This window comes from Rutidosis leptorrhynchoides, chromosome 8 (genome assembly GCF_046630445.1).
Source record: "Rutidosis leptorrhynchoides isolate AG116_Rl617_1_P2 chromosome 8, CSIRO_AGI_Rlap_v1, whole genome shotgun sequence".
NCBI lineage: Eukaryota > Viridiplantae > Streptophyta > Magnoliopsida > Asterales > Asteraceae > Rutidosis > Rutidosis leptorrhynchoides.
This window is the reverse complement of record NC_092340.1, coordinates 119269440-119341528: the sequence shown is the minus strand read 5'-3', so window position 1 is coordinate 119341528 and position 72089 is coordinate 119269440. Positions and strand designations below refer to the sequence as shown.

The following is a 72089-nucleotide window of genomic DNA, read 5'->3' as shown; positions in this document are numbered from 1 at the left end:
TAAATATATTTTATATATACACATATGTTGGAGCATATTACTGGAAAACAAAATCATTAAAACCCATCATCCTATCACCACATTTACTGTGATGTTTCTAACCATTATCATCTTTGCTTCATCAAAACCCAACAAACACCCATTTGTTGCTCATCCGAAATTCACCGGTTACGATTCTTGTTCGTGGTTGCTAGTAACCGAGACCACCAAGATCACCATTGTCACCCTCTAACACAACCCACATGACCACCATGAATTCCATCGTTCATGTTTATGTTCACCATCTCAAACCACACGCAAACAACAACCGGTTCACTATGATTGCATCAAGTACCATCATGCAATAATCATAATAAACCATCATCCACCTTGATCACTTGTACCTGCGAACTACTACTATACACTTGATATTTTCTTGCGGTTCCATTAGAAAACACCACACAAAACCACCATGATCCTCCAAAACAACCTTTCAATTGTTCCTGTTTGAACCCGTCACCATACTACTACCTCTCTCTCTCCCTTCCTCTCTCTCCCTTCCTCTCTCTCTCTACATCTCTATATCTAAATCTCTCTCTCTCTCCCTCTCTTCTATTTTTGAACTCACCGTAACCCATCTCACTCGATTACCCTACAAACACGCAACAAAAACAATCTGCACCTATATGTTTGAAGTCGTGAACTACTGCTTTACTTGAGGATGCTGTTTCGATCAACTCAGCCCAAAAACACCACTGCACCTTAAACCCATTGAAACCCACTTCAAACCCGTTAACCAAGCCACCACCACCGTGAACCAAACCAAACAACCACCTTCTATTTATATTTTTTTTCTCGTTCCTACTGTTGCTGTGTCCTTCCGTAACCCAACACCCACCCATACGAGAGAGATGATGAACGGAATCCACAAGATGAAGAAGGTGAGATGAGTCAGTGATGATGATTATTAATGATGATGACTGTAACGATGATGGTGAAGATGTTGATATATGATGGTGATGGGGATAAGAAGAATAAGAAGAACGAGGAAGAAGATGAATAGTATGATTTTGATGATGAAGTATATTGATGATGATGTTAATTATGATGATGATGATATTAATTGATAGGATGATGAAAATAACGAAGTTAATGATTCGGTTATGATAACAAATGGCGTTGATGATGATGTATTAGGAAGAGGATGATGATAATTAGGTCGATTAAATTAGGAGGAAGAAAACAGAAAAGAAGGTTAAAACAATATAAAGTAATAATAATAACAAAAAGTAATCAGCAGCTCAATGGCTATGTGTGTTTATGTGGAACGAGAGGTTGTGGGTTCGAAACCAGGCCATGGCAAATTTTATTTTTTAATTAAACAGAACCTACTTGGGCTTGTATCTTGGGCCGTGGATTTACTATGGTAACTGGGCCGAGAGTTAATTGTACAGTTGGGACGAAACTTGTGTTGGGCCGATAGCAGACTCACAGAATCAGAATTTTGGTTTAGATGAATTTAGGTTGTATATTAAAGCATGAAAACTGATTAGCCTGGATGGTTTTGGGTGTTAGTGGGTGTGTTAGCGAGAGGTCTCAGGTTCAAGTGTTGTTCGAGGCATTGTTTTTGGGAAAAGCTTTAAGGTAGTATTATAATTTTCTTTTATTATCTTTATTATTATTATTATTATTATTATTATTATTATTATTATCATTATTATTAATATTATTATCATTATTAGTATTATTATTAAGTAATATTATTATTAATATTATCATTAGTATTATTATAAGTCATACTAATACTATAAATCTTACCATTTTAGTATTTTTATCAATATTATGATTACGATTAGTATTATTAATATTATTATAAAAATGATACAAATTATTGGTACTTTCATAAATATTAGTATTATTAACATTTTATAAATAATAAGAATTATTATTATTAACATAAGTATATTATTAATGTTATTACCATTATATTTATCATTACTAATATTAACTTAGTATAATTAGAACTACTGTTTTGATAAACAAATGAAATATATAAATAATTATGTTTAACACATATAACCTAACAAAATATTTTTTATAAAATGAATATATGAAATCTAAATATATTATTAATATAAAAATAATATATATATATATATATATATATATATATATATATATATATATATATATATATATATATATATATATATATATATATATATTTCAATTACGAATATGTGTATTAATAGATATACAAATGATATAGGTTCGTGAATCCGAGGCCAACCCTACACTTGTTCAATGTCGTCATATGTATTTTTACTACAAAATACAATATTGTGAGTTCATTTGTTCCCTTTTACTCTTTACATTTTTGGACTGAGAATACATGCACTATTTTTATAACTGCTTTATTAAATGCTTTTGAAATATATTTTGAACTGCGAATACATGAAATGCTTCTAAAAATGTTTGACGAGATAGACACAAGCAAAACATTCCTCGAATGAATTATTATGCAGACAGAAGTTCTGTGGATTATTATTGAATTAGTTGGACGTGATAATTGCCACTAATTGTTGTGAATATTTTTCCCCTGATTATTATTGCTTGGTAACCTAAGAATTAGAATCGGGTATGGCCCTAATTCACGCGAATCCTAAAGGTAGCTACCGGGTTTAACACCCCCACCCAGAATGTTCACTAGACGGAAGAGCTAGTGGGCGTGGTGTTTAGCACTTCGAAGTTTATTATTATTATACAGACGAGATGTTCTGTTTTGGGGATATTATTGATGCGTATTATATGTTAAGGTCGGTTACCAAGCCAAGTTATGAAAGCAAAGTGAATGTTATGTATCGAGAGAATGATTTTATACACAGGTTATGTGTATCTTATTTTGTGCACGAGATATGTGTACGGTTATTAAAAATCGCGAGGCAACCTGCGGGGGAGAAAAGGATACGAACCTACTCTGCTAAGTATTATGAAAAATGGTTTTGTATACGAGATAGGTGTACTGTATTTAAATCTTGTGGTCTATCAAAATGATGAATTTTATTGTTTACGATAAACTTATGAACTCGCCAACCTTTTGGTTGACACTTTAAAGCATGTTTATTCTCAGGTACAAAAGAAATCTTTCGCTGTACATTTGCTCATTTTAGAGATATTACTTGGAGTCATTTATGGCATATTTCAAAAGACGTTGCATTCAAGTCATTGAGTTCATCAAGATTATTACTAAGTCAACTATAGTCGGATATATTATGAAATGGTATGCATGTTGTCAACTTTCGATGTAAAGAAAGTTTGTCTTTTTAAAAACGAATGTAATGTTTGTAAAATGTATCATATAGAGGTCAAATACCTCGCGATGTAACCAAATATAATGTATTCATCCAGATGGATCAGGACGGGTCGTTAGAATAATCGATCATTTCTATAATTTTAATTGACCACAAGATTTCATTTATATAAACATCCATCTCATATCAGGCATTTCGCAAACTGCATAGAGATAAAAATCATTAATATGGTGAACACCTGGTAATCGACATTAACAAAACGCGTCTAGAATATCTCCATCATTCCGGGACTCTCATCGGACATGATAAAATTGAAGTACTAAAGCATCCGTAACCCGGATGGGGTTTGTTAGGCCCAATAGATCTATCTTTAGGATTCGCGTCAATTAGGATTTCTGTTCCCTAATTCTTAGATTATCAGACTAAAAAGGGTGATATTCGATTCGATAATCCAACCATAGAATGTAGTTTCGTATACTTGTGTCTATTTTGTAAAACATTTATAAAAGCAGCGCATGAATTCTCAGTCCCAAAAATATATATTGCAAAAGCATTTAAAAAGGGAGCAAATGAAACTCACGATACTATATTTTGTAGTAAAAATACATATGATGAAACTGAATAATGCAGGGTTGACCTTGGATTCACGAACCTATATCATGTATATATATATTAACACATATAATGGTAATCGAACAAATTTATATATTATTATTAGTGATATAATTATTATTTTAACAAATTATATGTTTCATTAATAACTTAATTAGATATATTTATTTTATATACTTTAAATAGATAATTAATATTTATTACAAAAATATTAATATAGTTATGTTTTATGTCATAAACATGTTTTTATATAGAAAATCTTTATTTGATATATTAATAATACTAAGAATACTAATTATAAAAATAATACTAATTATGATAAAAATCATGATAATAATAATAATAATAATAATAATAATAATAATAATAATAATAATAATAATAATAATAATAATAATAATAATAATAATAATAATAATAATAATAATAATAATAATGATAATTTTAATAAAAAAATTAATTTCAATAATAATACTAATTTTAATAAAAATGGTAAATTTAAAAAAATAAATAATGATACTAATAATAATACTACTTATAATAATAATAATAATGATAAAAAAAATAATACTAATAATAATGATGATGATGATACTAATACTCATACTAATAATAATAATAATATTGATTCTAATAATAATAATGATAATTTTAATAATAATGTTAATATATTAATAATAATACCTATTAATAACAATAATATAAGTTAGGCCTAAATAACAAAATTGGAAAAGCAAAACGCCTTGGCTCAGATTCGAACTTGGGTCACCTCGGACGTGAATGGAGAGTCTTAACCATCTGAGGCGTTTTGCTTTTCTGATGTATGTTGCAAACACATGTTTAAAACCTTTAGATAACTTATATTATTTTTATAAATATCATAATAATATAGATATAGATAATATTAATAAATGTAATTATATTTATACCTTACAAGAAATCGTGTGGGGTTTTCAGAGATTGACAGAAAGAAAACGGGTGCAACAATTTTCAATATCAACGCCGACTTTTAACCCTCATCGATTCTCACGTCCATTATCTTTATTGTTCATCATCATCATCATCTTCTTTATAATTATGTAGCGTCTTCATCATCATGACCTCACCTCATCATCACTGTTACATTCATTACAGAAACATACGATAGCAAATGCAGCAAAACAGTTCGAATAGGAAGCTGTTACAGTAGCGAGTGTACGAGAGTTTAGGTGGTGGTTTGAACCGTAAACAGCAGTAGAAACAAACATCGATATAGCAGCAGCAGGGGCGGTTTTGGGTGCGTTTTGGTGATGAAACAGAAGCAAAACAGTCACGTAGCAGCAGCTATTGGGTTATGGTGATGGTTTAAATGGGTTTTGATGGTGTCGATGATGGTTTAGATGAGAATGGTTCATCGAACTGCAGCAACAGTACTTTGGGTTGTTTGTTGGGTTTCGGTTTGGCCATAAGCATAAAAAAATAGAAGAGACGGTATTATAAACAGTGATCGATAAACAGCAGTAGTTAATGACGTGTGGTGGATGTTATTGAAACAGAAACGGAACATATCTATATAGTCGATGATGGTGGTGGTCGTCGTGTTAGGTGTACGGTGGTGATTAGTGGTGGGATGGTGGTTTTCAAGAGAGAGAAAAGAGAGGAAGGTTGTGATGGTTAGGGTGGCGGTGGACGGTGATATCGTGGTGTTTATGAAGCAAGAATGAAATAATAAGCGGGCTTGTATGCGTGTGGTGTTGGTGATGATTATTGCTCACGAAGAAGAAACAGAAGAGAAAAACAGAATGAGAACGAGGGAGGTGGTTTGCATAATCACGAGGAAGAGGAGGGGACCAAAAGTAGTGATGGTCGGGTGTCGATGGTATGATGTTTGTAGTTTAGACCGGTGATCAAAAATTAATAGAGTGGTAACTGCAGTAACATGAGTGGTGCTCAATCAAAGTTTAAATGGTGGTGATGGTTCCTATAAATCTATATACATGTATATATATAATACAAGATATATAATATATTAATAAAATTAAAGTAATAATCATAATATTATAATAATATAAACAAATCAGTTGGCAAAAGATTAGGAATTTAGACGTGTTAAAAGAATAGTATAGCTGCCCCATGTGTCTTTTAGTACTGATAGTTTATTACGGATAGTTATATCGTGTCCATTGCTAAACAGTTAACGTATAAAAGTGTTCCTAAAAATCCCAAATTTTTGAATTAAGTTCATTTATTTAGTTTGGTCATTACATGTTTGAAACCCGATCAAAAAGATTAGTCTAATATTTATTTTCTGTTCCATTTAATGTGTACGGAGTACTAACATTTAATCTAAAAAGGTAAAAATATATTTATCAAACCTAAAATCTTCGTAATCGATTTACAGTTCAACTTTTATTTTAAATCTTCATAAACATGTATTGTATCTATATGAACACTAAAGAAATGTCAACCGAGTATTACAATCGTTTACTATTTAAGCTCGAAATCATTTATTTTCAATACACTATATGTATATATAAATATATATTAACAACAGGTTTTATTATATTATATAACTAAATATATTAAATATATATTTTCAAATAAATAAATTTAATATTTAATCTTATATAGTTACAATCAATATTCATGCATATATGTATCTATTTACAAATAGTTGTTCGTGAATCGTCGGGAATGGTCGAATGTCAAATGAATATATGAATTAAATTTCAAAACTTTCGTGACTCAACATTACAGACTTTGCTTATCGTGTCAGAAACATATAAAGATTAAGTTTAAATTTGGTCAGAAATTTCCGGGTCGTCACACAAAACAGGCTACTTTTGGTGATGTTTTGGTGGTGTTTTCAGACGCCAAAAATAGCTGCAGGGTGGTGGCTGTGGTGGTGGGTTCGACGGATAGTAGCAGCAGCAAAAGAGGCTGCAGTAGGGTGGTGATGGGGGCTGTTTGGGTGGCGAATATAGCAGCAGATTGCTGCGATTTGGGGCTGTCTTGGGACAAAAACGCAGTAGTGGAAGGTGGTGAAAGGCTGCAAAAACACAGCAAAGTTGGAGGTGGTGATGGCGGTTAACAGCAGCAACAAAAAGGCTGCTGTTGGGGTGTTTTTGGTGGCGTATGCATCAGAAAAACCGCTGTAATGGTGGTGGTTTGGGCTGCGAAAAATGGCAACAACAGAAGGGATTGTGATGGCGGTTTAAGGTGGTGTTTGGAGATGGTTGTGGTCGGCTAGGATGGTAACCGAGAATGGTGATGATGGTTGTTTGGAGACTGCCGAACAAAGAGAAGGGAGAAAGAGATGGATTTGTTAAGTATTTTGTGAATGATTTGTGAATGAAAATTGTGAGGTTAGGAGGGGGTTTATACTTTATATAGGGGAGTAATCAAGGTTAGATTAGGATTTCTTAGAGTAGGGAACAAGTAACTAGGAAAGCTCTAGAACTACTTAGGGAACAAGTAATTCAAATTAAATAATATTTTTTTATTTCTTTTATTTATCTTATTTAAATTAATATGTGATAAATATTATTTTCCTTTTTAATTAGTCCACAACTTTGGTTTATTTCACAAAAGTTTTCTTATTTATATAAATGTCTCATTTTATTATTTATATACGGTTTAATATTTATATAATACGGAAATGCATAAACTTTAATTAGCAGTGAGTATCGACTAAAAGTTTACTATTTGGTCAACGTTTTGCTAACTAGAAATTTATGAGCACAAAAAGTTCTAAGGGTAAAATAGTAAAATTAGAAAGGGAAAAAATGAGGGTCATTATAAGTTAGTTATAGGATTATAGGATAGTAATGTCTCACATAGAGGGCATTAACCAGGTTTTGGACCTCTTGTTATCACGCCACGTCATAGTAGTTTTGACGGGGGCGTTACAGACACCCAAAAAGGGGTTATAATACAATGCGAAGCCTTCAAGAAATAGGCTAACACAAAATACCCAAGAAATTTTCACGCCATATCCTTTAAATATAAATTTTAAACTAATGGCAACAATTTAAAAACCTTATGAAGGCGTTTATGCATCAGATGAAACCAGCTTCGATGGATCGTCCTTCCATTGATCCCAAGTGATAAACCATTTATTTTTTTGTATTTGTAATTCAGTGAAGAGAAAGCATTTTTAAAAATCATAAAATATCTTCTTTCGAAATATCAACCTGACGATCAGTCACAATATGAACTTGTTTATTCTGCCATTTTCAAATTGACAAAAGTAAAACGTATCTGGATGCTAGACACGCCATATTAAGAATTTCAGAACCCATTTGATAATTCGCCCTACTAATCGCATTAGAAACACCATTCGGAATCAAGCAATTTAAACTCCACCAATTGGTGAAATTCCGCCAAAGAGGAACCGTAAAAGTACACGTTGAAAAGAGATGATCTATGCCTTCAGCCACTCGATCACAGAATGGACAAGTAACATTGTTAACATTTACCCCTCTTTTAACAAGATAAACAAAAGTTGGGATCTTATTTAAACTAAGCCTCCAAATAAAGATGTTTATTTTTCTTGGTAAACATTAAAGCCATTTGAAAGAGTTTGATACTAAATCCATACCCAGCAGGTTAACATTAATTAATTTGAAAAAATCAGAGACAGTAACATTACATTTTCGACTCAAACTTCACCACCAACTATCCATCTCATTCTGTTTTAGATGACCAGTCGATTGCAGAAAGTTCTCCATTAAGCTTAGTTCATCTAGAGATCTGTCACGGATTCTCAAATACCATTCCCAAACCCCTTTCACCGTATTGTCATTGATAACCCGATCGACACATTAACCGATTTATGTGATTCGAAGGCAAATAATCTTGAGTAACATTCGGCAAGACACGAATGTAAATTAGGAATCCAAAAGTTTGACCAAAAAGATACATCATTACCTTGTCATATTTTTACAGATTATTGAGTTCGAAAATTCACCTTGATCTTATCAACCAAGATACTCGCTTTTATAATGTTATTTCAGACCTGCCCGCTTGGTCAATGGCCCGAACCAGGGAGCATGTTAGGAAGAGGGGATCGCCTGGACGTTGGGAGATATAAATTTGAGAGAAAAACAACTCTATTACTCACAAGAATAGATTTACAGAGTATTACAAAACTCTTACAAAAAAACTCTCAAACTCGCACACACTCTCTAGGTTGTGATTACACTTCTCTGAGTGATTTAGGATGATTTACAACTAAGGCTTGCACCTCTATTTATAGTAAAAATTCTATGGCGGTGGAATGGTGTGAACGGAGAAGGTTGGCGGCCGTCATCATCATCAACTTTGCTACCTCCATATGAGTTGTCAAGGTTGCCTACTTTGAATATCTAGAAGGTGGGCTTCTAGATTGTAGGCTGGAAATCTTCAATTCTCCCCCTCCAGCCGAATCCACGAACATTCCAGTTATGTCTCTGCATAACTCCAACTTCTCTCGAGTCACCACCTTTGTTAACATATCCGCAGGATTCTCCTTTGTATGGATCTTCACTAGTCTCAACAGTTGTCGATTAATTACCTCGCGTATCCAATGATAGCGAATATCAATATGTTTTGTACGGGAATGGTACATGGAGTTCTTGCTCAAATCTAGAGCACTCTGACTGTCACAATGTACCTTATACTCCTTTTGCTTGATTCCAAATTCTTGGAGATAACGCTTTAACCACAACATTTCTTTTCCAGCTTCTGCGGCAGCAATATACTCTGCTTCAGTTGTGGATAATGCAACACACCTCTGTAGTCTTGACTGCCATGAAACAGCTCCCCCTGCAAAAGTGTAAATGAATCCTGAAGTAGATTTCCTACTATCAGGATCTCCGACCATATCCGCATCTGTATAGCCTTCCAAGATTGGATCAGCTCCCCCGTAACAAAGACATAGATTCTTTGTACCTTTAAGATATCTGAGAATCCATTTTACCGCCTCCCAATGCTCTTTCCCGGGGTTCGAGAGAAAATGACTCACCGTTCCCACTGCATGAGCAATATCGGGCCTTGTACACACCATCGCATACATCAAACTTCCAACTGCTGAAGAATATGGTACTGAAGACATCTCCCCGATCTCTTCCTTGGATGAGGGACAAGAACTCTTGCTTAACTTGAAATGGTTGGCTAATGGAATGCTAACAGGTTTGGCATTGTTCATATTGAAACGTGAAAGCACTCGTTCAATATACTTCTCTTGAGATAGCCATAACCTTTTATTCTTCCTGTCTCGGGATATTTGCATTCCCAAAATCTGTTGAGCCTGTCCTAAGTCTTTCATGTCAAAAGACTTAGAGAGTTCCTTCTTTAGCTGGTTGATCTTCGTTACGTCTTTCCCTACGATCAAAATATCGTCTACATAAAGTAGAAGAGCAACGAAATCTCCTTCAAAAAACTTCTGAATGTCGACACACTCATCTGCTGCAGTTTTCTTGTACCCGTGACTCACCATGCACGAGTCAAACTTCTTGTACCACTGCCTAGGTGCCTGCTTCAAACCGTACAAACTTTTCTTCAGCTTGCATACGAGGTTATCTCCTGAAACCTCAAAACCTTCTGGCTGCTCCATGTAAATTTCTTCATGTAAATCTCCATGAAGAAAAGCTGTCTTTACATCCATCTGTTCAAACTCCAAGTTCATACTTGCGACCAATCCAAGTATGACTCTAATTGAAGTCATCTTGACTACTGGTGAAAATATCTCGTCAAAATCAATCCCTTTCTTTTGTTGGAATCCTTTGACTACAAGTCGTGCTTTGTATTTCACCACTTTTCCACTACCATCCATTTTCAGCTTGAACACCCATTTATTTTTCAGTGCCTTCTTCCCACGTGGAAGTTCTACAATCTTATAAGTTTGATTTTTCTGCAGAGAATCCATCTCATCCTGCATTGCGAGCAACCATTTATCTTTATCCTTATGAGTTACTGCTTCATGAAAACTCTCCGGTTCTCCATCTTCAGTAAGTAGAAGGTACTCGGATTCTGGATATCTACTCGATGGAATCCGACCTCGTTCAGATCTACGAACTTCTGGAACATTCTAAGGAGATCCACCATCATCTTGACCTTGTGATGGTGCTGGAACGTCTGGCAGATGGGGTTGTTGCTCCCCCTGCTAAGCACCGTCATTTCCCTCATTATCTTCTACTTCTGGCATTTCTTCTTGCACTGAAAATTCATTTCTCATGAATGATTCCGTTGTTGCCTCTGGCACCTGAGCAGCAACATTTGACTTCTGAGATATTGTGGGCTTTTCAATATCTTCTATTGTCTGGCTTTCATGGAACACCACGTCCCTACTTCTGATCACCTTTTTCTCCTTTGGATCCCATAATCTGTATCCAAATTCTTCATCTCCATAGCCTATGAATATGCATGGAGTGGTCCTTGCATCCAGCTTCTGCCTGAGCTCCTTGGATACATGTGCGTACTCCAAACATCCAAATACTCTTAAGTGAGAGTATGATGGATCCTTTCCAGACCAAAGTTTCTCTGGAACTTCAAAATTCAGTGGTACTGATGGAGATCGGTTGATCAAATAACAAGCGGCTCTGACTGCTTCTCCCCAGAATGGCTTTGGCAGCTTAGCCATACTGAGCATGCTCCGAACACGTTCCATGATTGTTCGGTTCATTCTTTCTGCTATACCATTATGTTGAGGGGTACGTGGGACCGTCTTCTCATGTCGGATGCCATTTGATCTGCAATAGGCATCGAACTGCCTGGAAGAGTATTCACCGCCGTTGTCGGATCGAAGACACTTTAACTTCTTTCCTGTCTCACGTTCTACCATGACATGGAACTGTTTGAAGTAATCGAACACCTGGTCCTTCGTCCGTAAGAAATATACCCACACCTTTCGAGAAGTATCATCGATAAACGTCAAAAAGTATCGATTGCCGCCAATTGATTCAACCTCCAAGGGACCGCAAACATCAGAGTGTACCAGACTGAGTAACTCTGATTTTTTCGTTGAAGAGAAATTAAACGAGACTCTATGCTGCTTACCAAACAGACAATGATTGCAAGGATCTAGCGCAGCATCCTTGTCTACATTTATAAGCTTCTTCTTTATTAGGGTAGACAACCCTTTCTCACTCATGTGACCGAGTCTCTGGTGCCATAAATTTTGTGAAGCCTCCTTTTCTGCAACATTAATGCTGTCTGTGCAGATCTTCACATGAGTCTTGTACAGTGTGCCACAAATGTGTCCTCGAGCGACTATTATAGCGCCTCTTGACAATTTCCATGTGCCTCTACTGAAATGACTATCATAGCCCTGTTTATCGAGAGCTACTCCGGAAAGTAGATTCAGCCGAAGATCTGGCACATGGCGGACATCCTTCAGAGTGATTGTGCTCCCGGAACTGTAGCGACCCCGACAAATCGTCAAGTGACGGCGTCGGCTACGTGGGTCCCATTACCTGATTATAAGTCTTTAAGATAACGTTTGACCAAAATATGTCGCCTTCATTTCAAAATAAAGATTGTTTCAAAGTTTACAAGAATTGTTCAACCAAAAGTTAAGTTACAACGTTATGAGTACGATTGAAATCTAGGCGACACGGTTTAAAGTAAAGTCAAAAGACGCTCCATGAAAAGCATGTATACTCGACATCCAAAGCAAGTATCAAATAATGAGCGGAAGCATGTATCACATATCGTGCAAGACCTGAGAAAAACATAGAAATCTGTCAACGAAAAACGTTGGTGAAATCATAGGTTTAGTAAGTAAATTGTATTGAACCACAAGGTTCTTTAAGAATTGCTCAACCAGAATCATTCACATTCCAAAATAGTATTTGTATCACGAGCACCCAATTATCAAGGCTTAACCGAATCTTCCCTCTGAATTTTGAATTTAGTGTTAGAACTTACACTATACATTGTTGAAATTATATTTCATTCACTAACGGTAGCGAACCGTCTGAATGAGGGTTTGTTAAACCCGTATGGCCACACAACATAATTACACGCTTACACTTACACCCTGCAAGTGGAACTAATGATAATTGGATTGAGGACTTTTGTTCAAACTCGTATGCATCTTTGTATTCGTATTTGTTCACAATGTAAAAGCATGAAAAGTAAATAAGTATGAAATGTATGTGTTTCTCAGCCCACGATGTAAAGAATAAAAGTGATTGAAAAAGTGGGACTATGATCTCACCTTGAGTGCAAGAGTTAATAAAGTACTTCGACAAGTAAACGCGTGCAAAGACAAAGCTAGTCTTGACCTAAACATATAGGTTATATCAATAACGGTAAACACAAAACGGTCAAAGATGTTCAATTAGTCCTATGGCTCAATACGACTCGGTTAATATAGCATGTGAAGCAAATTGTCAAGTTTCATGCAAGATACAAGTATAAAAGCATGTTAGGAAGATTGCATAATTAATTGGTTAAGTTTGACAAAAAGTCAAACTTGGTCGGGTCAAAGTCAACGAAAAAGTCAACATGTTCGGGTCGGGTCCCGGACTATTTTTCTATGCTAATTATTCATATACAAGTATATTAGAACAAGTTTCATGTGAATCGGAGGTCGATAGCTAGTCAAACATTTCGCGTGAAATGCGCCAAACAAAGCAGAATCTGGCCAGGCCAATCCGCGCGCCGCGCGGGGATGGGGCGCGCCGCGCCACCATCTGGGCAGAGATTTCTGGTCAGTTTTTCAAAGTATGCACGAACCAAACATCAAACATTCACCATTTATGATTCGCAAACAACCAAAACATGTATCTTATATCCTCGGAAAGGTATTTTGACGAGCAATACAACTAACCACATATCATCAAACAAAAACATCATTTACAATAGCCGAAATCTCATCAAGTGATCAATAAAAGTCCATTTTCAAAGTTTCAAGTTCGTAAAACGTATTTTATGATTCGGGAATCCAATTTACACATACGATATGCCGTTTCGAAGGTAATTAAGCATACATTGCATCTAAACACTTACTAACAACATTAACAAGTATTCAACGCATCAAAAGTTCGTTTCAAAGTCTATCAAACCCTAGTCAAACATCACAAAATCCTTAATCGGGTTTTTGAAGTTTTCTTAATCAACCTACGCATCAAAACGAAGCTAGTGATACTAGTAACACAATTAAAACATGAACTTTAACAATCAAACAACATTTAATCTTCCAAAATGCAAGATTAAGCAAACCCATTTCAAATGTTCAAACTAGTTACTCAAAACAACAAATCGAGCAAGTAAATCATATATTCATGCTAGACACGAGCCATAGACACTAACTAACACCATTTCAAATCAAAAACACGAATTTAGAGAAATCTAGAGTTTTAGAAATGTTACCCAAACGAGATGAAGTTGGTATCAAATTGTAGAGGATGAAGAGAGGATTCCAAATATGTAATTTGTTTTGTTGTAAGCCTCCTAGATCGAATTTAGATGATGAATGATTGAATTGGGTGTTTGTGTGTGTGTTCTTGCTAGAGAGAAAGAGAGAGAGAGGGAGATAGTTGAATGGTGGTGATTGGGGTGGACTAGTTGACCTAGTCAACTAGTTTGCCCCGTGTCAATTTTAGTCCCTCGAGTTTAGAAGCGGGTGCGGGATTTAACCGATCGAATATTTTAAATTACACGAGAGTACGGGAGATGTTATCTTCCAACAACGAGAATATTTAAAATGTTACATAACAAAGGATACGAATCTAGATACGAAGGGTATTATTTAAAAAAGAAAAAGACGGGCGTTAAAATAATTTAACGGAAAAATGCGGGATGTTACATTATCCACACCTCAAAAGAAATTTCGTCCCGAAATTTAGTTGGAAGTAGTAGTCGATATCTCTTACTCGAGACTTTACGTTGTCAATGCTATGAATAAGTGAAAGTACGTTCTTGAGGGTTCTCATGAATTTGGATAGTCAGGGTTTTACGTTGCATTAAGGTTCGGTTTTTACGATCCCCGGTTTCAACTGGTTTTCCTATGAAGAGAAGTTTGTCATCGATAGTTGATGTATCCAGCAGGATTGCACGTTCTTGTTCCGCAGGACACGTTTCTAAGTTTGTTACACGAAATGTAGGGTAAACGGAAACTTAATTGAGTCGGAAGTTCTAAACGGTAGGGAGCGGTTCCAATACGCCCCAAGGTTTCAAAAGGTTCAATATTGCGGTTATAACCTTCCTCGATTTCCCAAAATGGATTACACCTTTCCAAGGTGCGGGTTCTCAATATTACGCGATTACACACTGGGATTTGTGAGGTTTTCATCTAAGTTTGGTATAACTCTTTTGGGCGACTACGGGTCGTCTCAAGCCCTTCTCGGACTTGGATTATCTCAATTGTTGTTTCTTGGATGAGTTAAGATTCGGTGTTTTGTTTGCCACACGCTTTGGTCCAACGAATAGGGGTATGACATTAGCGGTCATATAGGGTTTCGGAAAGTGCGTGTGAACACACGAGTGGTAACTACTGTTGTAAGAGGGATCTACTAAAAGCGACCATGCAAGTTTGAAACATGTCTTTTGAAGACGTAAATCGTTCGTTTGTTCGGTTCGTCTGTTTGTGGGTGGTACGCGGTACTCATGTCTAAGCGGGTCTCCAAGGTTTATTGTAAAACTAGAGGCGAAACGAGTATTTCGATACGGGATATTTGACAAAGATACTCCGTGTTGGAATAGAATCTCTTAAGATATGTTTGAACAAGTCAGTTAGGGTTCGAAAAATGTTCGTTAGGACTATTCACCCTCGTGGCGAATACTAATATAATATGAGGAATTTCTCTATCCATGGAGAAATGTCACAAGGAGTTTCCTTAAACGGAAATGCGAGCGATAAAGATAGGAGTGAAATGAGGACTGAGAATAGGATGAGCTTACATCTCGAGGTCGCCATAACGCGCCTCTAGTTGTCGAAAATTGAAGTCTGGAAGAGAAACAAGATAGTACACGTAGTTGTATAGTTCGGGGTTGAATAATAGTTGGCCGATTATCAGAAACACAAGGACGTTAAGTCAAAGAAGAGTGAAGTATCGTTGGATTGTGTGTTATCTTAAATTCCAGTAATATCAGACAGTAACGGTGAAATAACAGAGGTATGTGTGTGGTACGTGATGACGAGAAAGTTGATCGGATCTACAGTTTAATATTCGAATTCTTCGTGCAAAATAACGAATTTTTGTTACGTTAATTTTGAGTCGAGAGAGTATGCCTTTCGGCATTCATGTAGAAATATTTCCATGTTTGAGTTCCATCTGTTGCTATACGATTTTAACTAGAAATGTTGGTGTGAAGAATCACGCTCAAGGTTCGAATACGGAGAGGTTTAAAGTTTTCCCTTAGTGAGTTAACGAGTGTAAAAGTCGGGTAACACGAGAAAAGTCAGAAATGAATCTTCGGTGATAACAGGCGAGATCTAAGATTTTACGAATACAAGTCTGAGTTGGGAGAGTTTCCTGATTACATGTGGCTTGATTTCGAGATTGATTGTAATGCCTTGACCATTAACATCATGGTCTAGAAAATTGGACTTCGTTCAACAGAAATTCTCACTCGGAGAATTTGGTATAAAGTTGCTCTTTTCTCAAAAGTTCGAGCGTAAGATGGTGATGTTGTTCGTTTTCCTTCTTTACTTAAATAAGTTAAGATGTCATCTATAAATACGATAACAGATTAGTCTATATGAATTTGCATACGCGGTTCAAGAGGTTTATGGATACGGATGAGCCTTGGATAAATCGAATGGTACTAAGAGAGATTTACAACTAACGTTGCGAGTTCGGAAAAGACTCAGGAGACATCGTCTCCCTTAACCCCCAATTGATGATAACCGGAACGGAGGTCGATTTGGAAACTACGGGATTCGTGCAAAAAATCATGAGGTAATGGATGCGAGGGAGAGGGTATCGGTTTCCAACCGAAAATTTCTCAGTTCACAATAATCTATACAAGATTTTTTTTTTTTTTTTTTTTTTTTTTTTTTTTTAAAGAAATAGGTTCCGAGCTCTCTAGTTCTATAGGTGTCAAGTCAAAAGTCTTAACGTATATCCTCCAATAAAATTTATAGGCACACAATATTTTCCGTTGGTCACTTAAATCGTCTAAGTAATATCTAGGGGAAAAAAGTAGAATGTAAAGAGCACGAGTCAAAGACTTGGTTAATAAACATCTAGCGGTAATCGAATCGAATAAGTATGAAATATACTGTTTGTTGTGAAGAAACGTACCCGTGACTAGTCCATCGTCGTCTCGGGCATCCTAGGTGTCGATGTTGAAAGTTCAACGGCGTGCGTTGGGGTTGATTTTCTTGTTTGGGCACGCACTCCTAAAATGACCCGGTTGGCCACATTCAAAACAAACACCCGTCTTGGGTGCATTGTGCTCCTTTTGGGCGACGGGAGCGGTATTCCTACAATCGTGGGCTACATGGCCACTTCTTTGACACTTCAAGCAAAATGGTTTGCCACATTCACCTAAATGATGTTTGTAGCACTCGTTACAATACAGTAGGTGTCCGGTATAACCTTTCTTGCCGTTGGGGATGAAGGGCTTCTTGGCGGGGTTGTTGTAATTGCTTGATTGGGGGGCTTCCCATTTTCTTTTGTTGTCACCCGACTTATCTTCGGCTTTACGTGCCGGCACTTCAATCTCGTCCACTGTTTCAATCAATTGGCGGGCCATATTCAAAGCCTCTTGGTGGTTAGCGGGTTTGGATGACATTACTCCTTGTTTGATGCTCTTGGGGAGACCATCCATGTAAAGTTCAACCCTTAAAGATTCAGGGTTCACAAGATTTGGGCACATCAAAGCAAGTTCGGAGAATCGTTGATTATAGGCCTTAAGGTCGTTCCCGACCGCTTTCAGAGCTCTTAGTTCTTGTTCGAGCCTTCGGGTTTCTTCGCGAGGAAAATATTCGGTGATCATCTTTCCTCTTAAGTCGGCCCAAGAGAGAGCGTGGGCTTCGTGGATACCCACCGATTGTACATACGAATTCCACCATGTGAGAGCGATACCGGCGAAGGTGTGAGTGGAATATCTAACCTTGTCTTGGTCTCGACAACCGCTTATGCTAAAGACGTCTTCCGTTTGCTCAAACCATCGGGTGAGCACAACCGGTCCCCCGGTTCCATCGAAAGTGTGAGGTTTGCACCCTATGAAATTCTTATAGGAGCATCCTTCGTTGGAATTTCCGGCTCCATGGTTGTTGTGGTTGTGGTTGTTATTGATGTCGGAGGAGGTACTAGCCATAGCCGCACCTATGGCGGCGGCTATCATGCGTTGAAAAGCTTGTTCGGAAGTTTCATTACGTGGCCCGCGACGGGGAGGCATTGTTCCTTCAAGACACAAGAATATCTTTGATTAGTATTTTCAATAATACTAATCATGATATGGAATGATGATGTAGAGAAAATTTTCCTTGACTCGCCTTAAATTCTTTATGTCATAATGTCGGAATGTCCATATGAATCACCGTAATATAATCCCGGAAATTATATTACCCTGATTCTCATGTGCATTTAACATTACTTCATAAAGTCAAGGCGGCGCGTCAACAAAATTTATCAACGTAAGATCAAGATCGAATACGAGTTAGATATGATAGAAGAGTTCGAGTATAAATGCACAAATAGTCAAGTAATTCCTACTTCAGTCTATATGCCGGTTGTAGTCTAGATTCACCTATGTACCCTATGACTCGGGGTGGACACAAATGAACTCTAAATCCCTACAACCAAGGCTCTGATACCACTTGTAGCGACCCCGACAAATCGTCAAGTGACGGCGTCGGATACGTGGGTCCCATTACCTGATTATAAGTCTTTAAGATAACGTTTGACCAAAATATGTCGCCTTCATTTCAAAATAAAGATTGTTTCAAAGTTTACAAGAATTGTTCAACCAAAAGTTAAGTTACAACGTTATGAGTACGATTGAAATCTAGGCGACACGGTTTAAAGTAAAGTCAAAAGACGCTCCATGAAAAGCATGTATACTCGACATCCAAAGCAAGTATCAAATAATGAGCGGAAGCATGTATCACATATCGTGCAAGACCTGAGAAAAACATAGAAATCTGTCAACGAAAAACGTTGGTGAAATCATAGGTTTAGTAAGTAAATTGTATTGAACCACAAGGTTCTTTAAGAATTGCTCAACCAGAATCATTCACATTCCAAAATAGTATTTGTATCACGAGCACCCAATTATCAAGGCTTAACCGAATCTTCCCTCTGAATTTTGAATTTAGTGTTAGAACTTACACTATACATTGTTGAAATTATATTTCATTCACTAACGGTAGCGAACCGTCTGAATGAGGGTTTGTTAAACCCGTATGGCCACACAACATAATTACACGCTTACACTTACACCCTGCAAGTGGAACTAATGATAATTGGATTGAGGACTTTTGTTCAAACTCGTATGCATCTTTGTATTCGTATTTGTTCACAATGTAAAAGCATGAAAAGTAAATAAGTATGAAATGTATGTGTTTCTCAGCCCACGATGTAAAGAATAAAAGTGATTGAAAAAGTGGGACTATGATCTCACCTTGAGTGCAAGAGTTAATAAAGTACTTCGACAAGTAAACGCGTGTAAAGACAAAGCTAGTCTTGACCTAAACATATAGGTTATATCAATAACGGTAAACACAAAACGGTCAAAGATGTTCAATTAGTCCTATGGCTCAATACGACTCGATTAATATAGCATGTGAAGCAAATTGTCAAGTTTCATGCAAGATACAAGTATAAAAGCATGTTAGGAAGATTGCATAATTAATTGGTTAAGTTTGACAAAAAGTCAAACTTGGTCGGGTCAAAGTCAACGAAAAAGTCAACATGTTCGGTTCGGGTCCCGGACTATTTTTCTATGCTAATTATTCATATACAAGTATATTAGAACAAGTTTCATGTGAATCAGAGGTCGATAGCTAGTCAAACATTTCGCGTGAAATGCGCCAAACAAAGCAGAATCTGGCCAGGCCAATCCGCGCGCCGCGCGGGGATGGGGCGCGCCGCGCCACCATCTGGGCAGAGATTTCTGGTCAGTTTTTCAAAGTATGCACGAACCAAACATCAAACATTCACCATTTATGATTCGCAAACAACCAAAACATGTATCTTATATCCTCGGAAAGGTATTTTGATGAGCAATACAACTAACCACATATCATCAAACAAAAACATCATTTACAATAGCCGAAATCTCATCAAGTGATCAATAAAAGTCCATTTTCAAAGTTTCAAGTTCGTAAAACGTATTTTATGATTCGGGAATCCAATTTACACATACGATATGCCGTTTCGAAGGTAATTAAGCATACATTGCATCTAAACACTTACTAACAACATTAACAAGTATTCAACGCATCAAAAGTTCGTTTCAAAGTCTATCAAACCCTAGTCAAACATCACAAAATCCTTAATCGGGTTTTTGAAGTTTTCTTAATCAACCTACGCATCAAAACGAAGCTAGTGATACTAGTAACACAATTAAAACATGAACTTTAACAATCAAACAACATTTAATCTTCCAAAATGCAAGATTAAGCAAACCCATTTCAAATGTTCAAACTAGTTACTCAAAACAACAAATCGAGCAAGTAAATCATATATTCATGCTAGACACGAGCCATAGACACTAACTAACACCATTTCAAATCAAAAACACGAATTTAGAGAAATCTAGAGTTTTAGAAATGTTACCCAAACGAGATGAAGTTGGTATCAAATTGTAGAGGATGAAGAGAGGATTCCAAATATGTAATTTGTTTTGTTGTAAGCCTCCTAGATCGAATTTAGATGATGAATGATTGAATTGGGTGTTTGTGTGTGTGTTCTTGCTAGAGAGAAAGAGAGAGAGAGGGAGATGGTTGAATGGTGGTGATTGGGGTGGACTAGTTGACCTAGTCAACTAGTTTGCCCCGTGTCAATTTTAGTCCCTCGAGTTTAGAAGCGGGTGCGGGATTTAACCGATCGAATATTTTAAATTACACGAGAGTACGGGAGACGTTATCTTCCAACAACGAGAATATTTAAAATGTTACATAACAAAGGATACGAATCTAGATACGAAGGGTATTATTTAAAAAAGAAAAAGACGGGCGTTAAAATAATTTAACGGAAAAATGCGGGATGTTACAGGAACTTGTCTTTATCTTGACATCACCAATTCCGACAATCTCAGCGGAACTGGAATTTCCCATCTTCACAGCTCCAAAGTCACCAGCTTTGTATGTTGTGAAGTATTCTTTGTATGGAGTCACGTGGTAGGAAGCTGCAGTATCTACCACCCATTTCGCTTCTTCTCGTGAGACGTGAAGGCATGTCTCATCATGGGTTGAACAATAAGCTACATCACCAGGGATAGTCACTAATGTTTCTCCACCCTTATTCTTCGGCTGTGAACTACTTTGACCTTGTTCCTCTTTCAATCTATAGCAGTTCTTCTTCATATGTCCCTCTAATCCACAATGATGGCATTTATATGTTGGTTTTCTGCCATCAGCTGACCTGCCCCTGCTCTTGCTTCTGCCTCTACATTTATTTTTGCTACTCATTCGCTGTCTCCCCCGATTCTCTGTGACAAAGGCATGGGTCTGATCTGTGCCCATGTCTTTTCTCCTTGCCTCTTCACTGAATAGGGCATCCTTGACCATTGACATGGTAAGTTTGCCATTCGGGGCTGAGTTGCTGAGTGTTACTACCAGCGTTTCCCAACTATCGGGAAGGGAACTAAGTAGCAGTAGCGCTTGAACTTCATCGCCAAGCGGCATCTCTACAGAAGATAACTGGTTGACCAAGCTCTGGAACTCACTGGTATGCTCGGCAACTGAAGTTCCACTTTTGAGCTTCATGTTGACTAAACGCCTCATCAGCAGGGCTTTATTCCGAACATTCTTGGCCTGATACATGTCCTCCAACTTTTTCCAGAGGACATATGCGCCTGTCTCTTGTGCAACATGGTGGAAGACACTATGATCAATCCATTGACGGATCTGACCAATAGTTTTTCGGTTTGATTTCTTCCACTCTTTCTCTTTGGCAGAATCAGGGTTTATACCCTTCAATTCAATAGGATCGAACAAATCCTTACAGCTGAGGAGATCTTCCATCCGAGGTTTCCACAGCGTGTAGTTTGTGGCTGTGAGCATAATCATAGCTCCGGAAGATGATGTTGACTCTTCTGTGGACATTATCACCTTAGAAATAATTTTTTAACACAAACGGGGTTGAATTGTAGAAAACAGAGATCACCGTTACGTCCGGAATGGTTGAAAATGGTGGAATAGACACTTCGCGGCTTAAATTCCACTTACGAGGCAAAATTATAATTTTTATAAACTTCAGGGACCAAATTGTAAAATTTCAGAATTGCTACAGTACCGCTACAGTGTCGCCAGCTGCTACAGTGAATTGCTACAGTAATCGTCTTCTCCGGCGAAAATTCCGGCACCGGTCGTCTTCTCCGGCGAGATTCCGGCGAGTTGACCAAACTTTGACCGCGTTTTCTGGGCTCGTTATAACTCCGTTTAAGTCACCGTTTTTTGCGTTGGACTCGGTTCGACGAGACGAATCCAATGGTACACTCAAAATTGAATTTTGAGAAAACTTCCGAAAACCCAAAAACTCAACCAACGTCTCTAACCAAGCTCTTGATACCACTTGTTAGGAAGAGGGGATCGCCTGGACGTTGGGAGATATAAATTTGAGAGAAAAACAACTCTATTACTCACAAGAATAGATTTACAGAGTATTACAAAACTCTTACAAAAAAACTCTCAAACTCGCACACACTTTCTAGGTTGTGATTACACTTCTCTGAGTGATTTAGGATGATTTACAACTGAGGTTTACACCTCTATTTATAGTAAAAATTCTATGGCGGTGGAATGGTGTGAACGGAGAAGGTTGGCGGCCGTCATCATCATCAACTTTGCTACCTCCATATGAGTTGTCAAGGTTGCCTACTTTGAATATCTAGAAGGTGGGCTTCTAGATTGTAGGCTGGAAATCTTCAGAGCATTCCACCATCGGATCCATATTGATTCAATTACCTTTCGCCGAAGAGCCTCCATTTCACGCTTAAATCGCCACTGCCATTTACAAAGCAAACTCAAATTATTTTACTTTAAACTGCCAATACCCCAACCCCCACGATTCTTGGCGGATATCTTCCGGTTCGATCTGATCCAGGTGAGCGATTTATTATCAAATTGATCCTAAAAGAACTTTTTTCTCAAGTTTTCTAAGGAATTAAGAACCAAGATGGGCATTCGAGGTAAACTCCATAATACCGCTTTGACAAGTGTTAATCTTCCTCTAATTGAAAGAAGCTTAGACTTCCATGGATTTAGTTTAGCCATAAATCTGTTAATAACCTCATCCCATAAGGCCACCGAACTCATTCTTTTACCCACCTGCAAGCCAAGATAGATGAACATGAAAGAACCGGGAGCGCAAACAAAATGAGAAGCGAAGTTGGGAATCTCAGATTGATTAACCCCAAACCCGTATAATTTGTTCTTGCCAAAATTGATATTCAATTTATCATGACCAAATATTTAGAGAATATTGACTAAATTAAAAGCATTGTTTAACGACCACTCACTGTAACCCTTTTGAACAAACTGAGAGAAACAACATCGGATACAACGATGTTCAGGTCTTCAATTGCGATTAAAAATAAGAACAACGATAGTGGGTCACCTTGCCGAAAGCGTTTTTCCAATGAAAACTCTTGAATATGGTTCTCGTTAATTTAAACCGATGTTCTGCCAGATTCTAAACATCCCTTTACACATTTTCTCCACTTGGGCACAAAATTCATTTGGCTCATTATACAATCCGGTAACTCTCAATTGATATTGTCAAATGCATTCTTAAAGTCGGTTTAGAAAAAGAAAGCTTTTTTTTTTTCTTTTTTTTTTTTTTTTCTTTTTTGATTTAGTCCACAACTTCGTTGGCGATGAGAACCCCATCAATTATTTGTCTACCATTCACAAAAGTAGATTGAGTGCCTCCAATAACTTTTGAAATGACCCTTTTTAGCTTATTTGCCAACAACTTAGATATAATCTTGTATAAATAGTCGGTAAGACTTATTGGACGGAAGTCTTTAAATTAAACGGGATCGAGATCCTTGTTTATGAATGAAATGAATTAGCAATTGCATCGATGTGAAAAGGATCCAAGGTCGAAAAATTCTTGCACACAATGAAACAGAAGAATAGAAATAGAAATAAAAATTGAAATTACGTTGTCTAGTTTTTGACGGCACATTGGAGAAGTGAACATAGGAATTCTTTCAACATTTCTGTTACAACTTTCTTCGTATAATAGGAGTTTCATGACCCTTTTTATCATAAGAATTCGTCAAGTTTATATACTTTTCCGCTTGTCACGGAATAAAATGATTATTGAAAAATAGTTCCTATACTACCTTATTTTCGGTTTAGGATTCTCTCATGTTCTAAATAACATGACTAGTCATGTTAAGTAAATAATAACCACTAAATTAAATTAATGGTCAAGATTGATTGAAAGTTATTTCCCATCAAATTTTATTCCGTCGGTTTTCACCACAATTCCCTTCCAAATTATAGTAACTTCCCCTTCCTAAATTTCTAATTCCTTTCTCGCAGTGGTTTCTATACAATTACGATACACGAGATAATTATTACCACGAATCCATGCAATTTAAGATAGTTGTTAGAAAATGACAACTTCTGATATTACTTTTTTAATTATTGAACTGTATAAATATTGTAATACGATCCATGACAGAATATAAATATCAATCTATGTAGAAAAAGGAGAAGTTATCGTTAATAGTAGGGAAGTTATTGGGATGTTGGGTAAAAATGAGGGAGTAAAAATCAGTTGGAAAATTTCAATCAATCTTTACCATTAATTTAATCTAGTGGTTATTATTTACTTAACATGACTAGTCATGTTATTTAGAACATGAGAGAATCCTAATCTCTTATTTTCTTGTAGTTAAAACTTGAACATAACTGTACGTAGTTATCACGTGGATCGATTTTCATATCACAACATTTTAAGACAAGAATACGAAAAAATAATAAAAGGAAGCTGCTAGGTAACGAACGGAACCAAAATTGAAATAATTTAACTTTCCATTACATGGCAATTTAATCGCATTTATGTATATTACACGAATCCCACTACTTTGTGAAAATGATGCATGAACTAGTCACCATGAAATTTTGCGATAGAATTTAACCGTGCTTAAACCATGGTTAACAAACCCATGTAGGTCCCACTCAATACCCTTTAAATAGGACCCAAAATTTAGCATTTCACCTCACCACCTTCCCATCTAGCATTTGATGATCGAAGCATCGTAATTTTACATTCATTTTTAACGTGAGTAATTAAAATACTTAAATCCTTTCTATTTCATAGTATTATTCTGTTAATATTAATTTTGGTATGTGAATGTAATAGAGAGAGAGCTAGAAATGGCGTCGAATGGAGTTAACGGAAATGCGAAAGGTAACGGAGTGACGTCAGCAGGCAGAAACGGACTGCCGAAGATAACGACGCAAAAAAGGCAAAGCGCTATATGTCACGATGACAGCTCAGCACCGGTAAAGGCGCAAACGATCGATGAATTGCATTCGTTGCAAAAGAAGAAATCGGCACCGACAACACCGCTTGATGGTGTTCAAGGTGCTTTTGCTAATATGTCGGAAGAAGACCGACATAGACAGCAGCTTCAGTCCATCAGGTATAATACTCAACTTTAAATCTACATATTGTTCGTAACATTTTATTTATGGAGTAAATTGTTACAGTGTATCTCTTTTATTGTGGTTTTATCTAAATAATAAGTAAAAATAAAATAAAATAAGTCGGAGTTGGAATTCGGTAGATAAGCTAAAAATGACCAGTACACATGCGTCTTTGGAAATCCACTTTTAATACTAGAAGTTACGTAATTTAATGTGATTTAGTAGTATACTGGTGAAATAACCCGTTTAACTGTAAATGTTAAAGTCATTTATTTTAATCACTTATTTGACTAAGAAACTTGTTGTTTTTACAAATATATAGAGACATGTATTTTCACATACATATGTAACGTAATTAATTTCGTAAAAAGAATTCATATTTGAATATTAATAATATAATAATTATAATTATAATTATTATTATTATAAATTATTATATTAAAAGTAAATAATAATAATAAAGTTTGCTCAAAGTTTAATATTTATATTTTTAATAATAATAATAATAATTAGTAATAATAAATGACTTTTAAATTTTTTTAGAAAATTAAAATAAAACTATTATATAAAAGTTAATTTGGATGTTCCGTAGAAGATTTTACAATTCATGAGAGAATAGTATTTACTTTTATAAAATTTCGTATTATTTTTAATTAAATTAATATAAAATTATGACATCATAATTATAAAAATTAAAGGGTAATTAACTTAATGATGACATCATCATTTTAAAATTTTATATAACTATATAGATAGATAGATAATAAAATAAATGTGGTAAAATGACAATTTAATTACTGCGCAATACAGGTAGAAAAAATTTATTTCTGATAAATTGTAATAAAATAAATGTGGTAAAATGACAATTTAACTTATGAAGTACTCCGGGTAGTGCAAATTTATTTATTTATTTACCATTATACTATAAAAAAGAAGTAATCTTACAGATATGACGTCACTATATTCAAAATCGAATTTTAACTTTTCCATGATGAAATTGAGCTTTATTTCGAAAGTGATCTTAGGACATATCATACTTGAGAGATTTGAATTTATTACCTCTTTTTAACTATTGATTCTTTGATTTAGTGGTAAAAGTTATGAAAGTTGGTCGCTAATTAGTGAAGCATCCAATGCTAAACTTACATACTCCCTCCATTTCATATTAATTTTCCGAGACAAAAAACACATAGTTTGAGAAAATGTTATAAAGTAGTGTACTTTCTGTTTAGTTTTTAGTTTTACTTTTACCTTTTCTTTATCCTTTAATCCTATTCACATACATTATTAACATAATAAACATATTAAACTTCTTATTCTTTTCTATTTATGAAAGTAGATAAATTATTTGGGACATCGCAAAATAGAATACTGGACAATAAATTAGGTACGGAGGGAGTAGTATTTACCATTTTAAGATTCAATGTTATTTAATTACTCCCTCCATGTCACTGTAAATGTCAACATTTGACTTTCAAAGTCTTTCTTTGTTAATTTTGACATTAAATATTTTTATTTGTTTAATATATTATTTGATGAAAAATATATAGAATAAAACCGCGTATAAAACTCAATTCATTAATATAAATTTATCAAATATTACATAATATATATAAAGATATTTACGGTCAAAGTTTAGAAAAAAAGACTTTTAAAAGTTATGTATATCTTGAAACCCTACCACGGTATATTTAAATTTTAATAGTGATATCTTAAATAACTAAATCCCAGAATAGAAGAATCACTTTTGTCTAACGTTACATCCGGTCCACTTGTGATGTTTACTAGAGTAGTATTTAATTACTAGTTTTTTTCCCGTTTATATTAAACAAAGTACTGTATTACGTAGTATAGATATGAAATGAGTTCTGTATAATAATTTAATAACCTTTCGAGATAAAGTCGCAAACCTTTTTTAATTATTTATTATAAATCAAACGCTTTTTGTAAAACATTATAATAACCTTCTAAATCTATGATCTATAATAATATATAAAAATGAATTCATATATTGTCTACGGGACCGGTGATGTAAATCTCCTAATTTCTTCTCGAGATCTCCCTGAGATTTCGTTTCGAAAGACAGTCGAGACGAGATGTCCACCTCTCGAGATTTCTCGGTCAATGGGCCGGTTCAAATTTTGTCAAAGCCATGATTTCTCGGATTTTTTCACCCATTTCTCGGATTCTCATAATCTCTTGTAATTTTTCATATTTTCTCGCTCATTTGTCGGATTTTCTTGTAAAATTTGCGTAAAGATGCATATAAATATACATATATTTATTGATATATTTATATTTATATTTAAAAAACTAAAAAGTCAACGCCCGAGATCATCCCGAGATGTCGAAATTTCTCAAAAATTGTCTAAACGAGATTTATTCGATACCGAGTTCTCCAACTTTGGTATCTACATATCAAGTTAGGGGTGAGCATGGGGCGGTTGGGGGGCGGTTATTGACAACAACCACCCCATAACCGAAACTTTGGTTAATTAATAGTTTTAACCGTTCGATTCGATTAATAAACGGTTTGATTAATGCGGTTTATATGGTTAATGTGTGGATAAAGTGGTTAATTTGGTTAAGCATTTACAAAAAATAAGGATTAATGAATTTGGACAATGAGTAACGATATATCACGTTTTGAAACACCGAGTAACGAATTATATCATTTAATGACGTATATCCCAAACAAACGTAGATGGAAAACATCAGACATTCAAGTTAAATTCAACCAAATTATGATTCAAATATTATTGTATTTTATCTGTGTATCGATACAACGCAACAAATCAAACGATAATGATGTTGTAAGCATGCCATAATGGAAACATTCTTTAAAGGAAAATATTTGTTTTAATCTTCGGATATAATGAAGTATGAGGTAATACAATTTATTACAATATATAGGTCTCCAAATTTTATTTTATAAATACAATTTGTTAATATTAATATAAAAATAACAAACTTATATTCGTAGTGTGTATATATATATATATATATATATATATATATATATATATATATATATATATATATATATATATATATATAGTGCGGTTTGGTTAAATCTGGTGGATAATCTTTATTTTTATAACCACCCCATAAAATTCTGTTAATTCAAAATCGTTAACCATAACCGCGATTATATATTCGGTTTGGTTAATTCGGTTCGGTTAAAACGGTTATGATTCGGTTAATTCGGTTTTCTGCTCAGTCAATCACTTAATGAATCATGTTACTTAGAATGTGAGAAGCGAAAAACATAAATAAATATAAAAATCATAGATAATTAACCCCTAAATTTTCTTATTAAAAATTACATAACTAGATCCATCAAGTTATAAAATAATGGAGAATCCTAATCCCATAAATACATGCATGGAGTCCGACGTGACATTTGTAACTAATAATTTATACATATACTATGTAAATTTATACATAATTTATTAGGTTTCGTGTCGTGTGTATTTAATACCTTCGTGTTTATGTGCCCTCTATAGTTGTGTGTATGTTTGTGGGATTGTGTGTTAGTTCGTGTTTTCTGTTTTCTTTAGCTCCTTGCTAGGTTCTCGTGTAATGTTCTTTTTTATATAATATATTACTTGCCTTTCAAAAAAAAAATATACTATGTAAATTGCAATAAATTCAACCGTGCTAGCTAGACACGTTTATTTTTTAATTATATTATAATTTTGTTTATCGTACAAGTCATAAGAGTTTAATTTACATTCTTTGACTTTTTATTCAAGTCTATCATGTCTATACATGATTATGTGTCATGTTTTGACCCGGATTATTATTACTTTACAGTGCATCATTGGCATCGTTGACCCGAGAAAGCGGACCCAAGTTGGTGCGAGGAGACCCGGCCCGAAGACCCGAGACCCCGAGGGTGTCACATGCCCCTGAACATCATTTTTCTCCATCATTTGCTGCTAGTGACAGTTCTCTCAAATTCACCCATGTTCTCTATAACCTTTCCCCTGCAGGTACTTTACATAAAACTTATATTTAATTTTTACATTCAAAATATTACCATATGATATGATTAACTTTTTTTTTAACTATATATTGTTTTTAATTTTGTGCAGAGTTGTATGTGAAGGTATTTCATATGCCCGAGAGACATATTAAACTAATGTGGCTAACATGTTATGATCCAAGTCGGGTCATACCCAATAACAAGCTAATCAACACTTTTGTATTTATCTTATCGAATGGATCGTTAAGTAAATACTCGACACTTAAATTTAGAAAATTGGTTTTCTAAAATATAAATAACTTGAGTTTAAATTATTCGGATAATTTATTTAATTAATGGATCTAATTGTTTATATGGTTAAACAATTAATATGTGTTCTACATTTTATAAAAGGATTATAAAAGTAGAAACATCCACCCCTTTTATACTTGCTTAATAATATATATATATATATATATATATACATATATATGTTTGATAGTTTATATGTAATTAAACTATCAAGAGGAAGTATATATTTTATAAAAGGTTTTATAAAATATAAAAGCAAGTATTATTTATCAACATGTACTAGTTATAAAATGTTGCAAAAAAAAAAAATAAAAAAAAGGGGTTGCATGGGAGGTGGTGGCGGTTTGGGGCTTCCAAGAAAAGCCTCCCATGCTTGAGTGTGGAAGTAAATGATCTCTTGCTTTAAGGACATGCAAAGGTTTTTCTCTCACACACTCTTAATCACTCAAGTTACTTTCAAAATTAGCAAATATTTCTCTCTTCCTCTTGCTTCATTTGGCCGAAATTTTTGGGGAGAAATAAGGGTTCATAGCTTACATCTTTTGCTAATTTAAGTGTTTGGTAAATCCTAACTAAAGTTGGTGTTGATTGCTATAGCTTGTGGGTATTCTTTGCTTGAGGTTTCATACTTTTGAGGCTTGCTTCATCATCTTCTTCATCATCCTAACTTGTGACCCTCAACTAGCTTGAGGAGGTAAAATATCCTTAAACCCACTCTTATATATGTAAGTATAATTCAAGACTTGATATGGTTATGGATTTTGTCTTTAAAATGGTTAATCTATAACTTGTTCTAATTGCTTCCGCTCACTTTTAACTTCATAAAATGGGTTTTATGAAACTAGTTAAATATGTAGAACATGATTTTATAAAAGTTTGTCAAAATCCATCAATGGTATCTAGAGCCGAGGTCTATGGATTATGCTTCTATATTGTCTTTGAACCCACTAATTTTTGCATTCCAAGTACATGCATGAAAATGGAATACAAAAATTGTCGGGTTTCGGGTGGATTTTTTTTGGGCCGAAAATTTGGAGACCCAAAATGGGTTTTGGGTGCTTCCATTTTTTCAATTTTGTTGTATGTTTATGTTCACAATCATTGCCTAGACCTTGTGGTTGTTTGGTTGCATGTTTGGTGATTATTATTTATTCATATGGTTTGTAATAATTTTAGTAATTTGGTTTGTAATAAGTTGTAAGAAATCTTGTAATTTTTCATGTAATTTATTCTATTTGGTTTGTAATATAGAATAGGTTGTATTTTCATTTTTTTTAGAAAAATGTATTAGGATATATTTTCTTGTAAAAATGAAGATGCAAGATGAAGACATGGAAGATACAAGATTAAGTGGGAGATATGGAATCTCTTACTTTATGCTATAACCCTTCCGGTGGCATTTGTTTTCGGCTAAACAAATGTCTAACCAAATTGGCATGATTGTGAACACTTTTATTTTGCATGTCTGGTTGTTTATTGTATGATTGTGGATTGTATGTTTGTATGCTACAAGTTATTCACACAAGTTTACAACTTGCAAAATACTTTATAATTGGTTATAAACAACATATGACACTAATAATTGGTTATTAGACCTAAATAAGATGGTTTATTTAATTGGTAAGAAAATGGTTTATAACTAGTAATTGGTTTACTAAAAGGACATGAAAATGGGTTTTTCATAAACATACTACACACCAAATGCATGTTGGTATGTAGCACTTTGTTTTCTAAAACTAGAATGTAGAAAACTTAAAATCCCTTACTATAACAAGGTAAACAAGTTAAACGCCATCCTTTTGTGAAAACACTTAGACATATTAGGAATCTCTTGATGGGATAAAGGTCACCTAACCGTCATGAGTGAACTAATATGAATAAGGTACACTTTGCATACATGTGGGATAAAGGTCACCTAACCACTTGTATGTTAAGTTTACATGTCTACACAAGTAGGACGACTTGATTTGGGAATCATGAACTTAGGGTCACCGAAGCATGAGGAACAAATAGGCGTTGATGGGATTAATATGCCATGCAAAAGGATTGCATGATCCCATAACTTAGAAGTTGCAAAAGGATTGCAACTGTCATTATGACTACCTAGCTAAATCAAATGACGGGATAAAGGTCACCTAACCGAAATTTGATTTACCGTTGGATTCTAATATTTAATAAAAACAATTAAAAGGGTATTGTTTATTAAATTTAAATCAATACTTAATAGAACTTTGTTAATTTTGTAGATGGCCGCTAATAACAACAACAACATGAACAACGCACCACTTAACATGAACAACCTATCATTAAGGTCTCTCTTAGAGAAAGACAAACTCAACCATACAAATTTTATGGATTGGTTCCGCAATCTTCGGATTGTCCTCAAACAAGAGGATAAAATGTATGTGCTTGAGGACCCCATTCCCGATCAACCGGATGAGAGTGATGTGGAGGCAATGGCCTCTTACGATAAGTATTGCCACGACTCCCTTCAAGTCTCATGCTTAATGCTTGGGACTATGATACCCGAACTCCAAAAGGATTTCGAGCATCATAGCGCATACGACATGATAACACAATTGAAGGAGATGTTTCTCCAACAAGCACGTGTTGAGCGTTTCGAAACGGTTCGGGCGCTTCATGCTTGTCGTATGGACGATACCCAATCGGTTTCATCTTATGTACTTAAGATGAAAAGCCTTATCGATCGTGCTAACCGTCTTAACCTAAACATATCTAATGAGTTAGCCACCGATCTTATCCTTAACTCCCTATCAAAAAGGTTTGATCAATTTGTAATTAATTACAACATGAATGGGATGGATAAGAGCATAGGTGAGCTTCACGGTATGCTAAGAACGGCGGAAACTAGCATGGGTAAAAGGGCTTTACCCGTGTTAACAATCGATCAAGGTGGGTCCAAAGGTAACACCTCTAAGCCAAAGGTGGCTAAGAGGAAAGGACCCGCCTATCAAGGCAAGGGAAAGGGGAAGATGGTTACCCCAACCAAGAACAAGAAGCAAAAGGTTGCTGAAAAGGCAAACCCCAAGGAAGACCCATGTTTCGGTTGCGGTGAGATGGGTCATTGGAAACGAAACTGTCCGGTCTACCTAAAGGAGTTGAAAGAAAAGAGGGATGCGGGGCAATCCTCAGGTAATATATATATGGTATATATAGAGCTTAGTATTACTTCTTCTAATACATGGGTATTAGACACTGGATGTGGAACTCACATTTGCAATTCTTTGCAGGGGTTCAAAAGAAGTAACAAGCAAACGGGAACATCAAGTCTCTTCATGGGGAATGGAACTAAAGTGCAAGTGAAAGCTCAAGGAGACTTTGTGTTGAAACTTCCAAGTGGCTTGGAACTTATTTTAAATGATGTTTTGTATGCACCCGATTTATGTCGAAACATTATTTCTATTTCCCGTTTGAGACAAAGTGGATTTAATGTTAATTTTATTAATGATGATATCCATTTTTCTAAAGATGATATATTCTATTTCAAGGCTACGCCTTCAAATGGAATTTATGAATTGGTTCAAGATGACGCATCATCAAGCTCTATATACCATACTAGCACCAAGAAACTCAAAAGGGATTTGAGTGATTCCTACTTATGGCATTGTCGCCTTGGTCATATAAACAAGAACCGAATGCATACACTTCAAAAGAATGGACTTTTGAAATCAAATGAAATGGATTCATTTGATGTATGTGAATCTTGTTTACAAGGCAAGATGACTAAGGCACCTTTCAAAGGGACTTATGAGAGGGCTAAAGATTTATTGGGATTAATACATTCGGATGTATGTGGACCCTTTAAACCCATGACGAGGAATGGTGAAAGATACTTTGTTACTTTCATTGATGACTTTAGTCGTTTCGGATATGTCTACTTATTAAGACACAAGGACGAAACGTTTGAAGCATTCAAAGAATACCAAAACGAAGTACAAAATCAACTCAATAAGACAATTAAGGTACTTCGTACCGATAGAGGAGGTGAATACCTAAGCGATGCCTTCCAAGATCATCTTAGGAGTTGTGGGATCATCTCACAACTTACTCCACCCGGAACACCCCAACTTAATGGAGTTTCCGAAAGGAGGAACCGAACTCTAATGGATATGGTTCGATCTATGATGGCTAGAAGCCCGTTACCTCTATCATTTTGGGGTTATTGTCTAAGCTCCGCGGCACGTATTTTAAATATGGCCCCAACCAAGAAAGTGGAACGAACTCCTCACGAGATGTGGTTTGGAAAACCTCCTTCTCTTTCATACTTAAAAGTATGGGGATGTGAAGCTTATCCTAAGCGTTATGTAGCTAACAAGCTACATGCTCGATCCACAAAGTGTATCTTCATAGGATATCCCAAAGATGACATGGGATATTACTTCTATGATCCATCCGAGCAAACGGTATTTGTTGCTCGGAAAGCGGAATTCCTTGAAACCAAGTTCCTTATGGAAGGTGATGGTGAAAGGAAGATAGATCTTGTAGAGGTACAAGATCAAGCCGATGATACACAATTGGTTGACACTAGCACTCAACAAGAGAATGTTGAAAATGATCAAGTGGATGATCAAGGTACACAAGACGTTCGAAGATCTAGTAGGATTAGTAATCCTCCTGAGAGATATGGTTTTCTCGTGGATGGTTGCTATACGGTTGATTTGGATGAACCGGTAAACTACGAAGATGCTTTATCAAGGATTGATAAAGATAAATGGCAGGAAGCCATGAACGCCGAGATGCAATCCATGTATGAAAACCAAGTTTGGGAACTTGTTGTGCAACCTCCTAGCTCCAAGCTAGTTGATTGCAAGTGGCTTTTCAAGAAGAAAACCGACATACATGGAAACTTGGATACATACAAAGCTAGACTTGTAGCAAAAGGTTTCACTCAAACTCAAGGGGTTGATTATGATGAAACTTTCTCGCCTGTGGCAATGCTAAAGTCTATTAGGATATTATTTGCCATCGCTGCTCATTATGATTACGAAATTTGGCAAATGGATGTCAAAACCGCTTTCCTAAATGGATATCTTGAGGAAGATGTCTATATGGTACAGCCCAAAGGTTTTGTTGATCCGAAAAATCCTAAAAAGGTATGCAAGTTAAAGAAATCAATCTACGGATTGAAACAAGCATCTAGAATGTGGAATCATCGTTTTAATGAAGAGGCAAAGAAATTTGGCTTCATTAAAAATGGTGATGAAGCTTGTGTATACAAGAAGGCTAGTGGGAGCTCCATAATGTTCCTTGTGCTATATGTGGATGATATATTATTATTTGGGAATGATATAACCACAATGCAAGAAGTCAAAAATTGGCTAAAGAGTTGCTTCTCCATTAAGGATCTTGGAGAAGCACAATATATATTGGGGATTGGAATCTATAGGAATAGATCCAAGAGATTGATAGGTTTAAGCCAAAGTACATACATTGATAAGGTCTTGAAAAGGTTCAAGATGGAAAACTCTAAGAAAGGTTTGGTACCTATTCAAAAGGGAACCGTTCTCAGTTCATCTCAGTGTCCTACCACGAAAGATGAACAAGAGAGAATGAAGAAAGTCCCATACGCATCTGCTATTGGGTCTATCATGTATGCAATGATATGTACTAGACCGGATGTGTCATGCGCTCTGAGCTTGACAAGTAGATACCAGAATAACCCAGGAAATAGTCATTGGACTGCGGTTAAATGTATATTGAAATACCTTAGAAGGACTAAGGATATGTTTCTAATATATGGGTCTGGTGAGGAGGAACTCGTTGTAAAAGGTTACGTGGACGCGAGTTTCCAAACTGATCGAGATGACTCTCGGTCACAATCCGGTTATGTATTCATGTTAAATGGTGGTGCGGTCTCTTGGAAGAGTGCGAAACAGGAAGTTGTTGCGTTATCCACTACAGAGTCGGAGTACATTGCCGCCTCATTGGCAGCTCAGGAAGCTGCATGGATGAAGAAATTCATCGACGACTTAGGAGTGGTCCCTTCCATTCAGGACCCTCTTGAGATCTTTTGTGACAACGAGGGTGCGATTGCTCAAATCAAGGAACCTCGTGCTCATCAAAAGACTCGTCACATTGAGCGGAGATTCAACTACATTAGGGATGAGGTTGAAAAGGGAAAGATATGTATTCACAAGGTTCACACAGATCAAAATGTTGCGGATCCACTCACGAAGCTCTTACATGGGCCAAAACATGAGGGACATGTATGTGCATTAGGGCTTCGATATTCTAGTGATTGGAATTGATCTACTTTATGTATTGTAACGGAACGAATTAGTTCAAACTCATTAATATAATTATGGTATTAATTTTAAATTATGAGTCATGTTCCAATTTAGCATATTTTATCCATGAATTAACTATTATTCTAAATTCCGTAGTCGATCACATTTGTGGGAACAAGTGTGAGGTCTAGACTATTATGAACTTGGATTGGTTAACATTCAAATAGTGAATGTAGGGCAAGGTTGCAACCAAGGTTCATAGATATTTGTGGGACACAAATATTGGAAGACCCGCTCTCAAGATTTACTATATGGAGCCTTTGTGGTTGATCACATGTAATCTTGAGTAAAGGAGAATATCATTATATCCTCTGACCTGAGACACATATTGGGTTCAGATATTCACCGAATATTGTGCCTTGATTCCTTCCTTCGCTATTCTGAAACATGGTAGTACATAAGGGAGGCTTCAGGTATGGTACAAAGTGTAGTGTCTAGGACGTATGTAGTCAAGATGGAATTTGTCCCTCTTATTCGTTGAGAGACAGATGTCTAAGGCCTGATAAAGTTAGATCTATAAGAGAGTGATCATTCTATGTCTCTTGGATTTGACATGACATCTAGGACAAAAGGATATATTGAAAGATTCACCTAATTCATATTCGAGATGGGAACTCGAAAAGGATGATGTTATTGAATGGCACTAAGTCATAACATATTAGGGGTGATGGACGGTAGTTAGGTGGTATCCATCACTTGCATTAATTTCTTATGTTTCTCGTGCAAGTGGGAGATTGAAGGTATTTCATATGCCCGAGAGACATATTAAACTAATGTGGCTAACATGTTATGATCCAAGTCGGGTCATACCCAATAACAAGCTAATCAACACTTTTGTATTTATCTTATCGAATGGATCGTTAAGTAAATACTCGACACTTAAATTTAGAAAATTGGTTTTCTAAAATATAAATAACTTGAGTTTAAATTATTCGGATAATTTATTTAATTAATGGATCTAATTGTTTATATGGTTAAACAATTAATATGTGTTCTACATTTTATAAAAGGATTATAAAAGTAGAAACATCCACCCCTTTTATACTTGCTTAATAATATATATATATATATATATACATATATATGTTTGATAGTTTATATGTAATTAAACTATCAAGAGGAAGTATATATTTTATAAAAGGTTTTATAAAATATAAAAGCAAGTATTATTTATCAACATGTACTAGTTATAAAATGTTGCAAAAAAAAAAAATAAAAAAAAGGGGTTGCATGGGAGGTGGTGGCGGTTTGGGGCTTCCAAGAAAAGCCTCCCATGCTTGAGTGTGGAAGTAAATGATCTCTTGCTTTAAGGACATGCAAAGGTTTTTCTCTCACACACTCTTAATCACTCAAGTTACTTTCAAAATTAGCAAATATTTCTCTCTTCCTCTTGCTTCATTTGGCCGAAATTTTTGGGGAGAAATAAGGGTTCATAGCTTACATCTTTTGCTAATTTAAGTGTTTGGTAAATCCTAACTAAAGTTGGTGTTGATTGCTATAGCTTGTGGGTATTCTTTGCTTGAGGTTTCATACTTTTGAGGCTTGCTTCATCATCTTCTTCATCATCCTAACTTGTGACCCTCAACTAGCTTGAGGAGGTAAAATATCCTTAAACCCACTCTTATATATGTAAGTATAATTCAAGACTTGATATGGTTATGGATTTTGTCTTTAAAATGGTTAATCTATAACTTGTTCTAATTGCTTCCGCTCACTTTTAACTTCATAAAATGGGTTTTATGAAACTAGTTAAATATGTAGAACATGATTTTATAAAAGTTTGTCAAAATCCATCAGTATGAGCAGGCGATCAAGTATGAAAAAGGTTCGTTTATAACGTCGAGTGGTGCATTGGCTACCTTGTCTGGTGCCAAAACCGGTCGATCTCCTAAGGATAAGCGTGTCGTTAGAGACGACATTACCGAGGATGATCTTTGGTGGGGCAAGTATGTTTTTCTATCAACCGTCTTCGAATTTATTTTCTGCATATTGTTTCTTGTTTTATTGTAAACAAAATGTAATCGAGTAAATTTACATGGGTGCAGGGGTTCACCGAATATCGAAATGGATGAGCAGACCTTCTTGGTGAACCGAGAAAGAGCTGTTGATTACTTGAATTCTTTGGAAAAGGTACAAAATTTATTTGTTACTTTCCTTGATATAAATCTTGACTCTGTTTGTTAAAAAGATGCTGTTATGTACTGTATAAAGTAGCTAAAGCTAATTGTTTGATTGAAAGTGTGGCGTTTAGTACTTATTCAAATAGTTGTAAACTTGTACTACTAATAGATACGGTGAGATTTTCTTTTCAAAAAGATTATTTTCACGTTAAAAGTCTATAGCTATGTTGATAACTACTGTATAAAACAAAGGGATCAACAGGTGTTCAATACTTATTTTCAAAACGATTAACTCGAAAGCAAAACAAATGTAATTTGAAAAAAAATCAAACCGAAGTTTAAATTTGTTTTCGGCTCAATTTTTAAATTTTAAATTTTAATTACTATTTTTTCAGTTTTATGTTTTTCAATTTCAAATTTGAATTCATCTAACAATATATATAGGCGAAAATCCAATTTTAAAATCAAAAGTCGAAATTAAGATAGATTTGTTTTGATTATTTTGGTTAATTTATATTATTTAGTTTTTCAGGTTTAACGGAAATAGAACCGAATTTGAATTCGATTTTCAGTTCGGCTTTTGGTTTGATTTTGAAATTGAATTATGTTCTGGTTCAGGTTTTACCTAGAAAACTGAAGAAACTGAACCCAAAAAAAATTGAAAATCGAAGCGACTAACACTTTTACTATGAGATACTTTTTTTCAAGAAAAAGGACCACTTTATCATTAAAGACATGGATAGGTTACTACGCTCTGTATACATTAGCATGGATAGGTTACGGTATCGATTAATGGTACGAAAATGATAGATAAGATATGAGATACCATAGATAAGGATTTATGCATCTTTTTTGTCACTTTCTTTTAAAATGGCCATACTGATATCATCCTTTTGCCTTGAAAGTGGTGCCTTTTGTCCTTACATACTTTTTTTAATGTGAAAATAATAGTATAAAATAAATATAAATATTTTCTAAGATATGCTAGTATGGCATTAGCAGTATGCGTCTATGAAACAATCTGCAATTTAGTTATCCATCTAACTGAATAAGTATTGCTGTAATTTAGCTGTTCTATACTTCTATGTCGTTTTATGGATTCATCACATCCCTACTAGCATAAATCATTGTCACACATGATTTTAAACACTTTTTTGTTACATTTTATTTCATGCTGTAATACATAAAGAAGTATAAAAAACTTAACTAAAAAGATCTTGACTTGTTGACTTCTTGATCTAGTGAGACGACATCTTTGTGTCTTGTGTCGCATAATGTAATTAGTAAAAAGTTGCCCCAAAAAAAGTCAAAAAAAAAATTAAAAACAGCATGATGACATCAGCGACGGAAAAATAAAAAGCGAAAAATGAAAAACTGCAAAATGACTTCTTTACCCCGTGAATAGTAAAATGTTCACCAACTTAAAAATCTGGGCTTGTTGACTGGGGTGGTTAATATTCGGTTTCAAACCGTTTAAATCGAAAATCAAATCGAATCTAAACGGGAAAAACCGGTTTTTGGTTTCGTTTCGGTTCAGTTTTGAAATATGAATCCGGTTTTCGTTTTTAGTTTTTTGAATTCGGTTAAACCGAAAATCGATTTCAAAATCGAAATTGAATATAATTTGTTAAATTATTAATTTATATGGACCATAAACCATTTTAAATAACCAAAATTGGAAATTAAAGTCAACTAGTTTTCGAACCCTCGCTTCGCGCTATTTTATTGTGTTTAGTTACGGAGTCTGCGAGTGAAAAATCAACGTATATGAAAAGTACCCTAAATATTTAACGTTTTTTAAAAAGTGTCTGTTTTGCGTATAGTTAGTGACATTGTGTTCGTAAAATTATTTCGAGTTTAACGATGGTGTCGGAAAAATTTAACTCGTTGCGAGCAAGAAGATATGACCCGTTGAATATTTGAATGTTGTTTATTTAAGATATTTTATGAAAATTTTGATTTGACACTTTAACCCCCTGTTTTGAGGGCTGATTTTAATTTTTGAACAAAGTGTGGGGGGCGTTTGTGGTGTTAGTTAAAAGAAAGGAAAAAAAGGTGAAAAGACGAAAACGCCCCTGGTACTATTCATCATTTTTGCCTAATAGATAGTATTGCGAGCGAGAAGATATGACCCGTTGAATATTTTAGTGGAGTTTATTTAAGATATTTTATGAAATTTTGATTTGACACTTTAACCCCCTGTTTTGGGGGCCGATTTTAATTTTTGAACAAAGTGTGGCGTTTGTGGTGTTAGTTAAAAGAAAGGAAAAAAAAAAGGTGAAAAGACGAAAACGCCCCTGGTACTATTCATCATTTTTGTCTAATAGCTAGTATAGTAATAGTAATTTATATGTTTATTTTGATTAAATTATGATTTTATAGTAATTTATATGTTTATTTTGCTTAAATTATGATTTTTCGGTTTTAATCGAAACCGAACCGAATTCATATTCGGTTTTCGGTTCGGTTTCGGTTTTAAAATTGAATTCGGTTTTCGGTTTTGGTCCAAACGTTTTCAAATCCGAGAAAACCGAACCAAAGAAAACGAACACCGAACCGATGACCACCATATTGACTTCTTGATCAGATTAATTGCAGAGAATTTTGGACTAACTGGGAATTATTAAACTTAATCTTATATTCCTAATTGACCTTCAGGTGTTTGTGAATGATCAATTCTTGAACTGGGATCCAGAGAACCGAATCAAAGTCCGAATTGTGTCTGCAAGAGCTTACCACTCTCTGTTCATGCACAACATGTAAGTAAATGAGAAAATAACATGCAATTTCATATTCATTTTATGTTACTATTTGCTATTCTCAGATACTCTTAAATCAAGCCCCCTCCAGATAAGTTTGGTTTTTTTTTTTCTTTTTTTTTTTTTGAACGATAAATGGTCCGATAGAACGAAATAGTGGTGTGAATTTGTTTAAAAAATGTGTGTGGCACAAATGGATAACTGGGTAGGTTGCAGGTGCATCCGCCCCACAGCTGAAGAGCTGGAGAATTTCGGTACTCCGGACTTCACTATTTACAATGCGGGCCAGTTTCCATGTAATCGTTACACACACTACATGACATCATCCACTAGCATAGATTTAAATCTCGGTAGACGAGAAATGGTTATCCTCGGCACACAATACGCCGGGGAAATGAAGAAAGGTCTTTTTGGTGTCATGCATTATCTCATGCCTAAACGACAAATCCTGTCCCTTCATTCTGGTTGCAATATGGGCAAAGATGGAGACGTTGCCCTCTTCTTTGGTCTCTCAGGTAAGCCACCGATCCAACGGTGAGGATCATAGGATCATATCACATACAAATCCCTCCCATAAACTACATATCTATTTGCCTTTTATGTGAATATGATTAATTTTTTTGTTACGGCTGTCGTTAACACTCTTAAAATACTTTTATATAGCAGTTGGTTATTTACTTTATGGTGCCTAAATGTGTACAAGAGTGTTTTATGTGTGTTAACGACAGCCCTAGCAAAATCATGAAATTTTTATCTTTTTGTTTTGTAGTTTTTGTTCTTATCTTTAACGACGAATATACGTTTATCTGACTATAGGTACTGGAAAGACGACTTTGTCTACTGATCACAACCGACTCTTAATTGGAGACGATGAGCATTGTTGGAGCGATAAGGGGGTGTCGAATATTGAAGGTGGTTGTTATGCAAAATGTATTGATCTCTCAAGGGAGAAAGAACCTGATATTTGGAACGCCATTAAGTTTGGCACTGGTATGATGCTTGTGCTTGTAGCTTTCAATATGTAATTAGGCGCATGTGGGCCCCGTTTGACTGCGAGAAAAATCAAACGAACGAAATTAAACAAAAAAAGTTTTTAAAAATGCGAAATTATTAAAATAGCCCTGGGTATATAACTATGAGCATTACTGTTGTTGACAATGGCATTTTAGTAATTAAACATGGTGCGCAATTAGTATAGTGAGTTATTATAACAATTGGACCTTAAATTTTATCATGTTATTTCAGTGTTGGAAAACGTAGTGTTTGACGAGCATACTAGAGACGTGGACTATCTAGACAAATCTGTGACGGAGAATACTAGTGCAGCATACCCTATTGAGTACATTCCAAATGCGAAAATCCCGTGCGTGGGCCCACATCCTAAAAATGTTATTCTGTTGGCTTGTGATGCATTTGGTGTCCTTCCACCAGTGAGCAAACTAAACCTTGCTCAGACCATGTATCACTTCATCAGTGGCTATACTGCACTGGTACAAACTCTTTTCAAGTTTCACGAAATTTATTTAATTTATTTTATCATTTGTTAATTACTTGTTAAAGTGTATATTGACTTTGTTTAATATTTGTGAAGGTGGCTGGTACTGAAGAGGGTGTAAAGGAGCCGCGTGCAACGTTTTCGGCTTGCTTTGGTGCGGCATTCATCATGCTACACCCCACAAATTATGCAGCAATGCTTGCTACTAAAATGGAGAAACATGGTGCTACTGGATGGCTTGTTAACACTGGCTGGTCAGGTGGCAGGTATATATAAAATAAGATCAGCAATAGTTATATGTATTGCCGTTCATAATCAAGTTTAATCAAAACTTTTGTATTATTCAAATTTTGAACCATTCAGAGCTTAATCATTCAGTTTTATAAACGCACCCTTAATTATAATTATCTCTATTCTGTTTAGCTATGGTTCTGGGAGTCGAATGAAGTTGGCATACACTCGGAAGATCATCGATGCTATTCATTCTGGACAACTTTTGAACGCAAGTTACAAGAAAACGGAAGTTTTCGGTCTTGAGATCCCGACTGAGATCGAGGGTGTGCCTTCCGAGATTCTTGATCCAGTGAACACTGTAAGTCAATTGGCTGATCACTTGTCACTTTTTTTTTTCTCTAAGTTTTGTATGTTTTTTGGAAGTACTGATGTGGGATTGAACTGAATGTTGCAGTGGTCAGACAAGAAGGCGTATAAGGAGACACTATTGAAACTGGGTGGGCTGTTCAAGAACAACTTTGAAGTGTTTGTTAACCACAAAATTGGGAAGGATGATAAGCTTACTGATGAAATTCTTGCTGCTGGTCCCAACTTTTAATTTATCTATGGGGTTTGAAGAAAAAGTGAATGGCTGAAAGGTGTTAAGGCTTGTTAGCCTAATAATATACAAAACAAATATATTAGTCTGGTTCTATGTTTATGTTTGTTAAGAGTAGTAATGTATTGTCATTGTAAACTGGTATTTATATTCATATATTCAATCAAAGAGGCCTTTCACTATTTTTCTTATTCTGTTGTGGCTAGTTTTCTATGTACATATAATATGAAAATATGAAATATGAATGTTGTAGGCTTTTAATTTTTTAAATTCATCATCATCGTTTGTTTGGCCTGGCAGTTAAAGCAAGTGGGCTGGGCCAAAGCTATTAGCGAGCAAAGCTAATGTTTTGACCCATGTGTCTGGACTTACTAGTGTGGTTGAGTTATGTGTACATGATGGTTTACAATAGTAGTGTTATAATAATAATAACAATATAGATATGGATAGTCAATTTTGGTGTATACATATAGTCAATTTTAGTACACAAAGTATGTATTTTTATATTGAGATTTTAGGCTATAAATACTCATGAATGCAAGCATTAAACTTGCACCATTTCTCACACTTACAAAGTGTTTCTTTCTTTCTCTCCATTATCATCTTTGTTCTTACACTTCATTATTAGTATTCTAAATCAAGAATCTAATCACTAAAGGTAGTTATAAGCCTACTGAATTATAACATCAAGAATCAAACCACTAAAGGTAGTTATAAGCCTACTGAATTATAACATCAAGAATCAAACCACTAAAGGTAGTTATAAGCCTACTGAATTATAACACGTTATCAGCACGATAATCTTAATACTAAATATGGTTGGCTCTGCCACCAAAATGATATATGGTCGGTTATACCACCAAAATGATATATGGTCGGTTATACCACCAGAATGATATATGGTCGGTTATACCACCAGAATGATATAGGTCGGTTATACCACCTGAAAAAATATATGGTCGACACTGTCGCCAAATTTTCATTTATGTTTACTAATATTTATATTTTTGTTATATAACATTTATTTATGATTGCTTACACATGGTCGACACTGTCACCTACTTATCATTTATGTTATATTAAATTTATGTTTAATGTTTATATACTTATGAATATAAATTGACTCTAATTTATCATGATGTTTGTTTTAATTTTTGATAATAGAAAATGTCGAATCTGGAAAAGCTTAAATTTACTCCTTTAGAATCAACTGGAAACAACTACATGCCATGGGTTATAAAAGTAAAAATGCATCTTAAATCAATGGCCATTCTTGAAACCATAAATGAAAACAACACTTGTTCTGAAAAAGAACAAGCTACGGCATGTTGCTTTATTCATCAACATATTGATGAATGCTTACAAAATAATTATGTGACTGTAGAAGATCCCCATGTTTTATGGGAAGGTCTCAAAAGCAGATTCAATAATCAAAGAGAAATTTTACTTCCAGCTGCAATGGAACAATGGAGAACATTAAGGTTCCAAGACTTTAAGAAAGTAAATGAATACAGCTCAGCTCTGTATAATACATGTTCACAACTTAAATTCTGTGGACATGAAATTAGTGATGCAGACATGATGGAGAAAACTTTCTCCACAATGAATGCTGCAAACATCACAGTGCAAAGAAATTTGAGAATGCTAAAGTTCAAAACATATCCTGAACTTAATTCATATCTCTTAGTTGCAGAGCAAAATGATGAGCTATTAATGAAAAATCAGCAATCCCGTCCTACTGGTACACTTGCAATCCCTGAAGCAAATACTGCAAATAATTATAAACAGGGACAAGGACGCGGGCAAGGTCGTGGTTATAATAACCATCACCATCATCATGCCAAAAGCCATAACTATGGTAGAAACCATCCTTATGGTAATGGTAATGGGCGTGGACGTGGTCGTGGTCGTGGCCGTGGTGGTCAAAGAAATAGTAATCCACGAAAATATAAATATCAACCACAAAACAAGCCCATTAAACAAGATGTTGAAGAAAATTCTTCTAAAAATTCTGAAGAATCTTGCTACAGATGTGGTAGAATGGGCCACTGGGCTAATACTTGCCGAACATCTAAACATCTTGTTAAGATGTATCAGGATTCGCTGAAAGATAAAGAAAAGGAAGTAAACTTTGTGGATAACGTCGATCCAACAGTCACTGAGAAACCATCTGATTTATATGAAGATTTCTTGAATGTTTAAGTTGTGTGTCTTTCGAAAAATAAACGATTTAATATCGTCTATCTTTGTCATTATGTTTGCTAAATGTTTCAGTACTATCTATTTGCGTTTAAAATATTGTGTAATATTAATGTACTCACTATTTATTTCTTATATATGAAGTTCAATATGAATTTTGCTGGAATACAACATCAATCAAGTGGTGGAGATCTCTGTATAGCAGACAGTGGAACTACACACACTATACTTAAATCCGAGAAATATTTTATTGATCTAAAACCAACGGAAGGAACTATACATACAATATCAGGACCTGCTAACTTGATAAAAGGGATAGGAAAGGCAAATTTCATACTACCAAATGGTACAAAATTTTTAATAAATGATGCCTTATTTTCTCCCAAGTCAAGCAGAAATTTATTGAGTTTCTCCGACATATACCTTAACGGGTATGATTATCAGTCAGTGACAACAGAAAATGAGAAATATTTAAGTATCACTGACAAGAGTCATGTGGTTGAAAAACTGCCAAGACTTAGTTCTGGATTACATTATACACATATAAATGTACCAGAAATACATATGGTAGTTAACGAAAAATATATTGATCCTGGTGTATTCAGTTTATGGCATAACAGATTAGGCCATCCAGGATCAACAATGATGAAAAGGATTATTAAATGTACTCATGGACATCCACTAAAGGATAGAAAAATCCATCATGATACAATGGTTCCATGTACATCTTGCTCTCTTGGAAAATTGATAACTAGACCCTCACCACTTAAGGTTGAGAAAGAATCACCAATGTTTCTTGAAAGAATTCAAGGTGATATATGTGGACCAATTCATCCACCATGTGGACCATTTAGATATTTCATGGTTCTAATAGACGCATCTAGCAGATGGTCTCATGTTTGTCTGTTATCAAGCCGTAATGTGGCATTTGCAAAATTTCTTGCCCAAATTATTAAATTGAGAGCTCATTTTCCTGATTACACCATTAAAAGGGTGAGACTTGATAATGCTGGTGAATTTACATCTCAAGCATTTAATGACTATTGCATGTCTATAGGAATTGTTGTTGAACATTCTGTTGCTCATGTGCATACACAAAATGGTTTAGCCGAGTCATTGATTAAACGTTTACAGTTAATCGCTAGACCATTGATAATGAGAACAAAACTCCCTGTATCTATATGGGGTCATGCAATTTTACATGCTGCTGCATTGATTCGCATCAGACCAAGTGCAAGTCATAAATATTCCCCCCTACAACTTGCTTTTGGTCAAGAGCCAAATATTTCCCATCTTAGAACATTTGGTTGTGCAGTGTATGTTCCAATTGCGACACCACAACGTACAAAAATGGGTCCTCAAAGGAGGTTGGGAATATATGTTGGATATGAAACATCTTCAATATTAAGGTATATTGAACCTATGACAGGTGACGTTTTTACAGCACGTTTTGCTGATTGTCATTTTAATGAAACATTGTTCCCTAGATTAGGGGGAGAAATGAAAAATAAAGAAAATGATGTTTCATGGTGTGAACCTCAATTAAAGTATCTTGATCCTCGCACAAAAGAATGCGAGACAGAAGTTCAAAAGATAATGCATATACAAGAACTTGCAAATCAATTGCCTGATGCATTTACAGATACAAAAACGGTGACAAAATCATATATACCAGCAGTAAATACTCCAGCTCGAATTGAAATTCCAAAAGCTGGCAATAACGTCACTCATGAATCTTTGCCACGTCAGAAACGTGGAAGACCAATCGGTTCAAAGGATAAAAATCCTCGAAAAAGAAAATCAGCTGATAATGAAGTAAAAGAAAGTGTTCAAGAAGAACCACAAATCAGTACTCCTACTGCAGAGGAGATTGATGATGTCAATACAGAAATTGCAATCAATTATGCATATTCAAAAATATTATGGAACCGAAATGAAATGAAAAATCTTGATGAGAAATTTTCATTTAATGTTGCGTATGACATCATGAATAATGATGATGATCCAGAACCAACATCTATGGTTGAATGTCAAAATAGACATGATTGGGCTCAATGGAAAGAAGCAATACGAGCTGAATTAGAATCACTCAATAAAAGAAAAGTTTTCGGATCCATCATTCTCACTCCTAAAGATGTGAAACCTGTAGGATACAGATGGATTTTTGTCCGAAAAAGAAATGAGAAAAATGAAGTTACAAGGTATAAAGCTAGACTTGTAGCTCAAGGTTTTTCTCAAAGACCGGGAATTGATTATGAAGAAACTTATTCTCCTGTTATGGATGCAATTACTTTTAGGTACTTAATCAGTCTGGCAGTTTCTAAAAATTTAGAAATGCATCTCATGGATGTTGTGACTGCTTATCTATATGGATCACTTGATAGTGATATATATATGAAGTTACCTGAAGGATTTAAGGTACCAGAAGCATCAAATGCAAAACCCAAAGAAATGTATTCGATTAAATTACAAAGATCTTTATATGGGTTAAAACAATCGGGACGTATGTGGTATAACCGATTAAGTGATTACTTGATAAGCAAAGGGTATACAAATAATCTTACTTGCCCTTGTGTTTTCATTAAGAAAACAACATCCGGATATGTGATCATAGCTGTTTATGTTGATGATCTTAACATCATAGGTACAAATAAAGAGATCCATGAAGCCATTCAACTTCTAAAGAAAGAATTTGAAATGAAAGATCTCGGAAAAACCAAGTATTGCCTTGGTTTACAAATTGAGCATATGCCTAATGGTTTACTTGTACATCAAACAACATATACTGAAAAGATTTTGAAACGTTTCAATATGGACAAGGCAAAACCATTAAGTACTCCTATGGTTGTTAGATCACTCAATGTTGAAGCTGATCCATTTCGTCCATGTGAAGATCAAGAAGACATTCTTGGACCAGAAGTACCATATCTTAGTGCAATTGGAGCTCTTATGTATCTTACAAATTGTACAAGACCTGACATTTCTTTTGCAGTTAATTTGTTGGCAAGGTTCAGCTCTGCTCCTACCAAAAGACACTGGAATGGGATCAAACACATATTTCGATACCTTCGAGGAACTACTGATTTAGGATTATTTTATTCTAACGAATCAAAACAAGATTTGGTTGGTTATGCAGATGCAGGTTATTTATCTGATCCACATAAAGCTAAATCTCAAACTGGATATGTATTCCTAAATGGAGGTACTGCAATATCATGGCGTTCTCAAAAACAAACACTTGTTGCTACATCGTCAAATCATGCCGAAGTGATTGCATTACATGAAGCTACTCGAGAATGTTTTTGGTTGAGATCAATGACACAAATCATTACTGATTCTTGTGGACTAGAACGCGATAAAAGTCCAACAATTCTCTATGAAGATAATGCAGCTTGCATAGCACAGATGAAAGAAGGGTATATCAAAAGTGACCGAACCAAACACATACCTCCTAGATTCTTCTCATACACTCAAAATCTCATTAAGGACAACGAGATTGAAATGAGATATGTTCAATCCAGCAAAAACTCTGCTGATCTTTTCACGAAAGCACTTCCAACTGCTATTTTCAGAACACACGTTCATAACATTGGCATGAGACATGTTCAAAAGATGTAACAGCTGAAGCGATGTCTACTTGAGGGGGAGTCAACTCCATGCTGCACTCTTTTTCCCTTAGCTAAAGTTTTTTCCCACTGGGTTTTCTTTAGCAAGGTTTTTAACGAGGCAGTAATTTATAGTTGATCTTCAACAAAATAAAATTGCTATCCAAGGGGGAGTGTTATAATAATAATAACAATATAGATATGGATAGTCAATTTTGGTGTATACATATAGTCAATTTTAGTACACAAAGTATGTATTTTTATATTGAGATTTTAGGCTATAAATACTCATGAATGCAAGCATTAAACTTGCACCATTTCTCACACTTACAAAGTGTTTCTTTCTTTCTCTCCATTATCATCTTTGTTCTTACACTTCATTATTAGTATTCTAAATCAAGAATCTAATCACTAAAGGTAGTTATAAGCCTACTGAATTATAACATCAAGAATCAAACCACTAAAGGTAGTTATAAGCCTACTGAATTATAACATCAAGAATCAAACCACTAAAGGTAGTTATAAGCCTACTGAATTATAACAAGTAGATCTTTATTAGCGCATGTCTATTCCATTTTAACTTGTTCAACACATGTCATTAAATTATGGATGTTAAGGAATTAAGTATGGGATGAGATGCTGGCGTAGTAGTGGCGTGTGAGATCCTTTTGCTCCAGTTCGAGTGAAACTGAACAGAAATTATTGTTAGATTATCTTCAAATGCGAGCTTAAGAAGCTGAAATATTCAGCTTGGACTCTTTTGACGCACATTTTAATCGAATAAGCTTCTTTTATATAGGTATTTTTATTTTATGATGTAAGATGTAAGATTTGAACCTAAGATCTCTAAACTCTAAGATGTAAGAGTTTAGAGTTTAGACTAGGAAAGACGTTTATTGACATCGACTACCTAAATGATGTGTAAAATCTAACTTATACGTAGTAAAATTTAATACGGGAAACGAATGTTAGACCAAGACAAAAATATATACTTCTTTAAAAAAGAAAAAAAAGAAAAAAAAAAAAAAAAAAAAACCTTTTATTAATAACCAACAAGTTGAATACATACATACAATCAATCAATATGTTCTGTTGCCACGAAACTTCTAAATGTAAACTATAAACTAAACTAACAACTAGTAAAAAGAACTGAATGAATTGCAAGGGAGAGGGATTGCTAAATAACAACAGTATACAATGTAAAATGTAGCAAACTCGAGTTAGAAACAGACCTACAGTAGTTGAAAACAACTTCAGCCTAAGCCTACCGAATTTATAAGCCATTGATGCCAAACAAGCGAAGATATTTTATAACGACCAGATATGAAACTAACATCAAATTGGCCAGATGCACGAGTCGTGTGTCCATCATAACTCGAGAGACTATCACCTCTCATCGGCTAAAGCAATGGACTAATCATATATCTCTAGGTTAACAACTAAATTCATGGTAGGATATATTAAGTAGCCACAACTTTATGCTTATAAGGGACCCACACTTTCATTCTTTATCCGATGCAGGATGGGGTGTGTAATGACTCAACTCGTCATTAATCCGACCCGGATTTTTTTTTTATATCACAATAATAACATGACATCACAATTTATGTTTTCAAAACACTATCAATACACTAAAAAGTTAAAAACAACTTTAATATATTCAATACATAAGTTTAGGTGTCAAAATGGGCATAACAACCCAAGGTTTACCAAGACCCGTTTCACATGACCAAAATACACTTTCGACCCAAAGCGTTTAGATTCCACAAAAGACCGAGCATGGTGATTGGGATTGCACTACCCAATCCTAAGTCAAATCCAATACCAATGTCTTCTAAAGCAACCCGCAATAATCCACTAGTCCCCGCGCTTACCCTTGCCACCTCTTCCTTGCGAATCTATAAAAATGAAAAGAACGAGAGGGTAAGCTATAAAGCTTACTGAATGTAAACATACTATATCCATACATATGCATAAAATGAATACGTATCACCAAATAGCAAGTATTAAACACATGCCATGCTCATGTATAACTAAGTAAGTTATACGCTACGTACCACCATGTCAGTCCGCAAGATTCGCTACAACACAACAATATATATATATATATATATATATATATATATATATATATATATATATATATATATATATATATATATATATCCCATGGTTAACTCCTTAACCTTAAACACACGAAGGTTGGCCGAAACCACACGTGCCCTAGTGAATTCGAAACCACACGCGATTCACTACCTTCATCTCAACTACAACTGGGGTTGGCCGAAACCACACGCGCCCTAGTGAATCCGAAACCACACACGATTCACTACCCCAATCCATACGGCAATAGTGTTTCACACGCGCCCTAGTGAACCCGAAACTACACGAGATTTACTACCCTAGGCCATAACAACAACAATGGGAATGTCCGAAACCACACGCGACATTGTGAATCCAAAACCACACGCGATTCACTTCCCAAATCACCTCAACAGTATCAAACGGGGTTGGATTACTCACGTCAATGTGAATCCGAAAACACACGCGATTCACTACCCCAAGGGTGGTAACCCAAAACGCACAAACGTGCCAAGTGGACCCGCAACTCACGGGGTCCATTCTCCCGCGCACATGTAAAGTGAACCCCAATGCACAAGGATCACTCTACCCCACCCGCACCCACCCTATGTATACATACGCATGTAATATATTTACACTCATCTTATCGCCTTGATGAATGCAAATGCCAAAATCGCAACAGTCAATGGAATGTACCTATTCCATTTATCACATAAACAAAGGACACAATTAGGGTAGATTACAAACCAACCCAATTTGACACTTAATGCAATTATGACCCAATTGCACTTTCAAGCACAATCCATGCTCAAACTCACCAGTAATCACTAACATTAGTGAAAATGGTCCTAAAACACCAACTAACCCAAAACACAAGTGCTAAACACTTGTCTTCCCCAAAATTAACAGACAAACCATAATTTTGACACATTTCAAAATCAAGCTTCCAAACACACCCATTTGGGTTCCAACATGTGATGACCCGAAAAATTTCGACTTATTTAAACCAATTCTCTATACGATTTATTATTTTGACAAGTTAAACAAAGTCTGTTAGATTGAGTCTCAAAATTTTAGAATTGTTTCATATATACAATTACCTTTGACTACTCTCGACGATTCATGAATAATTATATGTATGTATGTATATATATATATATATATATATATATATATATATATATATATATATATATATATATATATATATATATATATATATATATATATATGTACAAGTAAAAACGACTTTCCTACAGTAAAATACTATTTGCTACAGTAAAACACTATTTGCAACAGTAAAACACTATTTGCTACAGTAAAACCGTACTTTGCTACAGTAGCTACAGTGAAAATGACTTTGCTACAGTAAACACTATTGCTACAGTACCGTGCTTTGCTACAGTAGCTACAGTGAAAACGACTTGCTACAGTAACACTATTGCTACAGTACATTATTTGCTACAGTAAACACTATTCGCTACAGTAACACACTATTTGCTGTCGACGAACTAGAAAACAATCAGAAATGAGCTGTCCAGCCTAGCCATGCAATCGCATGGCAAAAGCACTGAAAACCCATGCGATCGCATGGGGACCAAAATCAGGAAATATGCCTATAAAAGGCAGTTTACTCGACGATGTATTTACACAAAGTTTTTTTATCTCTATATTTATATTATTATTATAATTATAATTATAATTTTAAATTTAAGTTTAATAATAATAAGGTATATACGAGGGTGTTTTTAATTCGGGTTTCAAACCGCTTTAAGCTAAGGAAGTATTGGGTATTGTTCGGGGTATTGTTCTTGAATCCAAGGCCAACCATACAGTCGTCTACCATCATTACGTTTACGCAATTTGCCTACAATATTGAGTCTCAATATTGAACTGTGAGTTTATAGTCTCCCTTTTTAAATACTTTAAATATTTTTAGGCTGAGAATACATGCAATTTATTTTAAACGCAATAAGACACAAGTACATACTAAATTCTACACTGAGTTAAACCGAAAATCCCTTAGCTTTGGTAACTAGTAGCTGCCAGTACATAGGATATGGACTGGTGGGTGCGAATAATTGTATATGGATCCATAGGGCTTGACATCCCCGTCCGAGCTAGAGTGCTAGCCTTTTAACGGACGTATGTTATTTGAGTTTATGACACGTTGGTTTGCGTGTATTAAAACGAATGGGGTAATTATCATTATAGCGTTAAGTTTAGTTACCAGGGTGCTCTGTTACGTAGAATCTATTGATAAACTTTTGATGAAATCTTGTGGTCTATCTTTATATATTTATGACTCGAGCAATTAAACCTATAACTCACCAACATTCGTGTTGACTTTTTAGCATGTTTTATTCTCAGGTCCTTAGACTGCTTCCGCTGTGATGTGCTTGTTGCCTGCATGGAGTCTCTCATGCTTTGTACAAAGTTTATTGCATTCAAAATAAAACTGCGTTGTATAATAAATAATTGGACTGTGATGTCAACCTGTAAATTAAAGACTTATGTATTTTGGGGTTTTGCTTATACTAAGCACTCGCCCACATGTTTATAACTTTCTATGTTTAGAAAGTCACTTATTTTAATGAATGCAATATTTTATCAAAACGTATCATATAGAGGTCAAAACCTCACTGTGGAATCAATGATTAACGTGCCGCGTCAATAGCGATTTTGACGGGTCGTTACACAACACCAACATAATCACTAATACTAGTGATTATACCCAAATTACAAGCCCTAACATGGCCAAAATTTTTTCCAACTCAAAACCCACCAACAAGGGTCAATAACATTAACAACTAGCTTTAAACACCCATTTGTGAGCTATATGGGTTTTCTCAAGAACATGCAAGTTCAAACTCTAGCATCAAAATATATGAAATCCGGAGTTATGACTTACCACCACAACCAAAATGTACATGGGAACGAGATGAACAACTTTAATGTTTGGACCTTGTTGAGAATCAAGCTTCTTCTTCAAGCTTTCAAGCTTTCTCTCTCAAGAACCCTTTCCCTCACTCTCTCTAAGTGATAATGTGTGAAGATAAAGAAAATGAGGATAAGGATGGGGTTGGACCAGCTTTGTGGCCTCAAACCCGACACCCATGCGAAAAGACCGAAATACTCCTTCGCTGTAGAAAATCTGGGTTTTTACAGGGTGCTACAAAATCCACAACTTATATTCGTGACGTCCTCGTCAGGCGAAAACATAATCAATATTCAGGATCCATACCCCATTAGATGTACGAGCATCGTGCCCGTCACACCCTGTGAGGATACCCTAGGAGATGCATGAACTGAGTGTCTGTCACACCCCGAGAGGCCTATGACTCTGATACCAACTGAAACGACCCACAAAGCGGCCCAAGAGATGCACGAGCCATGTGCTTATCATAACTCGATAGACAATTGCCCTTCACAAACTAAAACAGTGGACTAAGTTATCTCCAGGTTTTAACTAAAAACATGATGAAAGATACAAACTAGCCATACTTTAAGTTTATAAGGACCCAAACTTTCATTCTTTATCCGATGTGGGATGTGGTGTTACATTTTACGTATTTTTTTGGGTTTGTGTTCCGAGATGATCACCACCACTGTAGAAATCGATTTGGGTTGCTATTCCTTCATCTTCAAAGGACTTAAAACAAACTTGAAAACTTGATTTGTGGATAAAAATAGGTTGAAGTGAGTGACGGCGGTGGTTGAGATGCCGGAGTAAGATGAATGTCTTTGGCTGAAATGTCAGACAATGAATGACGGTAGGTTTGGTGGCGGCTTCAGAAAATAGATTTTTGATTTAGTTCAGATCTATATGTAATATGATCGGTTGGTATGTGGTGGCTGATGGATATAAACGGACGATGGTAATCAGATGGGGTGATTAGGTAGTGGTGGATGGCGGCTAAAGTGGGGTGATATTGGAATCTATGTGTAGGGTTTGTTATGAGAGCATGTTGGTTTGAGAATTAGATAAAGAAAGAGATGATGATGAAGACTTTTAAAGTGGTGTTAGAAGATGATTAACTAAGTAAGTGAAAGATAGGGTTAGATAAAATGACGAAACTGCCTTCACATACACATTACATGGTATCACTTAAGGGATTGACACTAACGTTCGTCAAACCGAAAGACCAACCACGAATTCAAATGAATAGTTACGTGACCAACTACATCAAAAATAAAAATTAATGGTAAACGTGCAAAATTTAGCAAATACCAGGGATCAACAGCATAATTTTTTCCTAGTACAATCACTCATTTACGGGCTGTGTTTGCTTTCCAGGTTAGTGTTTACAAAAAAGCCAGTTCGGAGCTCCATTTTCAACAACTCACTCTTCAAAATAATGGCCGCTTCAGAAGACCCACAACAACCACCATCAGATAACACCATCAAAATGCCCCAACCTTACAAGCTCAAACAAACCCTAACCGGCCACAAACGCTCCATCTCCAGCGTCAAATTCTCCGACGACGGCTCTTTAATCGCCACCTCCTCCGCCGACAAAACCGCCCGAACCTGGTCCACCTCCGACGGATCTCTCCTCAACGAATTCATCGGCCACGAACAAGGTATCTCCGACGTCGCATTCTCCTCCGACGCTCGGTACCTCGCCACTGCTTCCGACGACAAAACCGTCCGTATTTGGGACGTTTCCACCGGCGCGCTCGTCAAAACCCTAACTGGACACACTAATTATGTGTTTTGTGTCAATTATAATCCGCAATCGAATATGATTGTTTCAGGTTCGTTTGATGAGACTGTTAGGGTTTGGGATGTGAAAACAGGAAAGTGTTTGAAGGTGTTACCTGCTCATTCTGATCCTGTTACTGCTGTTAATTTTAATCGAGATGGAACATTGATTGTTTCGAGTAGTTATGATGGTTTGTGTAGGATTTGGGATGCTTCTACTGGACATTGTGTGAAAACTTTGATTGATGATGAAAATCCACCTGTTAGTTTTGTTAAGTTTTCGCCTAATGGCAAGTTTATCCTTGTTGGCACCCTTGATAGCACTCTGGTATGTGTTTCTCTTGATTTATATCTTTGAATTTGTATGATTGCTGTTATAAATTGAATTGTTATTTGTTTGATTCGGTTTGCACCTATTGTTAAAACATGAACTTTGTTAGTTTAGGATTGAATATTGATTTTTTTAGGTACTTTGTAAATTGTAAGTAGTCTTAAGTCAACCGTTCGATCTGAACACATTTCGACCGGTTAACTCAATTCGTCCATGTTGCTATGTCTAGTGGCTATTTCCCCCTTTAAATTATTTCCTGGATTTACTACTGAAATGCTTGCATTACCTGCTGAAACTTAATTGGGTCATGACATCGAATGATTTGACTTTTGAGAAAATATTTGGGCATGTCTTACAAGTATAAATCTATAAATAAGAATAATAGTACAGCTACTTTTTCCAGTCATCTTTGACATTAATATGCTAATGAGTCTGAATTGGTAGGGAGACTACTCTTCTTGATAGCTAGGTCGAAAAAATGATTTCTGCACTGAATACCAGATATATGCACATTTGAAGCAGAGAGAATTGTTAAGGTTATGCTTATATTTAAATCCTTGGCTGTGGACCTAAAGAAAGCCACACACAATTCTTTACCCTTATAAATCTTAATTATGTATGGTGATTTTCTAACTTTCTGTCTCCAAATGCACACATCTAGAATATTAAAACACACTTAAGATTTTATACCTCCTATTGAATCTTGGATTCAATTTGCTACAAGGATTTCTCATTATTTCTAAATCAATCACAATACACTCTTAAGATTTTATAGTTGTAACCAAGGTTGAAAAAGACGTGAGACGGGGCCGAAACGTTAGCGACCTCAAAACGTCGCAACGGAAAAAACGGGGTCGAAACGGATGTTGACTAACGTTGACATATATATATATATATATATATATATATATATATATACATACATATAGTGGTAGGATCAAGAGGGAAGTAACCAATCGGGGGAAGCAAAAACTTTTTTTTTTTTTTTTTTTTTTCGTTTTTTGAAAAAACTTTGTTCACGAACATTATAGATGGGATGAAAATATGAACATTTAGTATAGACACTTTGTGATAAATGTTTTTATTTTGGCGGGAAAACACTCGAAGAAGTAATATATGACAATTATCGTGTTTTTCGAGCGTATGTTGAGGTTTTAGATATTAGGGTTTGGATATTAGGGTTTAGATATTAGGGTTTATAGGGTTTAGAAATTTAGGGTTTAGGGTTTAGATTTAGGGTTTAGATTTAGGATTTAGATTGAGTTTTTAACATGAACGGTTTAGAGTTTAGGGTTTAGGGTTTGGTGTTTTTGGGTTTATTCCCCTAAACTCTAAATCGGGCTAAATTTTACTTCACAAAACATGAAAAAAAAACGTTAACATTCTTCACGAACAATATTATCTTGAATGTTATTTTTGTCGATCGTTTTCCCGCCAAAATAATAACATTCATCACGAAGTGTCTTTTCTAAATGTTCTTATTTTTATCCAATCTATAATGTTCGTGAACAAAGTTTTTTCAAAAAACGAAAATTTTTTTTTTTCTTCCCCCGATTGGTTACTTCTCCATTGATCCTGCCCCTATATATATATATATATATATATATATATATATATATATATATATATATATATATATATATATATATATATATATATATATAAAAGGTGGACTGTTTTTTTCCGTCTTTGACCGTTTTTTAGCGTTGTTGACCGTTTTTTAAGCGTTGACCGTTTTTTAAGCGTTGACCGTCTTTTTTGCCGTTTCAAGGCCCGTTGCAACGATACTAAGGCAAATCCGTTGCGACGTCCGTTGCGGCGCCCGTTTCGGCCGTTTTTACAACACTGGTTGTAACCCTTTCAAAAGATGAATTAGAAAGTGTATATATATATATATATATATATATATATATATATATATATATATATAAGGTGGACTGTTTTTTTCCGTCTTTGACCGTTTTTTCCGTCTTTGACCATTTTTTAGCGTTGTTGAGCGTTGACCGTCTTTTTTGCCGTTTCAAGGCCCGTTGCAACGATACTAAGGCAAATCCGTTGCGACGTCCGTTGCGGCGCCCGTTTCGGCCGTTTTTACAACACTGGTTGTAACCCTTTCAAAAGATGAATTAGAAAGTTCTCTTCCCATAGATGTTGGATAAATAGTTGTTTCGAGAAAGTATTACGTAGTAACATATTAACGTATCTTTTCTTGTTAATTTTTTATGCCTAAGATAAACGTCCAGACCTAGAGTGATGGTTAGCACTCCTGGCCTAGAAAGTCGGAAGTTTATGTTCTCAATAATAGTCATCTTTTGAATTTTTGGTTTTGCTTGCAAGGATGCCGAATAAGTACCGTAATTTAATTTTTTTTATTGATAATAAGTCGTTCTGTCATCATGCTTTTATGACGTTTCACCATCTTGTTGGTCTTATCATCATCATGATTTATCATTTGGTTCGTGTTTTATCTACCAAGGAAAAACATTAGAATATGCATCCAATCCATATAAAAAAGTTATTTACTAGATGAAATCTGTACCAGAAATGTTGAAAATTGCCATATAAAATTCATTTCACAAATTGTGTTTTGGTAGATTGTCCTCAAACTAACGTATCCTATATTTGCAACATACTTTATGCAGAGGTTATGGAACTTTTCAACCGGCAAGTTCTTAAAGACTTACAACGGCCACACCAACTCAAAATACTGCATCTCATCAGCGTTTTCGATCACTAACGGCAAATACATCGTGAGCGGTTCAGAGGACAATTGTGTTTATTTGTGGGAACTTCAAACACGAAAAATAGTTCAGAAACTTGAAGGTCACACCGATGCTGTTATAACAGTTGCTTGTCACCCAACTAAGAACATGATCGCTTCAGGCGCTCTTGAAAACGACAAAACGGTAAAAATATGGACTCAGGAAGTTCAGGACGATGATACCGATGAAATGAAAGAGTAACGATCTGCGATCCACACTAATTTTTACTGGATGTTGTTCTTTGAGTTGTTGTGGGCAAGGCATTTCATGGTTTATATATGTGTTTACTTGAAAAATGCCAATGAGCAGTCAAAATTGTTGAACTCCTTTAACTGTATTTTACTATTTTTAGTAAGATTTTATAGTTTAGTAAGTTGGATTCTTTTGGTTGATCAAATGAATGTAGTAATATCTTTTAGCTCCATTTTTAACACCTGCTTCACAATTTTTTATACATTTTAATCCTTGTGGTTTTTATTACTATCTCAAATTTTGTTTCACAGTTGTAAAACTGAATTCTTTTTTATTGTGAATGTTCACTGGTCTTTTTTGCTTCAGATGGATTGAGTTGGACCATAAACTAGGCCCATTAGTTGTTGGTCAATAACAACATGTTTACCCATTACGGAAAGTATATAAATTGACGTAATGTTCTTATTTAGTAATGTTCTTATCTAGTTCTTTGGCACCGCCATATCATTTAGGGCAATTGATTCAAAAGTTTGGAGGCTAATTGGGCCCTGCTACGGTATGTGCAATTTGGAGGGCTCGCAATGATGCTATTTTCAACTCACGTTTCTCTTGTTGGTCTATACTGATCCGGGAAACCAAGTCGAAACTGTTCCTATGGGCTTCAATTCCAAGTTATGTCACAAGCATCAAGCTTACGTTTGTGACGTCAACCCAAAGATATTAATGAAGGATGCTTAGATCTCGTTTAGATGTGCACTGAACTATAGTCAACTGCCATTGTTATGTTATGTCTTTTATTTTTGTATTGTAAACTTCCTTGGTTCAATCATCATTTTGTTTTTGGTGATCGTTTTATTAATATATTGATCTTTTTTTCGCAAAAAAAAAAAGTTATTCTTATAGGCTCTTATAAATAAATAAGTAGACTTGAAGATGCTTTTCAAAATAATTTAGTTTTATAAATATATTCTTTATTTTTATATTTTTTTTACCAAGTGGTGGTTCAAAGTTTCTAAAAGTTTAATTTACGCGCCAACGAAGCATTGCTTCAACGGCATCTCCTTCACATTGTGTGTTGGGGCTGAGGATTAGGTCATGGGTTCGAGCCTCGCTCTGCCCATCCTATTAATTAATCTGTCTAAAATATGAAATATGGATATCCAGATTGACCTCAGGGGGGTTTTCTCCCGGATCCATTCAGGAAGCAAACTCGGTCCGCCTGCCCCTCGGGATGGTTAAAGGATCGGGTTCCTGTAATGCGATTCGGGTTTCCTCCCGAACGCGTGTGTGTGTGCAAATGATGAGTGTCGTTGAAATAAATGATATGCTGATGCAAGTTTGCCGTTAAAAAAAAGTTTAATTTACGCAATGCTTTGATCATTGCCAAATTAAAACTTAGGACAAGAATCGCAAAAAAAAATCTTGATATTATAAAAGTCATTTTTTTTTTCTTTTAAAGGAATTTAGTTGGTATACCTATTTTGTTATTTATTATTAATGGAGTATTATAAAACCTATTCCACCAGAAACCCAATCCTACAGCGACATATTTGATTACAACAGTATATATTAAAAACATTATTTAATTTTAAAACATAGTGAATGACAAAAACCCTGAAATTATTGGTGTCACCCCCTTCTAGAAACCCATTAACGTTTTTCATATATAAATAAAATTATTATTTTTGTATTATCATTATTATTAGATATTAGATATAGATAGATGTAGATATAAGATTATGTAATTATGTAATAATGGCCATGATCACATAATTTTTGAGAACAAGTACAGATCTATTATATCGATAGCATATGCAAACCCAGAATTTACGAATAGGAAAGACAATTCACGAAAATTAAATATCAATATAAAATTTTATATGCACATCGAAACTTTATTGTATATAAAAAATCATATGTGTTACAGTAACACTTTACAAACTAGTTTTTTTTTTTTTTTTTTTTTTAAAGAATTCTTCAAGAAAATATATTAATTCCAGCAACGTCGATCCGTAGTATCATTGAGTAACCTATCAGTAGTGATAATTTGATTAAAACAACTGAATACTCCATATACAACTGGATCAATGAATTAAAAATAGTATAAACGGAGTATTATTCATATTTAAGGAATGCTAGTATTCATTATAAGGGATCTTGGCAACTAATTCACAATTTTCGCTATAATTGACCGATTTAAGGAGTTGAGGATGATAAAACGTCCACATGCATTGTCTCCGTCTCTGATAAATAGATAGTTTGTTGTATATTTAGAACTTATCTTGTATCTATATTTATCTACAATTCTCATGTATATAAATGTATATACCGATGTCCACAAATTGTGTGGTGATTTATTAATCTTTACATTGTATCAGCCTAGCTAAAATAACGATCCAACCCTCACCCGCTATCGTTCTTCTTCTTCTTCTCTCAACCTTGCTTCCGGTCCTCACAATCATCTAAAATACGTCAGCTTCTTTTTTTTCTTCTTCTCAATGACTGGCATTTTTCTCTTTTCTTCTCAACGATCGATGTTTGCAATATTGTTCCACCAAATTCATTTTTTTATTTTTTTATTTTTCCAACCTCTTGAAGTTTTTTATGATGGCTGCTTTTTCTCGTGCCCCTCAATATCAACTCTGCAAAACTAATGGACATTGTGCTTCAGTTTGCCTTAAGTTGCCATCATATATATGCTCATTACGAGCATGATGTGAATCTGGCACAAGCTTTTCAATGTTAAAAATAACACACATGTTAGGTTTGTTGACTTTTATGCAACTTACATGACACCATATTCTTCGATTGATATCACTTATTTTATACATGTTTGGAATAATAATTTAAGGCAATATAATTTCTATGTTAAGCTAAATCGTGTCTATTATACAAACAATGTAATGTTTTATGTGTTTGGAATAGTTAATGTAATTTTGTAGGAAAATTGATGAAAAACAAAGGAAAGAAAATGATTTGTGGCCAAAGATTGGATGATGTACGAATGAGGAATAAAGTGAAGTTGAAAGATAGTGAAAACAGCCCACTATTGTTCATTTAGCTGCCATATATCATATTGAAGAAATTCCAGAAAAACACAAGGAGGCAGCCGGCTAAAGAAGGGTTGTCGATTGTGATGAAAAAACTGCAGCTATTTAAAGGGCCGAAGGTTATCATGATGAAGATTTGAAGATTGAAAAATTCGAAGAAAATAATTCGAGTTGCTGGCTATGAAACGACCGCCAGCTGGGCATGGAAGGTTTCGGACGAAGTGAAAAGGGCCACCATCTATCACTATCATTCGCCGGATAAAATGCAAAAGATCCGCCATCTGTCCAAACAACCGCTGACTCGATTGAAAATCGAGTTATTTTTATGGTTTTGCCCTATAAATAGAGAGGAAACCTGTAGAGTTTGTATTCATTCTTCAATTCCTTTTTCTACGTTTTTAGTTAGTTTTCTCTCAATGTAGTTAGGGTTTTACATTCAAGTCTTTAAGGATTCTAATATCCTAACGCATTGTTTTGCAATTCTTTTGAGGTATTTCTTATTTAAATTTAATCTTTACTGTTACTTTAATTCTTGTTTTGTTTATTAGTTTAATTCTTGTTATTGATTGTATGGAGCTAAACTTGTTAGTATTCAATTGGTATCAACATGATTCCTAGTTAGGATTAATAATTATTTTTAAGATGTTTTTTATAACTTATATGGATTAGAATTCTGATGTTTAAGTAAAGAGCCATTGACTAGACATTAAGATGGAATTCTATGCATATGTAAAGGATAAGATTAATAAATCTAGTTAATCGTATACTTACCCTTTACTAGTTTTCTATGCATGTCAACCTAGGTAGTTATATTTATTATTGAATGCGAACCAATTGGAGATAATAATTGACTAGTATATACCTAAGTCTTGAGATCTAGATAAGCTTTGCAATATATTGTATGTCTACCCGACATATGAAAGTTGGCGATTTAATGAACCTAGTTAAGTCGAATGCTTAAATCATATATATCCACCTAATTCATTGTGAAGATATCAATTTACAAGTCGATATGACTTAGTAAATAGTTATTTGAACTAAAATACAAGTCATCTAAACTGTAATTACATTAAAAAGTTAATCCATAGCTAGGGGATTGTGAAAGTCCAAGTAGATACTGTTTATCTTTTATTTTTTATTGCTTATTTAATTATTATATTAGTTAATCAAAAACTCTTCAATTAAACTCTGATAGCTAATTAATATAAAACTTAATTGCCGTACTCTCTGTGGGATGAACTTGACTTACTTTATACCTATTATTACATTGATCGGGCATGTTTCCTCTAATATGTGCTAGTATTTAATTAGTTAGTTTTGTTTAATGAATTTTATAGTGATCTACGCATATCAAACTATTTGGCGCCGCTGCCGGGCAGTGTGTGTCAATTTTGTTTTGCTTTTACGTTTGTAGTTGAAATATACCTATTAATATTTAAGACAAGATTGTTTAAGGGATAACGGCGTCTAGGTTGACTTAAAATGGACGATTGGTTGTTAGATTTTTCGAACAGTCATATACTGGGACCAAAAGGATCTTGCCACTCCGTGCACTCTGGCTGTTATTTTGGACAAAAAATATCTGGCTAAAAATATTAATTAGTTGATCAAGGACCACATCGTTTTTTTTTACCCGTTCTGTAGAAGCCAATTTTCGTAAAATAAAGTTTTACTTCTTTTCTTTTATTTTCTTTTCAAATTATGACCTGCTCTTCTGAGAGTAATCCGTGAACACTTCTTAGTAATTCCGATAACCTTTTCGAGAAAGCAAACAGTAAAAGGGAAGAACCTCATACACCTGAAATGTCGAGTGGGGAAGAGACTAGCAGTGAAGATACAAAAAGTGTTTCAACTGAAGAAAGTGCTAGTATGGCTGATCAATGCATGGAAGCGCTTATAAAAGCCAACCGTCAAGGTCAGAGATTTGCTATTACTCATCCTAAGATTGAGAGTAACACTTCAAAATCAAGGGATAATTTCTTCATATGATATGAGATTAGTGTCAGTTTAGTGGAAGTGCAAAGAAAGATGCTAATGAACACTTGCATACATTCACCAGAATATGCACATTGTTCAAATTGAAAGCTGTTGAGGATGAAGCAATTTATCTTCGAATTTTTCCGTGGACTTTGAAAGAGGAAGCGAAAGACTGGTTAGAATCTCTTTTTGAGGGAGAGATCAGAACTTGAGATTAAATGGTAGATAAATTGAGAGTCTTTACTGCTTCTGAGGCTGCGCAATTACAGGCTTAAATTACTCAGTTTTTCTACGGTTTTAGTTAGTTTTCTCTAAAAGTAGTTAGGGTTTTACATTCAAATCTTAAAGGATTCTAATACCTTAATGCACTGTTTTTTTAATTCTTTTTAGGTATTTCTTATTTAAATTTAATGTTTACTTTTACTTTAATGTTTACATTAATTCTTTTTTTGTTTACTAGTTTAATTCTTGTTATTGATTGTATGATGAGCTAAACTTGTTAGTATTCACTTGATATTAACATGACCCCTAGTTATGATTGATGATTATTTTCAAGATGTTTTTATAACTTGTATGGATCAGTGTTTTTATATTTAAGTAAAGAACCATTGATTATCTAGACATTAAGATGGAATCGTATGCGTAGGTAAAGGATAAGATTAATGAACTTAGTTAATCCTAATACTTACCCCTTACCAGTTTTCCATGCATGTCAACCTAGGTAGTTATATATATTATTGAATGCGAACCAGTTGGAGATAATAAATTAACTAGTATACAACTAAGTCTTGAGATCTAGATGAGCTTTGCAACATATTGTATGTCTACCCGACATATGAAAGTTAGTGACTTATTGAACCTAGTTAAGTCGAATGCTTAAATCATATCTATCCACCTACTTCATTGTGAAAATATCAAATTACTAGTTGGTCTCACTTAGTAAGTAGGTATTTGAACTAACATACAAGTCATTTAAACTATACTATCATTAAAAGGTTAATCCATAGTCAGGGGGATTGTGAAAGTCCAAGTGAATACCGCATATCTTTTATTTTTATTTTCTTATTTAATTACTATTTTAGTTAATCAAATACTCCCAATTAAACTGTGACACCTAATTAATAAAAAAACTTAATTGATGTACTCTCTGTAGGATGATCTTGACTTACCTATCACCTATTATTACATTGATCAAGTATGTTTCCTGTAGTATGTTCTAGTAGTTAATTAGTTAGTTTTGTTTAATATATTTTAGAGTGATCTACGTACATCATCGCCCTTAAACTCACATACTCCTTATACAAGTAATCAAAAAGTAACCATCGGTGATGGTACCAATATGTCTATTACTCACCAAGGTTTTGCAGCTTTTTCTAAAGATATTAAGTTGCTTAATGTCCTTGTGGTGCCCTCTCTTACCAAAATCTTGCTTTCTGTTAGCAAGCTTACTAATGAAAATCATGTTGAAATCATGTTCTCCAACAATTCGTTTCTTATTCTGAACAGGCACACAAAGGTTGTTTTAGCAACATGTAGGTGAAATCATGATTTGTATGTACTTGAGCGAGGACAAAAGGCATTCCTCTCGCATTTATACACTCGAAACTTATATGAGTCATATGAGCTTTGGCATATCGTTGATCTACCTCAAATTTCTTCTTCTGACCTTTCTCATACTGAACTACGTGAATTTAAAACTTCTTCTAAATATCTCGGTTGGTTAAAAGCAAAGAGAGATGAGATGCATGCGTTGCAAAATAATCAAACATGAGAACTAATACCACGACCAATGCATGGTAACATTGTTGGGTCAAAATGGGTTTTACGCGCCAAGTTCATGTAATAACCCGCCTTTTTCCGTTAATTTATTTTAACGCCCGTCTTTTTTCTTAATAATATCTTTCGTTATCTAAATTCGTATCTTCCGTTAATTAGCGTTTTTGATATTCCAGTTATTTAATTATAACATCTCCCATTTACTCTTGCGTATTTAAAATAATTCGTTTGGTTAATTCACGCACCCGCTTTTAAATTCGAGGGACTAAAATTGCCAAGGGACCAAACTAGTTGACTAGGTCAACTAGTCAATCCCTCTTCCCCACCATTCATTCCACCTCCCCATTTTTCTTACTTCTACTTTTCTCCATATTCTTCAACTTCAAAGAATCATCATCTAAATCCAAACTAGGAAGCTAGTAACAAAACAAATTACATATTTGAAATCCTCTCTTCATTCTCTACAACTTGATACCAATTTTGTGACGACCCAGAAATTTCTGACCAAATTTAAACTTAATCTTTATATAATTAATGTTTCCAACACGATAAGCAAAGTCTGTAATGTTGAGTCTCAAAAATTTTGAAACTATATTCATGTAATCAATTACCCTTTGACCGTGCTCGACGATTCATGAACATTTATGTGTATATAGATATGTATGTATATATATATATATATATATATATATATATATATATATATATATATATATATATATATATATATATATATATATATATATATATATATATATATATATATATATATATAGTTATATTAATTGAAAACGTTAACAAAGTATTAAATGTATAATACTTTACATGAACGTATCTGTTTAATATATTTATCGACGGAATTAAAAGATAATATCAAATGATTGATTTATCAGATACATTGTGATATGAATACGGGTCTCTGTTGTGAGGTCCACTGTGATTTAAGAAATCTGTTCTTTTAGCAATATTCGGAAAATGGTAATGTGATTTACAAGTAAGAACAAATGTGTCAATTAACGGAAATTAGACAAGGGTTAGTGGAGATTCCTGTTTAATTTCCAATTCATGCTTTACAATATTTTCCTCGTGACTTTGATAAGATAATTATTTTAACTTTCATTTTGTTTAATATGAAAGTAAGAACGTGGAATGTAATAACTTAGATGTTGGATATCGACAAGTTAAGTAAATCGACATTTTACATTAAGATGATTTCATACGATAATTTAACCATTGGAATTTATCCCACGCTTCACCAACAAACTGTAATTTCAAAACTTGAAACCTACTATGAGAATATATAATTTTACTATTCTAATACATTTTATGATATAACAATTTTCATTATTTTAACCTTTTAACAAAATGATTCTTAAATATATTTAGTTTTGGAAAACAAAATTATCATATTTATTTGATTTAGTTTCAAACGTACTAAAACGTTTTCAGTTTAAAAAGAACTTTATTATTAAAACATTTTATAAGATAATTGGTTTATGAATATAAAATCTGAAGAACATAACTAAAGCTTTGTATTATAAATTTGTAAATATTTTTTTTATTTCAAAAAGATAAAAGTATTACTAAATAATAATTTCGAAACAATTTTAAATTATAAAATGAACTTTGAAATATAATTATTTTTGAAAACTAAATATTATTTTATTACATAAATATTTCAAATATATATATATATATATATATATATATATATATATATATATATATATATATATATATATATATATATATATATATATATTTTCAATATGATAAAATATAATATTAACTTTGTTATAAAACGTTTTGATTTAAAATAATATTATTAAATATACTTTGATAAATAACGAGACATTGATTTAAAGAAGCAAATGACAAAAATACATAAATGTATGATTTGCATTTAATGTATTATAAATTATTGGCGAATAAGTCTAATTATTGACAAAGGTACACGTTACGAAATATATAGTACAAGTTTTCTAAGCGTACGAAAGGACATTTGAAAAACTGGAACCGGGATATTAGTCGAGCGTCAATGTACAAGTTATCGGAACTAATTTTACAAGTTAACTATGGACGAGAATATATATATATATATATATATATATATATATATATATATATATATATATTTATAATATATTAAAAACTGTCGGCAGCCCACGAGGAAAATGGGTATGAGCTGGAAAGGTAGGCCCCGCGATCGCGGGATATACACCTCACAAACCTCCGCGTTCGCGGAGATGTGTTTTGACTGGAAAACGAACACCATGCGAACGCATGGTTAAAAGGCATAAATCCCATGCGATCGCATGAGGGTTAGATGCCAAAAATGTGTATAAATCTTGATCGAATTTGGGGTTTAAATCACACACACATCCATCGATATATATTACTCCCTTTGTTATTCATATTATTATTATTATTTATATTATTATTTATATTATTATTATTATTATTAAGATTAATATTATTATTAATCTTATTATTATTAGTAGTATTAGTATTATTATTAAGTATTTTACATAAAATACTACGACGAGGTCATGAGTGAGTTATTTCAAAACAAGTTTTCGAGTGAGTCAGATCTAAGGAAATTATGGGTTATAGCTATGGAGGTTATGGGTATTGTTCGGGAATATTGCTCGTGAGGTCAAACTAGTATTTATCATTTCCGTTACGTCTACGTACTTTCCTGCAATATTGAATCACAATATTGATACATGAGCATTCATATATTCTCTTTTATATATTAATAGTGTATCCCTGACTAGTGCTCGAGTATATATGATTATGCATGCTTGTATGCTAAATTTTCATCATTAGATAGTTTTATGATAAATCATGAATTTAATACATATACTACTGATATAAAGTATATGATATGCATGTTGTTAGAAAGCTGACGAAAAATTAATAACTTTTCATTTAGAAATCGCGTGATTTCAATGAACGGATTAAAAGATATGGTCAACTGAATTATCATTAATTTTAGTATTATTATTAAAACGGTTATTATAATTGTTATCAGTTGATGATGTTACTAAAATTATCTTTATTACTATAAATTAATATTTTTATCAAAAATATCATTTTATTATTTTTATCATTATTATTATTATTAAAAGTATCATTAATAATCATTTTTATTAAAATTATCATTTTAATAGAAATATCATTGTTATTATAAAATATCATTATTATTATCATTTTAGTATTATTATTATTAAAAATTATCATTTTGAATAGAAATATTATTTTTATATAAAATATTATTATTATTAGAGTTAATATTAAAAAGTATCGTTATTATTAAAATTATCATGATTAGAATTATCATTTATTAATATCATTATTAGTAAATATAAATATTGTTATTATTATTATTATTAGTAGAATAATAATAATAATTATTATTATTACAAAATAATACAACTTTTACTTATTATTATTATCATCAATATTATTTTATCAAATAAATATGTGATACAAAGATATTTTTACCACACATAATATAATTATATTAATAATACATACCACTATATTTTTATGATACTAAGTGAACTTTATAAATTTTATTACTTGAGATATATAAAAGTATATTTTTATCATATATAAATTTTAATATAAATTTTTATTTATTAATAAGTGACTTGTATTATTTACTCTAATAAAATCTGATAAAATCTGACAAATATATTTAAATATATAAAACGACTATTTTAAGTTATATAATAAACATGTATAGATTTTGGAAGTCATTTTTGGATTAAATGACTTTTGTTGACTTTTGCATGATAATCTCAAGCATTAGGATTGTGATACACTATGATCTGACCTAGCTTGTTAAACATTTATTTGACCAACATATAAATATATATACTTAATATAGGTTCGTGAATCCGAGGCCAACCCTGCACTTGTTCAGTGCCGTCATTTGCATTATTGCTACGAAATACAGTATTGTGAGTTTCATTTGCTCCCTTTTTAAATGCTTTTGCAATATATATTTTTGGGCTGAGAATACATGCGCTGTTTTTATAAATGTTTGACGATATAGACACAGGTACTTAAAACTACATTATATGGTTGGATTACTATACCGAATATCACCCTTTTTAGTCTGGTAATCTAAGAATTAGGGAACAGAAAATTTAATTGACGCGAATCCTAAAGATAGATCTATTGGGCCTAACAAACCCCATCCGGGTTACGGATGCTTTAGTACTTCAATTTTATCATGTCCGATGAGAGTCCCGGAATGATGGGGATATTCTAGATGCATTTTGTTAATGTCGGTTATCAGGTGTTCACCATATGAATGATTTTTATACACAGGTTATGTGTATCATGTTTTGTACACGGGTTACGTGTGCGGTTAAATATTTGAAATCTTGTGGTCTATTAAAATTATGGAAATGATTGATTATGATAAACTAATGAACTCACCAACCTTTTGGTTGACACTTTTAAGCATGTTTATTCTCAGGTATTAAAGAAACATGCCGCTGTGCATTTGCTCATTTTAGAGATATTACTTGGAGTCATTCATGACATATTTCAAAAGACGTTGCATTCGAGTCGTTGAGTTCAAAAAGATTATTATAAAGCAAATGGCAGATTAAATCATTTATAGTTTGGATATATTGTGAAATGGTATGCATATTTGTCAACCATCGTTGTAATGAAAGATTGTCTTTTGAAATCGAATGCGATGTTTGTAAAACATATCATATAGAGGTCAATACCTCGCAATGAAACCAAATGTTATTGTATTCGTCCATATGGATTTGGACGGGTCGTCTCAAATTTCATCTTTAGTGGGTAACTTTTCTAAAACTCTAGATTCTTATTCTTGATGTTCTTGACTTAAAAGTGTGTTAATTAGTGTCTATGGCTCAAGTCTAACATGAATATGTGATTTGTATGCTCGATCTTGTTATTTTGCATAACTAGCATGAACTTGGAAAAAGGGTTTGTTTAATTCTTGATTTGGGTTAATGAAATGTTGTTAGATGTTAATGATTTTGTATTTGATGTGTTATTTGCATCATTAGCTTCGTTTTGGTATGTAGGTTGACTTAGAAAAACTTCATTAACATAATTGTTGAATTCACGATTCTTGGTTAGGGTTTGATAGATTTTAAAATGAACTTTTGATGCCTTGAATGCTATGAGATGTTATTAGTGAGTGTTTAGTTGTATTGTATACATAATTACCTACAAAACGGCATATCATATGTGAGCATTCAATTCCCGAATCATCAAATCGCATTTATAAACTTGGAACATTAATGATGAACATTTTAATGATCATTCGACGAGGATTTAGACATTGTAAATGATGGATTTGGTTGATGATATGTATTTAGTTGTATTCCTTGTTAAAATACCTTTCCAACGATGTATGGTATGCGTTTTAAGTGTTTTCGGTTCATAATTTGTGTTTGAAAGAAAATTGGTTCGAGCTCTTGAAAACTTAGCAACAGCACCTGGAAACAAGGGCTTCGCGATCGCGGAGCCCTGTGCGCCTTAAACTTCGCGATCGCGGAGAAAGCTCTGACCTAGATTATTTTGTGACTTCACAATTTCATTCCCGCTTACACGCAATTCCGATTAACATGAAACTTGGCCAACATGCTTATATATGACTACTTATTGATGAACAATAGTCGGAAACCAGACCCGCGATCGCAATGGCGATTTTGGCGGGTCGTCATAGTTCATATCAGATGGCTCAATTGATCGCCTAATATCCTATCTAGTTACATAAGGCTTTACCCATGTACCTGGAATTGATTACTCTAACACCCTCAACCCCGTTGTCAAAGCTTCAATTGTTTGCATAGTGTTATCTCTTGCGACACTTTACAAATGACCACTCCATCAACTAGATGTCAACAACGCATTTCTCAATGATTATCTCACCTAGACAGTGTTAATGGAACAACCACCGGGATTTTCCAA

The 72089-nt window shown here is 34.3% G+C and overlaps 3 protein-coding genes across 3 annotated transcripts; all 3 read left to right on the top strand.

Annotated features, from left to right (window-relative positions):
* The first annotated feature begins 25366 nt into the window (after positions 1-25366).
* On the top strand, positions 25367-38244 carry LOC139863779 (phosphoenolpyruvate carboxykinase (ATP) 1-like). The gene is made up of 4 exons (XM_071852386.1): positions 25367-25643; positions 29464-29642; positions 29745-29758; positions 38032-38244. Exons 1-4 carry the CDS (start codon positions 25375-25377, stop codon positions 38242-38244), a joined length of 675 nt encoding a protein of 224 aa, XP_071708487.1. The 5' UTR covers positions 25367-25374.
* Positions 38037-43622, top strand: LOC139862894 (phosphoenolpyruvate carboxykinase (ATP) 2). Its single transcript, XM_071851524.1, has 9 exons — positions 38037-38180; positions 38280-38364; positions 41013-41113; positions 41330-41628; positions 41930-42103; positions 42359-42603; positions 42705-42874; positions 43032-43200; positions 43297-43622. Exons 2-9 carry the CDS (start codon positions 38299-38301, stop codon positions 43438-43440), a joined length of 1368 nt encoding a protein of 455 aa, XP_071707625.1. The 5' UTR covers positions 38037-38180; positions 38280-38298; the 3' UTR covers positions 43441-43622.
* A 12018-nt stretch (positions 43623-55640) lies between these two features.
* LOC139862460 (uncharacterized) lies at positions 55641-59554 on the top strand. The gene is made up of 2 exons (XM_071851066.1): positions 55641-56359; positions 59005-59554. The coding sequence occupies exons 1-2, from the start codon at positions 55685-55687 to the stop codon at positions 59323-59325; spliced, it is 996 nt and encodes a 331-aa protein (XP_071707167.1). The 5' UTR covers positions 55641-55684; the 3' UTR covers positions 59326-59554.
* Positions 59555-72089: the final 12535 nt, after the last annotated feature.

Coding starts and splice junctions, on each gene's coding strand:
- LOC139863779 (XM_071852386.1), top strand. CDS start 25,375: ATGGCGTCGAATGGAGTTAACGGAAATGCGAAAGGTAACGGAGTGACG. Junction 25,644..29,463: donor CAGCAGCTTCAGTCCATCAG/GTATAATACTCA, acceptor ATTACTTTACAG/TGCATCATTGGCATCGTTGA.
- LOC139862894 (XM_071851524.1), top strand. CDS start 38,299: ATGGATGAGCAGACCTTCTTGGTGAACCGAGAAAGAGCTGTTGATTAC. Junction 42,875..43,031: donor ACTGGCTGGTCAGGTGGCAG/GTATATATAAAA, acceptor TATTCTGTTTAG/CTATGGTTCTGGGAGTCGAA. Junction 43,201..43,296: donor TTCTTGATCCAGTGAACACT/GTAAGTCAATTG, acceptor TGAATGTTGCAG/TGGTCAGACAAGAAGGCGTA.
- LOC139862460 (XM_071851066.1), top strand. CDS start 55,685: ATGGCCGCTTCAGAAGACCCACAACAACCACCATCAGATAACACCATC. Junction 56,360..59,004: donor GCACCCTTGATAGCACTCTG/GTATGTGTTTCT, acceptor TACTTTATGCAG/AGGTTATGGAACTTTTCAAC.